Raw genomic sequence first — 52,796 nt, forward strand, 5'->3', positions numbered from 1 at the left:
CCCCCCCCCCAATCTTTTGCCTGATTTGTTTCATCTGAATAAATCTTCTAGTTGATAGGGTTTCACTGTACCCAGGTTTTTCTCAAGTCTTTGCAAGAGTCTGTCTTAACTGCTTCAAACAGTTTATTTGTGAATGCTGCATCCGAGTACTTGGTGTCTTCTCACACTCATCATTCATCTGCTGCTAGTGGGGCACTACTATCTAATAGATACCTTGAGATTTCTTAGTAATTAAGGCATTATATACTAACCACATGCAGAGAGGGTTCTGCTTTTACTATATACCTTCTCAACAGAGGTTTTGATAATATATCTTTGTGTCTGCAGCTTTTGACAGGGTAGCAGAAAAGAACACTTAGAAATTTGCTCTGCTTCTATTTCTGTGGAAATAGATCTCAGATGACGAGAACAAGCAGCAGGATTCAGAGTCGTTCGTGGAATATTGAGAGTGATTATCCTTAAATGCATTACCCTACTTAGAGCACAGAAATATTTATTTCTAATGGATGTGCAATTGAAGGAGGAAGTGAAATTTTTCTAAATGTATTCACAAACTTTCGCATTAAGGGGTTTCTGAAAACTATTGTTTCAGTTGCAGATAAGATTAAGAATCACTTCTCTGTTTTGGAACAATTGTAAAAAAAATTTTCTGTGGAAATAAAAACTTGAATGTTCTGAGTCTGGGGAGAAAGAAAGCATCTTCCCTGTGCCTCGCTGAAAATCTCAGCTGTATTTTTCAGAGAGGGTACTTCTGTAGGAGTAGTACCAAGCTTACCTTTAATGTAGTTTATGGCAAATCAGATAATGTGTTGAATGTGTAGCGTGGATGTTTGGGTGTGGGGGAGGTGGAAAAGATTAAATTTGGCACCAGAGTTGTCTCCAGACTAATAAGAAGCACTGTGTAGCTAGAATGATTTGTAAAAGGGAAAGTACCAGCCAGGGAATGCCAGAGGATATCTGAAATGCTTGGAATGTTTCTCCTCTGTTATCACAAGGGATAATAGTAGAAATTCTGCGTAGGGGCTTCATCTCTTTGGAAGGTAGAGACCTCTGGAGGAAGATGCAGCTTTCTGAGGCAGCTATGGTGCTTTTATCTCAAGACCAGTGTAATTCACTGTGAGGGGATCTGCTTGTATGAAAATAAGGAATAAAGCATATAGCTATGTGTTCCTGGTGGAAATTAATCAATTTTGTTCCCATAAATACTGTGTGTAATAGTCTTTTGCCTTAGCAGTACATCAGCCTTTTTTGTATGTTCTCTTTGTCTTTAGGAGGTCTGAATATCTTGTATTTTCTCATGCTTCCTTATGTGAAATAGAGTTTAAAAACAAACAAACAAAACCAACAAACAACACACTTTCCAGTAGAAACTTCTGTAGAAAGTATCTCATCACAATAACCTAGAAATAACCATAACCCTTCTGTATTTTGGATTGTTTTGTGGTTAGTTTTTTTCTGTGATGGGCACTTAAAAATTTATTTTCATTTGCAGTTTAAGATCCTAAATGTACCAATGTCTTCCCAACTTGCTGCAAACCATTGGAACCAACAGCAAGCTGAACAGGAGGAGAGAATGAGGATGAAAAAGCTCACTTTGGATATCAATGAACGGCAAGAACAAGAGGACTACCAGGGTAAGAAAATCACCAAGTATTTAATTTTTATTTTCAGAGGAACTTCCGTGGATCTACAGGAAAATATTGTTTGTGATAATTAGCAGTTCAAGTTCTGAATATTGATTTGCAATACTTCATGGAAAACCTGTATTTTAGTTTCAGTCATTCATTATTTACTTGCTGGTCTCTGTGCTTGAAGTTTTTATAGCTCTTCCATGAAAGGGAGTTTTCAAGCAGGCCTCAAATCTCAGCATTTCCATTTATTTTGGGAAAGGGGAAGAACTGAGATTGTTTCCTTAAAAATAAGGTAACACAAAATTAATCTTGATGTTTGTGGCATTGTCTCCATTACTGCAAGACAATTGAGTTGGATAAAAGAGGAATTAATTCTATGCAACTTAAACTCTGCTTTTTAGATATTAATAAGTATTTTAGATATTAATAGTATTTAGAATCTTCATCAGACTTGTTAAGACTTGCAAATACTAAGAGGTAACCTTCACCTGAGAAATAAAACTGTCACCTCAGCTTCAAATAGCTAAAGGTTCTAGGAGTGCTACAAATCTGGAGCGTAAGAATATATTAACAGAATGAAGGTTTCATACAAATTATATGATCTAATTTGGTTTTTAAAGGTATGTAAGTCAGGCATTTTAGAACCTGGACACATTGAAGCAAACAGTTAATACAACAGATCATATAGCCCCTAAACTGGTGCACTTGATATGTTTGGTTATTGGGTGGTTTGTGTTGGGTTTTTTGGTTTTGGGGTTTTTTTTTCAGACTCAACTTTCCTTGGCTTACTCATAGTAAACAAAGCCAGACCAATAAAACTGATGGTATTCGGTTCTTACGTTAGTATTTCCATTTAACATCTCCAAAGTTCTTGCTCTATTTTTTTGTAAAGATGTTGCAGTCTGGTGGTAATCACAGTATAAGTAGTTAATTAGCAGGAAATCTCATTTAAGGTATTTAGTGAAAGGTCATTATTCATCAAGAAATGGGAAATTTAAATTAAAGCAGCTCTAATTGTAAAACCACTATGGAATCTAACACTCCTTTAAGAACTTTGATAGTACAAGACCTAAATTTGTAATCGTAAAAAGGGAGTATTTTTCCAAAGTGAGTGTCTGCAGAGCTCTGAAATGGTAATACAGTATATTCTTAGTATTAAACATTGTAATCAGCTTAAAAACTTCTTTTCCGAGACACTCCCCTCTTATAAAGCCCACTTATGAAAAAGAAAGAGAAACAGTAGATTCCAGAATTAGACATTTAAGTGCTTTTCTCAGACTTTTTGTGGGTTTTTCCTCATTAATGATATTTCTGATATTTTTACTGGTCAGGGCATTTGGGGTTTTATGCTTTGTCATGACTTTGTATATGTATACGACTGTATATGACTTTGTTGGTATCTTTAAAATCAGTCTGTTTAATCTAGGATTTTATTGTGAGCAATTGTGCTTCTTATCCAAAAAAGGATCACATTGATTTTGTCCAAGAGAAATGAATCAGACAACTGATACCAATTGATAACCAGTAATAGGCAATTTTTTTAACTTTCTCAAAGATTTTCTAAGTACTGTGTATAAAGCATTATATAGGAGGAAAATCAACACAGAAGAAATAGGTTCCATAAGTGACATCCATTTTTAAAACAGCTGTTGATTCTTTGTTATTAACCTGGGTAATATATACAGTAAAACCGAAGTAAAAAAGACCTTTTAATCAGGTTAAATTAAACAGGCCAAATTACATTCCTCTCTGGAACTATTTTTTATTTAGATTGTGTGCAGTTGATTGTTACTTTTGAAGAGTCAGCTTGCCTGTAACAAGTTGGTATGTACGTACATTGAAAGAAAGAGTTGGTTTTAAATTTCTGTGTCAAGCTTTGAAGTTACCAAGGGAGGAAGAAGTCTCAATTTCTCGAAGAATCCCTCAGGGTTGTCCTAACATTTGCACATACATTTGGTTTTTTTCATCTGCACAGGGTAGCTAATAGATGAAAATTCACCTATGTACTTCAAAGTAGTTTCAGATAACTATTTAATACTTCAGCAATGTTTATGAGTATTACAAACATTTTTAATTTAAAGAAATATTAGGAACTGGGTGACTCTAATACTCTAGTATTTTTCTGTGTACATTTTTTTTTTTCTTCACTAAAACCAAAGATGGGTGACATGCCTTCAGCCTAGCTAATACAAATTGTGCTCGTTTGCCATTTCTTCCTTCTGTTATCTTCTCCATTACTCAACTTCTCAGTTACTGACTTTTCACAAACCCCGATATTTTCTTTCACCTACAGTGTGGAAAACGGAGGAGACAGGCGTGCACGTACTTGCTTGTTCATTGCTTACTTCTAGCACCTGGCTGGCAATGTACCATAATCTCTTCTTATTTTCTTCCTGGGTCTCGTCACTGCCAACAGAGATCTCTCCTGGCATACAGAATTGTTTTGAAGGATTTATTTCATGATGTTTACACAAATGGACTGTCAGTGTGTTGAATGGCTTTCTTTGCCTTTTCCAGGTGTTGATAGGGGAATATATAGAGTGTGAATAGATGGCTTATTAACTGTTGACACCAATATTGTATATTAAATCATTCATAGTTTCCCAGTTCCTCAAAGATTGGGTGGATAACTTACTGAAAGCTTCACGTGCATTTTGTAAATGGCAGGAGAATCTCTGTTTTGCCTTGTGCAAGTCATTGTGTGAGTAATGGAAGTTTGTTTCTAGCAGGTGATGGGTATGTGTCTCCAATGAGATTACCAGAGACTAGAGAACCAGACAGAGCAGACTTTCAAACATAATCTGTTTAACAGCTTATTCCACTTTTCCCCTTCATTTATTCCATCTGTCTCTTTGCCGAGTAATGTAGAGTCTTGCACAGGTGGACTGTCAGAAATACTTTCCATTAGATGCATTAACATATGGGCAGAGGTTATGTGGAGGGTCCCTATGATGTGTTTGCAATTATATTGGGTACTTAATAACCATTAACTTTGGTAAAGAACCATCTTTTTATCATAACAAAAATGAAATGAAATTTCAGAAATGAAGTTTTACCAAATGCCAAAACACTGATACTTCTGCCTAGCTTAAACTGTCCAAAAGTAGGATGTCCAGGGCTAAACTGGGTAGTGTGGGCTTCTTTCTGCACCACCTATTTCTTCCCACTGATCATAAAGTGAAAAATGCCATCTGTGAGACAGCTGGTGTAATGTAGGTCAGCTGAGTCACCCTCTTCAGGTGCCTGTCTTCTCTGTAAAAGGATCCTATTATGGCTAGCTTAGACTTAAATACCTGACTTCTCAATGCCTAATTTTAGGACAGGTTTCTTGCTGAGTCTTTAATTGGCAGCAACATTGTCTGGTTGTTACTATTTCAGGGCAGTTTAATGTGGCTTCTCATACTGCCGTGAACCTTTGTCCCAGATCATTGATAAAGAAAATGGTGGCTGGTATGTTTAGAAAGAAAAGGTCACAGCCCCTTTCTTAAGCACCTGTGATGAAAACCATTGCTGGCAGTTCCTTCTGTAAGAACATCTGGAAATGCAAGTTCATATTATGGAGTAGCTTGGATTTGTCAAAGCTGTCTATAAAATTTACTAACTTTTTAAAAATTACTGGAATAACTTGAGGAGTGTTGTTGTGGAATAACTTGAGGAGTGTTAACCCTGAAGTATAGAAAAGTGTGAATAAGGTTTTTTGTTGGTTTCTTTTTTTTACTACATGGCAGTGAAATGTGCTTGTGTAAATTCCTCTTTAAAAAGATGCACAGAAAATGTATTTAACTTTTTTTCTGTATGAAATTACAGAAATGTTGCAGTCTCTGGCACAGCGTCCAGCTCCAGCAAATACTAATCGTGAACGGCGGCCTCGTTACCAGCATCCGAAGGGAGCACCTAATGCAGATCTAATCTTTAAAACTGGTGGGAGGTAGGACAATCTTCCTTTAAATGTGGTAATTCTGGTTCTAGGCAAGTAATTACCTTCGTAATTGAAACAGATAATGATCTGTGTAGTGCAAGTGCATTTGTTAGTAGTTTCCATTCTAAAGCATTCTGTTAAAATACTGAGCAGTATTTTGTGCTTCTAACACAGTGTCTGTAAATACGTCCAAGGATTATTTTTCAGTTGAGAAATGGCTGGTAGAATCTGAGCCTCTTTTTATAGGGGAAAAGATGCAAGTCTGCTTTCTCAGTGAGAGGGGGTGGAAAATATTTTTTAGTATCTAGAGAAATTCCCATTGTGCTTTTTCAGTTTGGTGAATTTGAGAGCTATACCTCTGTATTTGAAGCCCTGAATGGAAAGTAAACATAGGAAAGGTGGGGAGGGGAGAGGAGAACCTTTGATTTATGGAGTGCAAGAGCATACCAAAACCAGTATTAACATGACAAGAGTCAATCCAGGTCGCCTAATAGTCATTTTACAGCTTTAATATATCTCAGTGTGTCTTTTCTCACTCGGAATAAGCTTGCGACTAAATCATTAAATTAACCCTGCAGCACAAATTTGAATAGACAGAGTTTCAGGTGAAATGCAAACTGCTTTCATGTTTCTCTTTTCTTTGCAAGTTAATTTGGGAGGTGGATAGATGGGAGCAGCAACTGGGAGGGGAGAGTTTACCTACTAATGGGTCTGTCTTTGTAAGCTACAAATAAGTTAATGTAATGTACTAACCCTGTGTTACACTAACATTGCCAACTTTTCTGGTACGTTTTTGTAGTCATTTTATAACTTCCTGATGATCACTCCACTGAGACCCCTATACAGATACTGCTTGTACAAAAAACCCCTCTTTTTTGAAAACAGACTGCAAGTTAAAATATTTTTTAAAAAATTAACCAGATGTGACTCAATAAAATGAGCAGTGCTGTCCATTCAGCTTTTTCATACCACTGTGGCCTAATACTGTCATAGAAACATGAACTATTCAGTTGCACTGAATAGCCATAATACTTGCAGGTGTATCATAAATAACTATGGAGTCTTCTCTTCTTCCGGTCATCTTTCCCAAATGCCTTGCAACCTGTATGAGGAGCACACTGCAGTTATTCTTTAAATACAGCAGCCTGACCAGTAGATGTGATACTTGCAGATTTTTTTAAAATGCAGTTCTTTTTAAAGCTTTTTATTTTCAGATGTTTTAGGGAAAATACAATTTAGGACTTCACTGTAAACTAGGTCAGACATTGTCCAGCGAACAGTTTAAGTAGTGTTTGCTTGTTCAAATAGCTGTGCCATGCGCTTGCAATTCTGATGTAGTTTTGTATTATGTAATTTACTCTTTGTTCCTTTTAATCTGTAAGCTCCTTAGAGCAGGGACCAGGAAGTTTGTTTTAGCAGGCATATTTTATTTGTTGTATAGTGCAATGCTCAGGCTTGCAGTCATGCATCAGTTGAGCCATCTTAGCCTGTAGTAAGGGAATGTTACTTTTCTTAGGCCCAGCTGAAAGATATTTAAGCAGAGATTTATTTATTGGAGGCTGTGGGTCCACCAATGGCTTACCATTTGTGGTACAGATTCTGTCACCTATATTTTTAGAGCTTCTGATTTATAGGATATACTGAAGATTGTCTTCTGACTTTGAAGGGTGAACTGCAGTCTCTCTGCCCAGACTACCCTCATGTTTTAGTTCAGAAGTTACCCCATGGACTCTGAGGACGCTAGAGTATCTTCCTATTTGCTGGGAGCAAATAGGAGCTGAGCTATTAATTTTAGTATCTGTTTGGAGAAGTTTTCACTTTCCTACATGATAGAACCAATTTGTATAACTACAGATGTTATCATTTACATGATGAGTGAGCTGTGTTGCGTTGTTTCTTCTTTGTATATGAAGAAGACTGATACGTTATTTTCTTGCAATAGTAACTCAACTTTACCAGAAATAATGAATGTTATTTTCTATAAGGTATGCAGCTTTTTATTTTAAATTACCTGAGGTTAGGGGTAATCTGAGCAAGTAAATCTCCTGGTTGATTCCACTGTAATGTACAATGTGACAGGTTCTGATAGCTAAGGTTGGGATGAGGACTTTCTTACGTTTCAAGTAGTGTTAAGAGTAGAGAAATTGATGTGGTGTTTTTACCCTTATTTTTGTGTTGCTAAACGTGTTTGAAACACAGTGCTTAGGACATGTTTTAGAAAGTTAAATCCAAATCTACCCATCATAATGGATGATTCAAAAATTAATGAAGGCAGCACTGGGTTCTCTTGTATGTTTTTGGCCTTGAACAACTGGATCTAGCTTTGCAATTAGCCCTGCTGTAACAGCAGATGTGGACTAGATGACCTCCAGGGGGCCCTTGGAACCTAATTTTTTCTGTGATTCTGTTTTGGTCTAGCTGGGTGCTAAACCAAAACAAAATCAAAAAACCCCAAAACACCCATAGATGTGTTGCCTCCTTTGCCTGTGATAAACCCACAGTAAATGGAAGAATGGGGAACAGGCTGGGGCTATACAGCATGCATTTTGTTAAAAAACAAGAGAGAAATCCTTTGCAGTGTTTACTTTGTTATCTATTAATGTCCTTTTTCTGTATTGAATTAAATGTAGTGAGATTGACAGGCTTTGTCAGATCGCTTATTATTTAGTGTGTGCAAAATGCTGGATCAAAAATTGGAGTTTATTGCTATTTATTTGTAATCGCCTGCTTGTATAGCCTCAGGTTTTAAGACCTGCTAATCCTGCAAGGAGGAGATTCTTTTTGGGATTCGTACATTTAAGGCTGACTGGCCTTAAAGGTAACTTACTGTGACTCCATTAAAAGTAGGGTTCCTTGATCTGCTTCAGCAGAACTGGGAAGGCAACAGTTTTCACTCTTGCCTCCAGTTCTATAGCATTTGTGTATTAAAAGAGGACTGTGGCTATCAAGCTGTTAACTGATACCTTCAGGAAACACAAAATTTACAAAAGTAGGTTTTTTCGGTGATGGGATTATCATGAAAATATTCTACAGTTTTGGAGAACAGCCTCTCACTTCCTTTGTTTAAAGAGGATTGAGATCCATTAAATGGCTTGCTTATAAAATGAAATGTAAATAACCACATTTTATGAAATCTATTTAAAAACACTGATTACCAAGAAGGAAAAAAGAATTGCAGTGAGAAATTTGACTGTAGAGAAGCAAGCCTTACCAAGGAGTTTTTTAGCTTGTTAAACCTCTCCTTATTAAAAGCAGTAACCTCAAAACTCACTGCTGTTTTGAAAGTATAGTAAAGAAAGAGGACCTCTCTATGTCAAAAGGCCTATTGGGATGCAGATGTAAGCTGACAAACTAAATCATATTCAAGTTAATTGGTAATTTCAGGTCTCGTATTTGCATCTGACTCTTATTTCTGTTTAACCCATGTAATAAAGAAAAATTAAGCATAAAGGTAATAACAGGATGCTAGTATTTTATTAGTTAAATATTCTCATAATAAAGAGTACTTCATTAATGCTGAAAAATCAGACTATAGATAATAAGGAAAAATGTGAATTTAATGTGACTTCCTGTTTCGGCTACTGGACAAACACACTTCATACTTCACCTGCTATGTAGGGGATGTATTGACCAATATTATACTTTGAAGCCTTGAATTCACTTCTTATTGACATATACCAGAAGTCTTGGGCAGCCTAAATCCAATTTCTCTGTTAGCCTCAGTCTAGCTGATTGTCGTAGACTGTCTCAAACTAGACAAACTCTTGGGTGTTGGCGTTGCGCTGTCTTGAACTGACAAATCTATCGCTTGGTAGATCACGGAGCTTTTGAAATCTTTAGTTGTCATTTCAATGATCTCTTGTATTCTTTTCAAAAAAAAATGAGGTCATCACTTTAGCAGTAATATTTTACTCTTGCTACAGAGATTTTTATGATGAAATGGCTCCCATCTTCACATTCTAGATATCATAAATACTAAAAAATTCAGTGCTCTATTTAATTGTATGCTAGCTCAGTTCACCTTATTCTTTGCCATCTTTTTCACCAGTATTTTAATCTCGACCTTTTCTCAGTTGTCATTCTTGATCCTGTACTACATCCTTTTCCCTAATTACATACACATGCTAGTGTAGCTTTCCATGAAAGCCATTCAAACTCAGCAGACAAATTCCAACCTCCCTTTTCAGCTGTTTTATGGGAGGAAAGCCCAGGGTAGGAACTTGAAGGAGGGGTTTCCAAATCCTGCAAGGTTTTTTGGTGGACTGCACTAGAATTGAACAGGGGAAAAAAAAAAACTTAGGTCCTCAGCTTTTTCTCTCAGCAACATGGTGCTTGTTAGGCTCTGCAAATGTAGCTCTGAGTCTAACCCATATAGCAAAGGTGACGAGAGACCTGATCACACTTATAGTTTAGAGGGAAAGGAAGGCAAGATTTTGTTTATTAGCATACTCACTTATAAAGACTCTTTGTTTAAAAAAGTTGTTTCAATATAAATTAATAATAATAATAATAACAAACCAAACAAAACCCCCTGCAGCTTTGTGGCCCTCTGGAAACTAACCACCAATCCTGAAAACACCTTCCTGATAATAGCGCACTTTGCATACTATGACTTTGATTTGATTTTGTCAGAGTATTTTATTTTTGTTGAACAGGTGAGAATATAAAATAACTTGCACAACTTAAGATTCTCTTACTTAGGTGAGTCTAGCTTTTGTGGATTATTTGAATCTGTGATGTTTACTATGTGGAAGTTGATAATTCAGATTTGTTAGGAAATGACCAGGGCACCTTAGTATTTTATTAGTCCAGAAACACACACTCTGAAATATGATTGTTCCCGAGAATATATTCCTGCACGGCTAAATTGATAACAGCTGTTTAAAATCCAGTGCTACACTTTTTCAATACAAAATTACAGAATGTAATTTCCAATTTTGCTGTTGAGAACTTAGTCACACCAGCAGTAGTAATGCGTTTAGAATAAGTCTAAACACCTTTACACTTGTTGAATTTTCTCTCCAGCCCAAATTACGGTACAGTATGTCTGTAATCTCTGTTACTGCATTCATTACTGTGGAATCAAGTCACGGTCTGATATGTGAGCACACTTACACACTCCCATGTGGAAGGCAAGTGATATTTTGTCCAATTTCCTTGGATGATCTGTAAGACAGGAAAGAAGCTGACTGTGGCATGACAGGTACTTGAATTTAAGTTTCCCAGGACTTAAGTTAGTACTCTCCAGTATTTTTCTTCTCTTGCCAGTACACGGGAATGCGCACATACTGTTTATTCTCAGTGGGCAGTTTTGTGGGAGGAGAGCAGAAAGCAAAGATTAGTCTCCGTGAGTTATCTCTGCTGTTCATGCAGGCAACACTTCAGAGGAGGAATCTAAACTTCAGAGGCTGTTTTCCTCTTCAAGAACTGTCCTCCCCCCTAAAGCTCATGCATCTGAAAGCAAGAAAATGTGTTCAGCAGAATAAGGCACACAAAGAAAAGAACTGTTCATTAAAGAGCATTATGTTTAAAACAGAAAAATACATTTCAGGTGTTCATTGTGTTTCTATTTCATGTTCCTGTTTTTGGTTAATGTGATTAGGAGAGGGAGAGAACAGAAAGCACCAAAGCTGAGATTAGTCATGAAAAGCAAAGCAGCAAGTGAGGTTTGAGAGGAGGTGTTTGCAGGACAAGGGAGGTGCCTGAAATTCGTGAATACATACATTACTCCAGAAATACATAAAACGTTGTGGGTTGGTGTAGGACATGAAAGGATTAGGGAAAAGTGTGCAACTTCATCTCAAAAATCTCACATGTTAAGAAATAATAAGAATTTTTTGTGATCTTGTGATGTCAACGGTGTGCAAAAAGGACTTGATTTCATAAGTCACATGTATTCTCCTGGGCACGTTTCAACTCAAGCCATAAGGTTGTCTTGCTGACTTAAATTCTGCCAACTTCACATGTGCAATGGATTTGCGACTATTTCCTAGCCTATGCTATGGTGTAGTGTTTCTGCGCCTTTTTACAAGTTCTGGTTTTCTACTCCAGCCATGATGAGGTAAAAGTTTATCTGTGTGTTTCTCTATCACATGGAGTATTTAGGCAGTATTAATACTTACGCAGAGGTGTTGAAAAGATGACTATAAGATTTTTATACAAATTAATAACTGCAGGGAAGGGAGGTGGGGGAGTAGGTTGCAAAAAAAACTTACTCATTTTACACATACAGTTCAAGATGTCTTTAATTACAGCTATGTACAAAGTTTGACCTTGCCAAATATAGGTTTGGATCAAGTTGACTAATTTGGAGAGAAATGTCATGTGAAATACTTCTTTTTGGAAAGGCTGCTACTAAGATCTTTACCAGCAGCATCTCGCCCTAATCCTTTGACACTCTACTTACTCTGCCTTATCTGCCGCCAGCATGCCACGGCAGCTGCTCTTTTGGATGAGAGTCATTTTTACAAAGTTAGATACATGCAGCTAGTCCCGGCCTTTCTCCTTCCCTCCCCATCAACAGTGGAATTATTTTTTGAAGGGAGATGGAGAGGTGAAAGCATGATTCTGCAATTCATTGATGTTTGAAGTTTCTTCTCAGTTGTAGTGTTCTGCAAGTGAAATCTCATTTTACTAAATGTATTAAAATCAAAGTTCCTTTCTTTTGCATCCACAAAGCCAATGTTCCTGATACCGAGTGTGCCACAAAGAATTGGAATTATTATATTATGTAACACTAAAAGATGGTTAAAACCAAGTAATAGAAGCAATACTGCAGTAAGTTCTAGTGCTGCATCAGCTCAGTACTTCTGACAAAAATACACAGTGTGTTTAAATAAAATACACAAATACTGGATAACAAAGCAAAGCAATACATAAGAATACAGAATTACTGTGAAAGCTTTATCTGTTACAGGAAATGCAGAAGTTACTATGTCCAGTTAACGTACTTGTAACTTGTAACTTTCCTTGCAAGATTTTCAATAAAAACTAGGTTTAGATTACATTACTGTTCAACAAATGCTTGAGGTTTATAGGCTAATGTAAAGAAACATGAATGGTTTTGTTTACATGGTGAGACTGGGGTGTGTAGCCCTGGAGCTTTCTTGTAATTGTAAACGTCTAACTTTTACTTTGCTTTGTACTACTAGATTTTAATTTGCAGTCTAGAAATCAACTGAAAACCAGCCTGGATACAGTAACTGACAGTTGTGCTGAAGTTAGTGATACTAGATTAGCATTACTGATAGATTACTCTGCTCTTGTTGAATCACATGCCCGCAAATCAGTGTAAATTTTCAATGCATATGTACGTTCTTAAGAGAATTAAATATGACTTTTTCTGGGTAGAGACATGTTTTTCATGAACAAGGGATGACTGAAGATTTTAATACAACTGTTGACTCTAAAAATGTTCTGAACAATTATTTGACCCTAGACATTTCTGCAGTACTTCTAAACATTAAGAAACTGCACAAAAAGATGAAAACTCTTTAAAATAACTTGTACTGCAACAAATTCACAGCTGTGCACTCCAGTAGGAGGATAAGGCAGCTGTCTATTTCTGAACCATTTTAGGCTTGTCTGCTGAAATTGTGTGTTACCACCTTCTTTTGTCTGATGTGGTCTTTTGAAAAATTTGTGCAGATAATAGAAATAAGTAACTTCAATATGTAGGGGCTAAAAGAATACCAAAATCACTAGCAGTTGATTCCACTGGTTGCTAACCTATATAGTATTGGATATCTCATATTAAACTATTTATTTTTTCCTTTTTTTTCTTAGGAGACGTTGATCCAGCAGCAAGTGTCATTTCATTAGGTCCTGTATCTCTGATGTTGTGGATAGTGGAGTCCTCCAGCGATTAAATGAGAGCAGTGGACACATCTCAGCATGTCAGTCTAGAGCGTTCAGAATCGAAACCTGGGACAGGCTGGGGCCGTGGGGCAGAAACAACAGCCTCCTCTCTTCCCCCCCAACCCCACACAGAACAAGTGGAAGCTTCCAGTCATGGCCTACAAAAAAAAAAAAAAAAGCTTTTTGTTATGGGAACTGCGTTGAGGGTTAATTTTCTCATAAGAGCAGAAGTAAATGAATCAGATGGTTAACTTGACCAGTGAGCAGCTCGGTGAAAGTAAAGATCAACCTGAAATTCAGATGGATTACACTGGAATGGAAAAGGTCTTTGACAGCTCAGTATGTGGGAGAACAAAGTTCTAAACTTGACGCAAGTTACTTTATCTCCGAATCGAGCACTTTGCGTTGGAAGGATATTCTTTGGGGGCTGTAAATCTACAGTAGAAAAATGTAGAGCAAATGGTGAAATCTGAAAGAAAACCCTGCCAAGTAGGATAACTTCTTATCAAACACTCCTAAGCGAGAAAGTTTTTGGTTAAGGAACAGTCTTTTGCTGCCAGATGAGCAAGAAAGAGGGGGTGGGGAGGGGTGAAAAATTCAAGAGCCAAGGAGGTAAAATGTCTGTTAAGGTTTAAAATAGAATGTGAAGTTGATTAATACAGGGTGTTGACTCGTACTGCTTGGAACAGCCTGACACCAGCCTAAGGACAGGGATATGGTTGAGCCCATTGTATGTATCATTGAAAACCAAAATGTGCCAGTCAGCATAACAGGAGGATGTCAAGGGGTGGATCCCAATACTTTGTTGATCTTCATGGGTTGATAAGCCTCTGTGTCTATTGAAACAAAAAAAAAAAGTTTAAAAAAAAAAAAAAATTTAAGTCTGGAAACAAGTAGAATTTTTATTTTTTTCTAAGTAGAAATGAGGTTTCTTGGTCTGTTTCTGACAATCTGTTATTTATTAGCATAGTTTTTTGTTTGCTTTCAGGTAGAGGTTGTTAATTGAGTTAAGGAGCTCATCTGTATGTTACTACTAATTCTTTTTTCTAGCTCTTTTAAAATCCTTTTTACCACTGTTTTTGGTTTCTGCATGTAGGGAGAGAGACTTGTAAAATTGTAACATTTCATACAGAAATGCCGCCCGATCTTCACCAGCTTCAGAAATCTGACCTTTGCCAATGCTGCAATAAAGTGTTGTAATTTAGAATTGGTGTCTGTCTCTTTACATTGACTTTGTTCTTCTGAAATGATGTTTTGAAGAGTTTGTGGTATATCGGGGCTGTAGCTGGGACAGCGCTTGGTACAAACAACATAAAAATAGATGGCATTTTACCAAAGCAGGAGGATTCCTGCCCCAAGAAACACATTTGAATCACACTTAGTAAATGCAAGATTTTCTTACTGTTTAGCAAGGAATTGTGAAACTGAGATCATCATTTCACATAACATAAGCTGTCGTATGCATTTAATTTAATTTGAGTTGAATTAAGCTGGTTTTGGCTAGATTAATAGTAAGTTCCCTCTCGTAGCTCGTTGCATCGGCATCTCATTCACGCCCTAACATGTGAAAGGGTGAAACGCTGTGCTGGTCCATACATGGACCAACACCAGAGAGAAGAGGAGCAGAACCCCTCTTGGTGACAATTTGCTTGAAAACGTAAGTGAAATTGTGGTCAAATAGCATTTCTGTTGCTGTCACCGGGCAGTCCTGAAATAAAGACAGCAGCCTTCTACTTTGGCTAGTTATACTGCTAGCTCAAGCAGTTACAGTGAATTTTAAAATGCATAAGCTTGGCAGCGATGCTGTGGAGAGAAGTTGTCAAGGTTTTTACAATATACCTACTTAAAGTTACATTCTTTAGTCTCAGAATCGAGCGTTGAGAGTGGAAAAACTGCAAGTGCAGCTTTAGGTCTGCTCCTTTCATTCACGTGCTGTAAGGACAGTCGGGGATTGAGAAGTGCTGGAATGATTACAGCACGTTTTCCCCGAGGATGTCGCTGGCCAGGCTGGTGGTAGACAACTTCCAGTTTGCGGAGCATGGCTAGAAGTTTTTATAACATCACATGTAGATGTGTTTTTCTAGATTTCTGCGGGACTTAGATCTCATTTTGCCAGTATCCGGAATGTGTGCGGTCACCCAAACCCCACCTTTTCCAAAGCGTCTCTGTGCCGTGGCTGTGGGACGCACGTGCCCCATGAGGAGGAGTACGTTGTAGGAAGACCAGGTCTTTGTTTCAAGTCTTGTGTTTGAACAGCCCGTGTGTTTCTTAGATTTCTGTGGGACTTAGATCTCATTTTGTAAGGAGGCCAGTATCCGGAATGTGTGCGGTCACCCAAACCCCACCTTTTCCAAAGCGTCTCTGTGCCGTGGCTGTGGGACGCACGTGCCCCATGAGGAGGAGTACGTTGTAGGAAGACCAGGTCTTTGTTTCAAGTCTTGTGTTTGAACAGCCCGTGTGTTTCTTTTCATATCATTTTTTTCCCACATACAATTTGTGGGTGCATTTATTAATGAAATTTGTAACTCTGAGCTCCTCCAGGAATGTCTTCTACAGCAATATGACCATATCCATTGGTCAAATCTAATTCCCACTCCCTGATGAAAAATGCCTACCAATTCCTAATAGCAAATTAAGCATCTAATTGTGGTTCAAACTAAAGTCAACTTCCTTTTCTCAACATGCTGCGTAGTTTCAAAGGCATTTGGTTTATCGAAATTGAATAACTGCATAAAAATAAAACGTGAATTCACATTAGCTTTGTTTTGTATCTGTCAATCTAATGCCTTGGATGGAATTTGGATCAATGGAAATATTCTTATGAAACTATTTGCTGAAAATAGTTTGGGGTCAGCTGGAGCTTTCCCTTACTTCAGGCTGACATCAATTGGTGAAACCTTTTGAAGTTTAATTTTAAAATAAACTCTTCTGAAGTTCTCATGAATAAAAATCTCATGTCAAAAATCATGATGAGTGAAACCATCAGGGTTGAACACAAGCAGCGAAAAAAAAAATGTTTGGATCCTATTTATTCTTTGCTTTTCCTTTTGGATCCTATTTATTCTTTCCTTTTCCATTTGCTAGACCCGGTGGTGCGGCTGGATGCTGTCCCGCTGCTTCCAGAGCAGTTTTGCCATCTGATTCACGTACAATTTGTTGCCGTAGGGATTGCACGGCTTCCTTTCATTTTACGTCATTAGAATGGCTTGTCTTCCTTTAATAAATATTTAATTAAAATGGTCAGGTGAGCAGCCTGGTTTTGATACAGGAACAGGGGAATAACCTGTCTTTTGATCATTGCTTGTCTGTTATCTATGAATATTGCTGCTTTATCCAGGTTACAGGATGTTTATTTTAATTAATGAAGTTATGTCTAATATCGTTGCTCCTCTTTTCCTACAGTACAGTGACCCGCAGGGGCGACGGGTCACTGGGGAAATCATGCCGAACTCAAGCTGTGGCATCCTTTGATGGGAGACAGGATGTTCCTCCTCAAGGGATGCTAGTCAACGGTGCTCTTGCAAAGACTATTTCTAAAGCCGCGTTCCCGAACACACGTGGAAGTAGTTAAATCAGAAAAATGTACGTAGATGAAGGAGAAATTGTTTCACGTCCTTGATTGCGTAAAAGATTTCTGTTATCTTATCGTTCTCTGGAAAGAATTTGGACTCGACTCAGGTCCAGGCATTTGGAGTTGCGTCTTCACTGATGTGAGGCTCGTTGAGCTGGCTTGCTGACAACCAGAAAATGTGTTGCATGATTGTACTCAACGATATTTTTGCCTTAATTTTTGATGGTAATCTCTCTTCCAGCATCTCTCAAGCCCCTAAAACTCAAGACAGGGACTGGGGGAATGAAGTCCGTGTTCCCGCCCCCCCCGCCCCCGCCCTTGTAGGAGATCAGGAACCTAAGGAAGGACCTGAGGAACCTAAACATATGTAAGTCCATGGGACCTGGTGAGGTGCACCCTAGGCTGGAACACCTCTCCTGTGAAGAAAGGCTGAGAGAGTTGGTTCAGCCTGGAGAAGAGAAGGCTCCAGGGAGACCTTATTGCAGCCTTTCAGTACTTAAAGGGGGCTTATAAGAAGGTGGGGACAGACTTTTTACCAGGGCCTGTAGTGACAGGACAAGGGGCAACAGTTTTAAACTGAAAGAGGGTGGGTTTAGGTTGGACATAGGGAAGAAATTCTTTACAATGAGGGTGGTGAGACACTGGAACAGGTTGCCCGGAGAAGCTGTGGATGTGCCATCATTGGAAGTGTTCAAGGCCAGGTTGGACGGGGCTTTGAGCAACCTGGTCTAGTGGAAGGTGTCCCTGCCCATGGCAGGGGGTTGGACTACATGATCTTTAAGGTCCCTTCCAACCCAAACCATTCTGTGATTTCGTGATTTATGGCACATCACTTGAAAGCCTGTTTGAGCTGAGGTGCTGTTAGTCCTTCTCCGGGATGGAGCCAAGGTGGCTGGGAAGCTCCGCAATCGGGAAGTGCCAGGTTCGCCCGGGAATGTCAACACTTACAGGCCTTGAACACTTACAACACCTTGAACTCCAGCTGGCGGTATCGGCTGGCTTTTTTTGCCCAGCCAATGCTGTAATGGGATAAAATTTTAAAAATGGTATAATTTTTTTTTATGAATTATTTATGGTTTTTTTTTTTTATGAATTGCTGAGTTTTCAGACTTGTTCTAATTTTATTAACTTCCCAAGCCCTCAGAGCAGTAAGTCAGTTCTGCTGTTTGTGTTACGGAGATAAAAATATATGCAAACACATCAATGCACATACACCGCGGCACACACGCATAATGTAATTTTATGTATATTAAGGCTTAGAAAACCACCTCCGTATTGTGGAGAGTGCCTGATTTGCTCAAGTTTTCAGGATTTCTTTGTTCGCCCTTCCCGGTGAAGCAGTAATGGTGTGCTTGGCAGGGCGGCACGGTGAGAGCTGCGAGGAGTTACCGTGTTCGGCTCCGGCAGTTTGCTGACGCAGCCATCTCTTTACTTTACATGGGAACGCATTTGACTTAAGCAAATGCGGTGCCGTTGCAAAGTGCTGACTTGGGGAAATAACCCAGGACGGGCTTCGCGGGCTGGCAGCGCGGCTTTTCCCAGCCCGTCCAACCCGATCAGCATCAGAACGGCCGCGGCCAAGGGCGAGCAATTAATAGCCCGTGCACGTTCGACCTGAACGACCTCCGAGGCGGCGTTCGCGGGCCTGGCAGCAGTGTCAGCACTGGGGGAGGCACCGCGCTGACCCAGCACGGACGCTGAGCCGCTATCGGCTACGTGCTCGTTATCGAAATGGTCATTGCGCTTTTCTGTCGGGAGGTATAAATGAAGGTAGATAAATGAAAAAGCAAGTATACAAACTTGCTAATTACTACTGTCCCCCAAAAGTGGTACTGTAGTATTAAGGCCACATATCCCAGCTAGGTGAGTGAATATTTTCAGAATAAACACAGTAATAATAATAATACCATAAGCCTGCTGTTGCCCCCTGATAAATATATTTTTTTCCCTTTTTTTTTCCCCTTTTCTTTGGAGCATCGTAACTCGTTTTTTCCACACTGAGGTTTTTCCTTGGCCACATGCTGTTCTGCCCTGCTGAAGATGCTCGTCGCAGATGACACTTCGCTGTCTCTTCTCAGAACTCAACTATAAATAGTTTTTTTCCAACCACTCCTAAGGAGATCCAGGCATATTGGGAGTAGGAAACTATTTGGGCAAGAATCAAACAAGTGAGTAAATGTCAAAACATTTACTTGTATTGTTTGAATTACAAACTTTGCTTTTAAGTTATTATTGTCAGGGTACAATTGTGCCATTAAAACACTTAGAGTTTATGATCGTTGTGAGAAGAACAGTGTTTTGTTAAAAAGACTCCTTCCTTCCTTCCTTCCTTCCTTCCTTCCCTCCATTGCCTGGATCCAAGCAAATAAAAAAATAGTTGAGACACTTAAAAAGGAGGAAGAAATTTAGCCTTTGCTGATGTTTATTTGTTCTTTGGCATTTACCTGCAGGAAAACAGTTTCTGTTGTGCATGGGGAGCGACCTTTTCTGCTGGAAACAAGTCATAGTTGGCAGCCCAAGAGCTTGAAAACTTTGTTGCGTTTACTCCTTAACTAGTTTTTTTTTGTAATTTTTTGGTAGTACCTCAGGGTTGCCTTGGTAAGGACACCCCCGTCGCGCTCTCATTAAGGTGCTTCACAGCCCTAACGCTCACGAGCGGGACCTGGGAAGCGATCTTGGATGCTGGTGATGCTCTTCTCCACTAAAGTACCAGGCAGCTCTGGAGCCGGCGGCGCGATGAGAAAGCCAGCGGGTGTCTATATTTTGGGCCGCATGATTGTGGTACGTACCTGGCTGCATGCTCTGTTCCATCCGTTTGATGTAAGTTATTGAAGTTCTGGGAAAAATACTAACTGTGAGTTTATCTACGTGGTGTGAAGTCCTTGGGGCTACATTTGTCCCCAAGAAATACCACCACTCGCCCGCTCTTCATAAATTATCCAATGCTTTAAGGCTGGTTACATCACTCAGCTCTGTTTGCAGAAAATACTCGTAGCCAGTTCTCCCCTTGCCACTGGAGCCCCCTTGATAACGCAGCGATGATTTTTGTGGCAGCTTGTCCTAGTGGACTGTCGCTTCTCTGCGTGGCCAAGTGCCGTTCCAGCGTGCCGAATGCATTTTTATCACTCACTTTCCAGGCACTACTATCTTTGCATCTAAGCAGCTGTATGGCTACACCTGTCAGCGCTGCCTGGTCCTAGGCAAGCTCCATCTCACCTGATGGTTGTTCGGCCATCCCCGCTCCTCTGTCAGTGTCGGCATCCTGCAGTGATACGGGTGAGGAGCCTCTTTTCAGGTTAGAGCTTGTTGTAGGAGTTTGTATCTATCATCTTATTTATTTATTTCAGACTGCAAATTTTCCTCCCAGACACTGGAATTTGAGCTCTATGCGCATGAGGAGACTCCCCCTGTGTACTGCTCTTCCTTAAAATAGGAATTCGAACTGGAAGAAGACCTTAAAATGCAGAAAGCTCCATGGAAGCACCACCAAAGGTGGTGTGACCAGTCAGGGAGTGATGCTGTAAAGAGTGATGTTGTGTCCTGCTGGTTCCACTAAAAAAAAAAAAAGCTCTCTGGTACCCATAAAACCTCATATAGATGCAAAATTGCTCAGGTGCTACTTCTTGCCTCTAACGGGTGCCTGTGTGAAATTGGCTGAGATGTCTACACTGTGTGCGAGGCATCGAAGTCCTGCTACAGTTGGTGGAGATGGGATCAGTGAAGCCTCAGCAGCTACGAGGTGTCTCCTTTAGGGTGAGTTCAGCCACTGCCCAGGTGTCACGGGTGACATCTCCCTTGCAATGGCGGGAGCCAGGTGTCCCACGTGTGCATAGCCGCCAAAATTCGGGTGCCTCCGTCTGGAGCTGAATCCTGTAGGTGCCTGAGGCTATTAGAGGTGTTACCCAAGGCATCTGTGTGTGACCGGCACATACGATATGGGGTAGACCTGTGTCCTTCTCCAGTGGTAGCAGAGGCTCAGACACGGTATGCTAGGGCATGAAACGTCTCTAAATACGCGTGAGCAAACAATTTGGGTTGCTCTGACTGCAGTCAGCTCACTGCGGAAGAATAAACGCTGGAACAGTGTTAATGAGAGACTTAATTTTGCTAGCATTACTGTCAGCTCTGCCCCCCCTGCAAACAGGGAAAAGCCCATGCAAGTACAGGAGTTGGGGATACCCAAAGGGCCTGCTCTTTTCCACTTGCTGGTCCTACCTCCTAGGGCTTGTAGCTACCAATCAGTCCCTTAAAAGTCTCTTCTCTGGTTAATTCGGTTAAATCAAATCAAATCAACCCCATGTTGGAGATAGACATTAATTTCTGAATTCTTGGGTTACTTCTTGGGCAGCTCCTGGGTGAAAACAGCAATGCTGTGAAAGAGCAGTGACTGACCGACTGTGACCACCTCTCCTGAGCCAGAGGATGCCTCAAGGGAGCCGGCTTCAGAAACCCTTCCACACCCACGGGGCCAGGATGTCACACTCGCTGCGTGCGCCTGGCGGCGGGGCCACCACTTGTCCTTGGTTGCTTCTCTTAGGGAAAGGATTGCTGGAAGCCCCCTCCAGCTGTCAAGGGAAGCCCATGTCTGCTCTACAAGGAGAGCTGTTCCCAGCTGCGCAGCTGCCGTGTATCTCAGTGTCACTGTCCAGCTGAGCTGGTTGTCCTCCTTGCTGTGCCAGAATCCAATTTTTTGAATTATATATATTATATATATGCACACATAAGTAAAGATAAGATGTTCTCTCCTGGGAAGCAAGACTTGAATGCATCAGTAAGGCTTTCATAACCCACCTGAAGAGATGTTTGTTTGGCGTCTCTTTTGTATTAATCCAGTAAGCGATTACTAAATTGATGCGAGTTACTGGAAGTTGCATCCCTGGAAGGGTGGAAATGAAGCCCAGGTAACAAAGTAGTGAGAGGGATCTCGAAGGCAACTTTGGCTTTTCTTTTCTTTGCTGGTGGTGCTCCAGCTTCCTCCTCGGACTCGTGGCAGGATGAGCCCTCTCCTGGGAGGAAAACCGGGCGGTCAGCCTGGTCAGGGAGGATCAGTCTGCTTCTCTCTGGTAATTCAGCCAAGCTCTTCCAGGAAGATGCCGGTTCGTCATCCCTCCTGCGGCAGCCTTTCTCTTCCAGTGGAAAGATGGATGCAACAGCAGGACTTAAACAAACTCTCCCTTTTTTATTGTTATGCCTGAGAGGCATAATTGTTTGTGGTTTATTATTCAGGTTGGTCCCAAATCCCACGCCCAATGAAAGTAGGGGTTTATTACTAGTTGTGAATCTTAGCTAATGTAAAATTGAACCAGTTTTTTGTTTCAAAGAAATGATTGCTGCTGCCTGCAGGGTGACATGCCATGGAGGAAACTCTCTGCTCTTGGCGGGGCTGGTGCAGAGCTCGGGGGTTTATTATAGGACGTAGCAGGAACCGCCGTGCTGGAAAACCCATGCCATATATAAAAACAAAAACTAATCAGGCAAGCTAAATCCATTTGGAGGCAGGAAATGGTCCACAGTAATGAAGTTTGTGTCATGAAGCCTGAAGACCCTGTTGATCCTCTACACTTGTGCTGGCTTGTATATTGGAAATAGAAATGTGTTTAAATATGAAGAAATAATCTCCCTCCTGCAGTGACGGCTTGTATGAATGCTCTTTTCCTCTGGTGTCATTCCACCCTCTGAGCATCTGTACAATGGGTGGCTTAACTTTGTTAATCAGAGTATGGACAACTCATTGCACACGTGAGTCTAAGCTTCCAGGCTGCTGGTTTTTTTTCTCCTGGCCTGGCAAGTAAATGCTCCCAAAGCAGTAGGTGTGGTGGTGGGAGAGGAAGGGTGATTCAGGATTAGTGCGTAAGTCTGGGAACCAGAAGGTCAAGCTCATCTCTGCTCCTTTTTTCTTGGCTTACCATCACTGCCCTCATTTCCCAGCTGGGAAACACAGCTCTTGCCCTTCCTCACGAGGATGGATAAGCAGGCAGATAAAAAATTACACAATTTTCTGATGCTTACAATAGTAAAAGCCCAAAGAGTAGAGAGATTCTGCTGAAATTATGGGAAAAAATACATCATGAACGGTTGATGGTGAATTTGACCTCCCCTGACGAAATGAGTGGTCCCGTTATAACAGAGATCTCTGAGGCTGAATCAGAGAGAGAAGTGACTTGCACAGGAAGCCACTGTCAGTGAAAAGAGCGGAGTGCTGTGATAGCTGCTGTTAAGCACCAGTGTGCGCTGTGCCCAGCAAGAGCGGGGGTCGCGGGGGTCTCGAGGGCCCCGTGCAGCTTGGTGCTGGCTCTCCAAGTTCATGAAGGATGCTTGCACCCTGCCACGCAGCCGCATTGAGCTCTATAAGGCTTCAGCGTCGCTCCTGGGCTGAACAAGCCACAGCTCAAGAAGATGGGACCTGCCCTAGGGTCTGTGTTGGGCTTTGTCAGGGAGCACAGCGACACTGGGAGGTGGCTGTGCGCTTACTGGGAGAGCTCGGACAGGGGATCGGTGGGGACACTGTACTGGGTGCAGTGATCGCAAGTGAAGGTACTAAAGCGAATAGCTACAATGATGGACCTCAGGCAGCAGCTTGACAGAGTCCTTGGCTGGCTATAGCACAGGGACATGGGGGATGTTCAATCTCACAGGCTTTGGAAATTGGAGCTCAATGATGGGGGGGGAAAAAAACCCAAACCCCAAAAAACTTGGGCTTTGTTTGTCCCTCAGGTGAGGACACTAAAACAGCTGCATTTCTTTGTGATACAGAGACACCCATCTGAGAAGAAAACAATGGTCCCAGGATAACAGTGCCTGAGCAGCTCTGGGGAACCTCTTGGAATTAGTTTGCAATTCCTGGGGCTCTGTGAAACATTCATTAAAGCTCAGGGGCAGGTGCAAAGACTGGTGAACAAAAGACAAATTGAAGCTGAGTTACTCTTTCAAGCCTGCCAGCTAGTTTCTCTACTGTTCCTCACACCTAAAAGGAAGGTGTGAAGCCTCTTCTGGTTTTCTTTACTTTGCTGGTTGCAAGTAGCAGGAGGTAATTATGACCCAGTGGAAAAATCCAAAGGCTGAGAAGTAATGGCTAGCCCTATTAACAAAAATAATCTTTCCTTGCAGATCCCTGGAGGCAAGAACGCATCTGACCCGTCAGTGAAGTAGTCGAGGATGCACCAACAACTTTTCAAGGAAGGCATTTCCTAATTTGGGAGGGGTCACCTTGCATGGGAAGAGAAAGCCCTGTTCTGAGGGGGAAAAAAAAAGACCAAACAAAAAAAACCAACATGCAAGAGAAGGGTGTGTTCACTTAGAAGGGTTTGGCTCCATCCAGTCTAAGGACCCTCCTTACCTCAGGGGAAAAGATATTTATAGCTTGGGAGTCAACACCATGATGAAGACTCCTTTGCCTCTACATGATGGAGGGAGTATCTGAAAACAAGACCCTGTGCAGGTGGAGGATTGCATGTAAGAAGTGATGAATTAAAGGCTTCCTCTTGTCTAAGATCATGTCTAAGGGAGCAGCCCTATCTCCATACACATCTGTTTTAAAATCACTTTGCTAAACTCAGTTACTAGTGCCAGTACATGAGCTTATGCTGGTATAGCTTGTTCTGAGGAGTTAACAGGAATAAGTATAGGACAAAATTACGTACAAAATAGCTATCTGTCTAACGTAGCTCACTGTTGAGCTACTGGCCAAGCAATGCTAAATGAACGGCTAAGGGGATGGCCAAACTGCCTCACCATGCAGGCAGGGGCCATGCTCCTCTCTTGCTGGGCTGAGCAGTCACGCCACTGCCTTCCTGCTCCAAGGCTCCTCCTCCCCTGCCTCTGCCGTCATCGCTGCAGTCGTGCAACCTCTTAACACAGGCCCCAAGATACCACCCAAACCATCCGCTGCATGACCATGTTGCCAACATGGCTGCAGCCGGTGCTATTCCAGCATGGATGTAAGCTCATAACTTTTCCAAAGTATTAAAAGTAGACTGGTAGATGAAGCCATGCCAACTTGCTGTCAGATTCTTAGAGCAAAAGAAAGGTTAGAGGGTAACATTTAGGGGTAAATGTGTTTAAGTAAAATATGTTAAAGTAAGATAAACAGATTTTCAAGTTTTTCCACTCACTTCACATTCACCCCCCCTATCTTTCAGTGCTGACCTATTAAAGACATCAAACAACTTGCATAGGGTCCAAGTCATCAAGAACAAGTTAGCTGGAGTCGTGGGCGCTGTAGGGGTAGGGGATACACCTGAAAACTCAACCATCAGGACTTGGCTTTGTAGCTGCCTCCAGAGCAGCCTGAGCAATCCCACACCGTCACTACGCTCACCACTGCTTTTGAGCTGCCCTACACCAGCCTCCCCCTCTGCCAGGAATAATGACGACCAACCAGCCAGCTAAAGAATGTGTTCTGTAATTTTCACCTTGGTGGGTTCAGTTACAAAACAGTTTGAGTTCATTCAGGAGCACTGTAAATTACAGTCCTTCTGTTTGTGCCTCCAGCAGTACAGAAAACTAGCCCGAGTTGCTGAGCTAAAACTATTATCTACCTTTAGCCTTATGCCTTCTCTGATCAGTTATGGATAACGCTTTCTGAAGCTGTTTATTTTTAAGGGAGAAGCCAAATTTGTGTGTGTATAAAACATGCACAGAAGGAGTCAAAACATCAAAAGCTTATTCCCAAAGCTGCAGCCACTTGAAAGGCTGACAGTAACTGGGCAGCTGTGTGAAGTTTTACCCTACAGCAAAGGTGAGGCACTGTAACTTAGTTTAAGTTTCATTATAGAGTGAGCCAAGTTAAATTCTCTCACACTGGCTCCAGGCTGGAGCTGGACACAGTTATGAGAGGCCACCTGCCCTGTCCTGGCTGAGACATGTGCCCAAGCCCTGAGGCAGCCCTGGAAAACTTAAGGACAGGCTGCTAGACCTGCTGATGCTTTTTGGCTACCACCAACATCCTACCTGGGGGATAAAAAAGTAGCTCAAGCAACTGGGAGTTAATTTTTTTGTAGAGTGATTTCCACTCTATCTGTTATGATACATGATATTTGGACAAATGCTCAACACTACCTGTATATAAAAAAAAAAATCCATCTTCAAAACAGTAGAATTGTTTCAAGGGTTCCTCCCAGGTACAAGCTGGGGTGGTAGTGCTACCCTCCAGCCTCCTACTCAGGGCAGCCTGCAGGAAGAACTGGGGGCTGAAGCCCCTGAATCCAGTCCTTACCCTAGGGAGTCTGAGTAAAAAGCAGCCACTTATTCCTGAGCATCTGTTCTTCTGAGGGTTTTGTCATCGTTGTTATTAAGTCAAAGCTTGTTAGTTTTGGCTCTAAACCATTCCCTCCTTGAAGCGGGACAAGTCTCAGCACAAGATGATTTAGCCACCACCTCAGCTATGTAGCATTTCATTAGGAAACCTTCATCTCTATACTCTACTTAGCAGCAGTAACTCTAATAACGCATGCCAGAGTAAGCACTAATTCTTGGTTGGAAGTATCTTAGCAGTGTTGATGTGCAAGTATCCAAACAAAAGACAGAAAGGCAGCAAACACATGCACATGCTCAGAAGGGATGGGTAGGAATATTCTCTATTTGTCCTGTGCAACAAGAAGGACTTCTACCCTCAGCAGGATGACACTCACTTATGGCGAGTTCACCGTAAGTATCACATTCACCCATGGAAGGCAGCCATGGAAACACAAAGATGAGTTACTATTCATTCATGTATACAATATTTCTCTTGGAAAATTCATTTTAATATTGCAAAACAGTGGGAGAGGGAGGCTTTTGCCTACTTCAAACACTGTTCAGGATGAACTTCGTTCCTGCAAGGACCCTGGTCACAGCTACTGAAGCCCAGCAGTGAGAATACACATCTCTTGACAGAAGACAGACATAATCCTCCTTTTTTTTTTTTTCCTCCTTCACTCATGGTGTGACAGGATTTGATCCACAGTTGCAAAAAGAAAAGTTATTAAATTGACATTAGTCATTAAAAAAAGTCACTTCCCTCCTCCAAGAAAGATGCATGCTACTGGGTGACAAAGAACAAAATTCTACCTCCCGTCAGCCATTGTTTCATTGGTTTTATCCCAGTTTAATAGATGATTTATCAGATTTGTGCAAGACAGTTACCTCTAACACAACGGAGAAAAAAAATAAAATCACAGCAACATATACACACAAAACAAGATACACAAAATAGAGCTAAATTTATATACAGGTTATTAGCAGCTAGACTCTTAACTTCATTTAGTACATGGCTTTACTTACTACAGTTTTAGGCACAGAGAAGAATTTACCACTAGGATATTTGCTATAATGAAGGGCCACAATGAATACCTCGTTCCAAGTCCTCACTGGGCAGAAAATGGTTTATCTAATGAAGATCTAACTCTCACTTCCCACCGGTTGAGGATGCAGCCCTGCACAAAGGATGAAAGAATATGATCCAGCTAATTCAGCATACTGCAACTTTATACTTTAGATATTAAACATGTAATTTTTTTTTTTTTTAAATAGGGTTGTTACAGAGTTATTGAATAGGACTGAATTTCAATGAAACAATTCAGGGTTTTTCTCCCCTGTTTGCTTAGCATGGACTCGCAGCTGTAAACAGCTCAAAGAAGAGCTCGCAAGAAATGATTAGATGTGAAGATTGCTTTGTACGCACTTCACATTTATAATGAGGAATTTGCTGTAACAGGATTTAAAAGCACAAAGGTCATGAAACATTTAAATTTACTTAGGAGGTTATGTTAATAAATTACGATGCATCATCCACATGTAGGACTCCACTCCAGGCTGCACTGAAGCAGGTGCTTGGATGTATTTTATGTGCTTCCTTGTCTTTCTGATTTAGAACTATAGACTCAGAGCCCAGCAAAATTAAGTACGTGCTTTACTTGCAGCATACAAGCACCCTTGTTTGTTTCAGCAGCACTTCTCACATTTGATTATGCATGCGTAAGTCCTTTGCCAGACTGAGGAATGGCCACATATTTTAATTACTGATTGCTTATGTATAGTATGCCTGTCACAATGAGGAACGTGATCACTTACCCAGTGAAAAGGCTGAAAAGAATAACTACATAACAGAACCAGCCAGATACCCTAACAACACAATTAAAAATTTAAGCAGCAAGCAGATAATTTAAAAACAAAAAAAACCAACAATCACAAACCAAAAAAAAAAAAACCCCAAACCAACAAAAAACTTTAACTTACGAGACAGGTTGAGAATGACGCAAAGATTTTTCCTTCATGACAGCTTCATTTACAAGTACAGCTCAGCAAGTTTGAAATAGTTTATCACAAGAACTACAAACTTGTTTATCACAGTTATGTCAGTGCTCCTTGCTGAAGGGTGTGTCAGTTTCTATTATAGCCGCTCCCCTCCTCTTCTCCAAGGTTTATTACTCAGCTTCTTGGGACAAAGAGGGGGTTACTTGAGGCTTTACAAAGTGCAGAGAATAAGTGAACATGCAGGAACAACAATGAGAAATTTAGAGGGTCTGGAGTTTGGCATTTGATTCTAAAATGGCTATTCCGGATGTTTTCAGGTGTACAAAAAGGGAAGGGAGTTTTAATGTGGAAGAGCAGCTTTTCCATATTTAAAAAAAAAATCATACCAACACACAAATATATTTTGGGACCATCTTTAAAAGCATGTCTATTGAACAAAGGCAAAATATGCCAACTTGGACCATTCAGGAGCGATGTGCTCTTACATACAGCTCTCTCCTGTAACTCCACTTACCCTGCAAGAATTTTGGCTCTAACTTCTGTTATGCATTGGCAGGGCAGAATCAAATAAGGCTGTGAACAGAGGATTATTAGGGCTGTCAAACTACAGGAAGTTCAAACGACAGTTTTTAGAAGTAACAGAACTTACAACTATTCAATGTAGTACAGCTATTGTCCAAAAAGTAACAGTTTCTTCAAGGGAACCCTAACGTAAAAGATTAGACTTTTGACATAAGGTTCTCGCATTTGGTACAAAGTTAACTTGTTCCTATGGCTTCTCTGCTATAAGATCATCACTGGTACAGAACAGTTGGGTTCACAGATTGTCAGGAGACTCTTTGGCTGTCAGTGCGAAAACCGGGGCATGGTGCATATCCTTGAGGCTTATCTGGTGCCTTTCACTGGACACGTAGTTGTTAGTTGCTAGAGCATGACCAAGAAGCAGGTGGCTGGGAAGAAAGGCAAGACTTCAAGCGAAGCAGCAGAGTGATGCAGTCACCCACTCAAAGCCTGGGCCGCTCTGTCGAGGAAAAGGTCAGAACAGAAACCACCCTCTGTACAGTCTTGAGTCAAGTGGGCACAGAGCAAGGAAGCAGAAGACTCACACTACTGGTAAGGAACGAAGCCAAGCCAGATAATATAGACCACAAAAAGTCATGGAAGTGTGTCACGCTGATCAGAAATTTCAGTTTTGACATTATCTTGAGCTCCCACAAACAGACATACACATGTGGGCAAGACAAACAGAACTCTCGTTTTTGGCTTCAAAAAGATCGAAAGGAAGATTCACCATTCAGTTTGCTATGTACAACAATACTGCTCTGTACACTTCATTGATGAGATGCTGTCTGCTACAGTTCAGCATTACTTAAATAAAATTCCTCTTAGTCAAAGAGCAACACATGAGTATCTCTGTAGGAAGGAGAGCTGGTACATGGTGCTAGTCCTTCTGGGATAAACACGAGTGGTCATTCCACAGTATTAGTACCTCCTTAGCTTGCCTGAAGCAGAGAACTTTCCCTTTCTTCTTCCAATCTCTTTGATCCCAATCCTGTTGGGACTATTCTAGCACAAAGCCATGCTACGACTTCCCACCGCTGCCAAAACATTCCCATCCAAATTATGCAGTCTCTTTCAGTAGTCCCAGTTTCCGAAGTGCCTCTCTCCTAGCTTCTTCTGTTGAGCCACGGCCAGAAAACTTTACTGTTATCCCTTGGGATCGAAATCCAGAAGGTCTAGGCAATGAACCTGATCTCTTCCTCATATCCAGGTTTAGACTAGGTTGTTTATAATCATTAAAACTTTTTGCTGTGTTCTGCTGTGTGCTGCTGACCTTGTTAGCAGCAAGAGCTACCTCTGGTTTGATTGTTACAGTTTTGCCCATAGGAAGGAAAGGGCTGGGCTCACTTTTTAAAATATCGTGGATGTTTTGATATCCATTGGGAACAGCGTCTGCCTGTTTGGGCTGCAAATCAAGCTGCTGAGTGCTTGGGGCATGGTCTACTTGGTCCTGGGCTGGCTTTCCCTTAACTAGGCCAAGTTTTGTCAGGGCCTCGTATCGAGTTTGCTCAGAGGAGAGATCCCTTAAGGAAGAACTTCTGTTACGTGACAAGAAATCATTTTTCTGCAGCTTCTCCTCCAGTTCAGCCGCCAGAAAAGCTCCTCCATTGATGTTGGCCAGCACCTGAGCTCTCCGCTCCTGGACGTTAACTGCTGCTTTTGAAATAGTCTCATTGAATTCTTTGCCACTGACATTTGTTATGTTGATGTTGCTGGGGAACCGGTGCAGTTTGGGTGCAGGTGCAGGAGGGTGCTTTGGAGCCACAAAATAATCACCGTTGGCTACTGGGGTTTTCTTCCTGTCTGAATTCCCTTCCTTGAGGGCACTGGGGAAGCGCACCCTGCTCTCCATCTGCTGCTCAGACATCTTCTGGGCCATGATGAGCGGAGTGGGGATGGAGCGAAGCAATTTTGGATGCTGCACTGGAGGAGGGGGTAGAGGAGGAGAAGGAAGCATCTCGGACATCGATGGTGGTGGTACAGGGGGATGTGGGGAAAGGTCAGCAGGTACAGCTGGCTTAGGGCTCTCAGTTCTCCTGGTAGCATCCAACACTTAAAAGACAAAGCACCAATAATGTCATTAAGTCTCCACACAGAGCAGAATACAAGGCTTTCTTTCACCTGGGATTAGCAAGCATCAGTACTCCCCTCCCCCAAACTTTCTAACTCAAACTCAGCCCACATTGCCAGAAGAAACTATAACTGAATTCCTAGCAATGGCATCTTGTAGGCGACGCTATAGTTCAAATCACCATATTTACAATGCGTTCACTAGAGGCCCTCTTTCTGCCATTCATTCACAATCTGCATGTTAGCTTTACTGTGTTTCAATGGCTGCTTCTTCTATAAGAGTTTTGCAATTCTTATTTATTGTAACAGCCAGGAGAGGACACGTTACATCCCTCTGTATGTACTAGCTGATAAATCCATTCTCCAAAAATGGAGAGAGCAAACTCTACAGGGTGATGAAAACAATGTGTCATACACTACCTTGTCACAAACTGTGTGCCTTTCAGTCCCACACAAAGTAACACTACAAACAATCTGCTATCTTAAAATTCTTAGAGAAAGTCTTAAGAGGTCTGAGAGAGAAGCAGAGCGTTAACACATTGATGGACACTAGAATGCCTTGCTGCAATGACTCTGCATAAAACTCAGTTCTGTTACAACTCAGTCACTGGGTAGGGGACTGAAATAGCAGTCCAACAACTTAATCATATGCATGACCTCCAGGGGGGGCGGGGGCGGCGGTGGGGAAGTTATAGTAACAGCAAGAATTTCAGAAATCCCAAGTCAAAGTAAAATGACAGTCCTTAGAGCTCCTGATGTGTGAACAGATTCATCTTGATGTAGTAAGGAAGGTACAGAATTTCTTTAGCTGTTTCTACTGAGAACTGGAGTATGTCATGGCTAGGTCAAAGGGAAAATCACACTTTCAAGAAATACTACTACCTGGTTCTGCATCTCTGCTAGGAGGGCCTTCATGGTCGCTACTCTCGGGTGTTGACTGTACTAAGTCGATGATATCTTCAGTCTCTGAATGACTGGACACATTTTCTTCCGTTGACCTTGGAGACTGACAGTGGATGCCACTGTCACGTAGGACTGGCTCCTCCAAGTCATCTTCTAAGGCATCTATGGTTTCCTCAAAGAACATGAGAACATCCTGCTCTTCGTGAGTTAAGTATTTCAGACTCTCATCATCCTATGGGGAAAAAAGAAAAAAGCCAGAAAGATTAACACCCTACAGGTGAGTACAGGTAAGTACACTGATAGCAAACACAGCACCCCTTTTCGAAGGCCAAAAGGGGCAGGATGAAACAGGCAGCAGTCACATCAGAAGCATCTCCAGCTTGCTGTTTCATCCCTTCCCAAAGAAGTGTTCAGCCACTACACTACAAGAGGGGAAAGAAATACAAGAGGAGAAAGAAGGAAAAAAAAAAAAGCCAGGAGTTTACAGTGCATTAGTTTTGACTGAAGAACAGCAACTGGTATTTCATCCTTTAAAGTACCTAACTTTAGTTCAGCAGACAAGTAGCCATTTGAGTTGGACAGAACAAATTGCTGGAAGACCATAAAAGCAGACAAAAAAACCCCCCTAAACAACCACTCCCCACCTGTGCCTTTAACAAGAGTTAAGATAGCTTCTTCAGGCTCCAAATTGGAATAAGCTGTTTCAGTTGCTGTGTCAGGTTCAGGGACAGGGCTTGGGAGCAGCATGGGAGGGAAAGGGTGCATTCAGGACAGTCCAAAAAATAGGTTGATTTCTTTTTTGCTCTAGACCAAAGTGGGACTTGGCTTCTTGATGCAGAGCTAGAGCTGAAATCTGTCTCTACCACTGTAATCTCTGAATTATCCAGAGTTATGTGGTAGATTACAAAGAAGTAATAATAAGGAGGGAGAGGGTTTCTAAAGATTTTACCTTTGAGTTACAGAAAGGAAAAATTTAGAATAAATATGAAGATGTGTTCCCTAGCAGTAAAGTGCCCTGGGCTATTTTCTCCAGCAGGAAACAATCCTGTAGACCACAGAAGTGATAAATAATCACTTGGATTATCCAGTCTTCATTTGCTATGAGTCACTGCTCTTGATTAACTCGATTAACACAATATCGCTATGAGAAGCCAGGCAGCAATGCGCAAACTCTTTTCCCTCCACCTACACCCTGGGAAACACTCACTTTTCCAGAAGCTTGGAGATGACAAAGAATGATTAAGAAAGGCACTACATTAAGACAATGGTTACAGGAAAGACATTTCCCAAGAGAGCTGTGTAAGTTCTGGAATGTAACTAGGTATTGTTGAAAAGTAAGTGAGGTTTTCCCTTTTCTGGATTGCATTTCTCTCCCACCAGGCATATACTGGAAACTTTGCCATCAGTAACTTAACATGAAGGCACCAGCAAAGCAATACAAGACAGTTTCCTTCCTCTTCTCTACTTTTCGCTTCTCCAAGGACACCTGATTGCGCATGCAGGTTACAAGGCCTGCATGGAGGATTGGGGGAATTTAGGTAAGTATATAGAGGTATGCAGTGCAAACGTCCAAGAGGTAGACATGCTCTTGCTAGGGCAGCACAACTTGCTTCAAACTCACCGTGCCTGTTCAAACCATCTTACATTAGATTAGAATAGAAAAAACTGTGTGCAGCTCTACCTGTTAACTCCTTGTGCAAACAAAGCTTTTATCCCCATCCCCAGCATTAAAAATAAGAACAATGTACCTCTGTAGAAAAGCAATGCCTATAGATTAAGAACTATGAAGTGCTGCATTGTACCAAGTGGCAGTTAGTCTCTAAGCACTCAAAACACTACAGATGAGAAAATAAATGCTTTAGGGCTCTTAGTTGCCTTCTTCTGTGTGTCCAGTAGAACATTTTCCCTGTAAATAAATGAATGAAATACAGAAGACAGACACACAGCCTTTCAGCCATTCTTAGTTCAGACACTTCAGGACAGGTTTGCTTATCTGTAGCTGCAATCATGCGAACACAGCAGTCTACAGTCACAGCTGGCACAGTTTTCTGTTAAAACAGAAGACTGAAGTCTTGCAGGGAAATACAAAGTTGGTTTCAACAAGAGGTTCATTCTACAACTACATTTCTAGAGATTCAGATTTATTGTCATCAGGGTGAACACGGTTTGATGGCTGGGAGATATGTGCAGAGGTGTGGGTACCTATAACTCAGTCTTACTATCCACAGTGCACTGTCAGAATAAGTAACTTATTCCACCTTGCAGCAAAACTGCTACAAAAGCGTAAATTTGGATGCCATTTGCAATTGCCTATTTAAAGCACTAACTTCAAAGGCTGACGTATTCCACAACTCGCACCCACCACATGGCAGAGCTCCATTTTCAAAGGCCAAGGAAAGTTTTACAGCTGCACTTGAAGAGTGAGAGACAGACAAGCCTTCTTTTTTTTCTTAATGGATGTTGCAATCTCCTTCCTTCCCCACCCAAATACTCATACAGCTGCTATGTCTAGTAGGCAAGAGAATGACAGGAAAGGAGCCGTTGTTAGGTAGGTCCTAGCTGGAGCTGAACAGGACTCTAAGAAGCTTTTGTTGTGGGTGAGCTCATTGCAAGAGCCAGACTTCCGCAGGCAAAAGAAAAAAAGGGGGTTGTCTTTAAGAGGTTCATGGTGGCAGCAGATCCAGAGTGTGGTACAGTACAGAAATGACTGCACCACACTTTGTTCATTTAAAAGAAAAACTGCTCCCACATGAGCATAACTCATTTGATCAAGAGTTGAGCAAAACAGCATGTGAATTGAAGCAAAGGACTTTCAGAAGCCCTTCCTTTCACCCATTTTTGTGCTGCCAGACTGAATGCTTCTCCATGCCAGGTGGGATTTGCAGGAGGACTAGTCAGCACAGCTCTGCCTGACTTACCATCCCTCATGGATCTTGCTGAAATGAGCAGTTCCCCTTTAGGTGAAGGATCCAAAATGACTAACCATCCCTTTGCAAATACATTTGTAGTAAATGGCATACCTAGGTTTGGAAGGCCAACCTCATTTCAGTTAGCACTTTGATCTCTTTCCTCATACAATTTTCCTTCAAGATGACCAATGTCACATTTCTTCAGAAGGAAAAAAAAAAAAAAAAAAGACAAAAAAAGACAGCAGCTCTAGAGAACAGACAGCATTATGGCAGGTCACCATACTGAGATGTAAGGCATCCAGCCTGGCTAGAAACTCCCTCAGGCAAGGCAAGGTTTCAGTTTGAGAGACAAGGAAATAATCCCATTTTAGACACACAAGCACAGTGAAAATAAACCTACTCAAGTTGGTCAAACCGAAGGAGCTCAGAGATGTAAAGCAAGCAGTGACTTGCTTTACCACTGGTCTGAGAATAGTGGCGTATTATAAAATGCCCACTTGTATTACTTATATTATAGTAAAGTTTTCAGAAAGATGGGAGGAATTTTGTTGTAGTCAACTTGTGCCAGTTTTAACTAAGGTTACCAAGTCTATTTGTAATTAGTTCATTTTCCACATATTCCAAGTACTGGAACAGTTCATATTCTTTCTGGGCTGGTTTTCTAGGCCTCCTTTCTTCTTGAAGAATCTGCATTTTTAAGAGTCAAAGCCGAGTCTTTTCAGCTACTTGAGTTATTCCCCTCATACTTTCCCCAACTCCCTACTCTTAATACACAAACACAACTCCCAAAACTAAATCTCACACACACCTAACACTACCGACTTTAAAACAACTGTCAAAAGACAGCCTAAATTTGAAACTTGAAAACTGTGCCTTAGCTGAGGATTAAAAAGACTGCTTGGACAGAAGAAATTTGGGATGCAAACAGCTGAAATAGCTGAGTATGCTCAGCTGGCATTAATATTTTAGATCCCTGTGCAGCCAAACATTTCCTGCTTAAGCCAAACAGGAAAGAGTCTGTTATGATGGTCTTTGGTATAAAAGAGGAAAAAAAAAGAAACAAGAAAAAAAGAAAAGAAGAACATAATCTGTTTCATAGAAAAGATCCCTTTCCTACCTGTCCAAAACAGTGAGTTAATATCAGAGGCCCACAATTTTTCACATGCATCTGAAGAAATTCTTAACATCACATCCAGACCTAGAATCCTAAGATCAGCAGACAGAAACAGAACAGCAGGGGAAATCCCAAGACATCTGCAGTAGTAAAAAAAAAAAAAAAAAAAAAAAATTTTTGAAAACCTCTAGAGAAACAAAGGGGACACCCCCAGTTACACTGTTACACTTCAATTAGCAAACTACCAGGAGAACACGGGATTCAACTGATTCATCATCAATCACTTGACAGTGCCAATGAAGTTGGCAGTTCCATGGGAGAGAAGCGACTGGATGCTCCTCAAAAAACCGCAAGGGAGCAAACTATTCTAATATGTGGGAGGAAGAGACCAATGTGGCACCACTTAGGCCTCAGCCTGCTAATAACAAGGCAGGCAGTTCTACTTGTAAAAAGAAAGGGCAGGAAGAAGAAAGCCCTGCATGCAGGAACAGTATCAGAACAGGTACAAAAGCTTCAGCGCAGAAGAAAAAGGCAAGTACCTCTGATTATATTTACAGAAAAGGGAAACAGAATGGATCGTACCACTGCATTGCTTAAGTTGGAAGCAAGTGAATTACAGATACGAACAAGAACTACCACACAGGATCAGACCAAAAAGTCCATTTAGCTCAGTAGCCTGCCTTCAGCCACCAGTAATGCACAGGAAGGGGAATGGGGTTGGGGGGAAGAGTACTGCTGTAAAGTGGGTGGATTTATATTTTTCTTCCCTGCATCCTTCCAGTTTCCAGCAATACGTGGCTTAAGGACTTCCCAGGTGCATCCGCATCTGTGTACTTAATAGCCCTTAATAAGCTTTTCTAGCATGAATTCATCTTATTGTTTAAGCCCATTTAAACGGCTGGCATTCACAGCATTCTGTGGCAATGAGTTCCACAGTTTAATTGTGTGCTGTGTCAAAAAGCACTTCCTTTACAACCCACTATCTGATGATTTTGATAATACCATTTCATTTGGTGAAGACGACTATAATATTGAATGTTGTTTTCTTCAGTTTATTAACATAATTGTACCTCTGTGCTTCATAATAGTTCGCAAAGCATATAATCAATAGGTCATAAGTAAGGAAACAAATGACCTAGAAGTATTTAAAAAATAAACTAGATGAACTGAAGTCATAAACTGATTAAATTACGTCTAACCTACTTTTAAAAAAAGCAAGCTAAAGCAATGCAAGATCTATATAAACTCTGAAGACATCTCTCTGGTTATCAAAGTTAGGCCGATCAGCTTATAATTTCTTTTTCTCTTTAATTTCTATTTTAGAACAACATTGATAAAATTTGGGAGAAATTTCAGGCAAAAGCCACTAACGCTGTTTTTACAAAATCAAGTAATTTCACACCAATCTCATTTCTCAAAAGAGGGTTACTGACTTGGCCAACAGTATAAGCATGAGATGTCATATACCTTAATTTGAAGGCTTTATGACATGGTCCCCCAAAAATATATTCATAGATGAAAAAGGAAACTATGCCTAGATGAAGTTACTGCAAGGTACCTATGTAACTGGAGACAGGGGAGAGATTATTATTTTTGAGAAGTAGCATGATGTATCATAAATTGTATAATGAAACAAGACAAGTCCTGAGCAGATTTCTCTCTCCACCTCTAAACTTTTGATACTTCACTAACAACAGTAGACAACTTAGTATTTGTTAGTCCCCTTATGCTGAAAGATGTTGCTGCAAGAACTAGGTAGGACAGAATGAGGCTTTCATGAGCCATGTAAGTGTGCTGGTAGTCCCTAAGATGAAATTCAGTTGAAAAAAACATATGAATATAGAGTGATGAACAATGTCTAAGTGGCAATACAAGACAGAAGGAGTTGCAGGTCAGTTTAAGTGCCATAAAGAGGAAAGAGAGTGCTGTTCAGGTATGCGAATGTCATTCTGGGATATATTAACCAGGGTGATGAAATAACAGCAAAACAACAGCACATCCTCATTCGGAACACAGAGTTCGGATTCAGCCGCTGAACTTTGGAAAGGATGCAGCCAAGCTGGACAGGGTCCAGCACGGAGTGCTGAGAGTTTAGCCACACAGGAAGGCTGGAAGAATGGAGCACATTATGATTTAAAACCGGGAAGAATGGGTGGTAGGCAGACGCAGCCCTGTACGTATGTATTTTAATATCTAAAATGTTGACCACTATGTGCACTGAAGGTGAGACAATTTAAAATTGGCTTTCACATTAAAGAAACTCTAATCCAAGTATTCCTTGAAAAAGAAAGTAGTGGAGTACGAAGAAACTGCTTTGGAAAAAAAAAAGGGTTACAGAGCAGAGCTGCCTACCTGCTGGAATAATCTTTATCTACCAGATCCCACTTTGAAGCAGAATGATGCAGTTTATAGATCCTGAAGGCAATTTGCACTCTATGCACATTCTCACTAGCACATTTTACAGCAAGGTCATTCCTTGCTAGGAGTCAGGCTCTTTACCTTAGTTCTACACTCATGGTCCAAAGCAAGCAGTCCTCAAGCCCCCTCTTCCTCTCTACTTCTTGCCCTGCTGGTAGGAACAATGACCCTCATTTTTCTAAGGCATACTGCTCCCAAGTCATGTTAATATCAATTTAAAGTGGATGAAGCGTAGCATAGCTCTCTCCACACCCTGTAAGGAATGGCTTCCACCTGCCCAAAGACAGCTGTATCCATAGAAAGTATCAGTCAGTCATAAAAATTCTTCTTTCTTTTTGCGTATTCTTATTTGGCAAAGTGCTTTGACATGGTGAAAGACCTTGTAGTATAGTAAAGCCTGCAGAGTATCAGTATCAAGGAGGGAAAAAAAACACATTAACTTTATGAAAGGAGTCCTTCTCAGGACTTTCCCTGTGCAGCTCAGCATCACAAAACTCTGCACACTCAAATTGTGAGAAAAATGGTGGCAGTGGGTTAACAGACACACAATCTGTCCTTTTCCAGTAACTCCTAAAACCACACTGGAATCCTAGGAACTCTTCAGAGATGCTGGGGCAAGGAGATAGTCATGCAGTGCACTTAGAAAACCAGGTCTGTTGCATTTGAATTATCTGTACTGATCCAAAAAGGATAAAGGTCATAGCAACTAATTTTTAGGCTCCAAGAGACATCATAACTACAAAATAACCAGGTCAATCCTGAGTTAAATGGCTGTGTGAAACAAGATACTGAGCAAGCTCAGACTGCTCACAAGATACTTGCTCTTTTTGTCTATGTAACCAAAGTTCAAAACGTCACCTGTACTATACAAGGTGTCTGGTAGTGACAAATCATCTTCAGCAGCTGGGTATAAAGTCTTGTTAGAGCCACAGAGGAAGCTCATTTGAAGAAATAACAAACGGAATAAGCAAGACATCTTTTTAGAATCATGGCCATCTGCCAATTTAAGCCACTTGATTAGAGATGAAAAGAAAGAGTCACTTGACCAAATTCTAGTGGTCACCACTGCCCCAAAAAGAGTGGTGATGAACTGCGGCATTAACTGAGGATCTGTCTGAACCAAAGGCAAAAATAAAATAATAAAAAAACCCAAGCCCCACATCATGATCCATTGAGAGTAACAAGGAACTCAGTATCCCTCAAACCTATCACTCAGTAAGACATGTTCAGATACAGAAGCTATAGTATGAAGTCGTATCAACAGACCCAAGGCACTGACACAGCTTATTACTAGCGCAGTTCCAAGTAGCACAGCTCACTTTAGATACAACCAGCACCTGCTGGTGATCACCTATTTCCACAGGTGATACTATTGTCCTAGCATGTTATTCACACCTAGAAACTAAAGCAGTTACTCACGGCTGAGAATAGATACACGGTACAATTACCAGAGTGAAGCACTGAAAAAGGACTGGCTTTAAGAAGTCGGCCTGTGCCTATTCCGTCAACGGAACAAGACAAATTGCTTCAAAAAAAGCTAAGACCTACTTTTATCTCCAAATTAAGTGTCCTTAAATTGCTGCAACCATATTTCACTGCAAGTTAATTCTTACACCACACATCAGGGAGTGTCATTCGAGAATGGGTTTTGGAAGTCAGGATTGCCAAGCAGAACAGAGTGTTTTAGTTTACCCTCCCACTTGGATAGTGCAAGTGATTCCATGTATCGAGAAGATAAACTTGTCTCATCCTTTTGCCAAGCATATGTGTGGATACCACCTTCATTAAAAAGAAACCAGAATATATATGCAAATTCATGTCCTCATATATAAGAACTTTTATGGTTATAAAAGTTGGTGTGAGGTGAAAATATCAAGGCAAACATTCCTCCCATCTAAACGTAGGCTCTTGTACTTGTCTTCAGCTGCTGTGATAAATTTGGCAGCATAAATCCAGACCTGAACATCTATCATTTATATGGAAAATTATACTGCAATCAAGACAGGACATCAGCACCTTGCTTTCCATTTAAAAAAAAAAAAAATTGGCTTTAAGGACTGCAATTGTCAAAGATTAACTAAAAGCACCATTGTGTAGGTAAGAAGAAGCTGAGAAATCTGGCAAAATTAAACCGGACTGACAACATCTGACTGGTAAGAATCACACAAACAGAATTTTAAGACCTTTTTGGCACATGGCAATTCATGTCCATCTCCTAGTCATTCCTAAACTGACAACCAGTTGCACAGCAAGTAATGCCAGTGCAGACACACAGTATGCAAGAACAGCCAACAGTCAGCCAAACCAGCTCTAAGCAGTCAGCATAGGCTAAAGCCGGTCCAAGTGTTTGTCTCTATTATCACATCCCTAGGTTTGTTTGAATTCCACAGATGCAATTCAAAGGTTATATTTAGTGACTAATGTAGTTTGACACCGAGAAGCTTAAGAGCCTCTTTTCTGTAATCGAGTAGGAAGAAGCCTGTACAGCAGTACAGGCCTGTCATAAGAAGCACTGCTACACTTCTTTACTTTGCAAGGGCCATTAAAAAAAAATTCGAAGTCAACCCTTGTCTTCCTTGTTGTGTCTCTAGGTGAACAGGCCCAGAAAAGTGATAAATGAAGAGGCAGGTAAGTCTGTAGTTGCTTCTGTTTCAGGGTTATGAAGGTCCGGTGTGCCTGAAAATCTGCCCCTTCCTTTCTCAGAATTGGTCTAATAACTTTGTATAGACAAATAATTTCTTATCTATCCCCTCCCTTCTCATTAGGCCATCAAAGCTGCTGCATCTTCTGAACCTTTTTAACAAAACTACTGAAGCAAGAAGTTAAGGTCTCTAGGAGCATGTTCCAGCAACTAGCTTTTCCTCTTACAAATCCCGATCTGCTTAGTGGACTGTAAAAATCATGCTTTTAATACACAATTACACAAGGATATAGAAAAAGAAATATTTGAAGAATACTGCTTTTTATCCTGAGGATTTCTAAAGCCTGTTTCAGTGCTGAACAGCCAAAAAGTATCAGCCAGTGGAACAATACTGTTTTCTTACATCAGATCACAAAAAGGAAAGATCTGAGCAGCACTGAAGACTTGAGTCCTATTTACTCAATCACAATTGGCAGAATTTCCTTCATATTCCGTTTACCACAGACCCGTTCTCAAACTCAGAAACTGAAATTATGCCTTTATTGAAGAGTTTCCATTCCCCAACCTGTTATTCCACGCATGCTAGTTGTCAGCCTTATCGGACATGCCACCTACTATACTGCTGGAAGAACTGTCATGGAAGGGGATCTGTGGCACCAGAATTAAACTTGTCGGTACATGCTTCACTTTCTTCATGCACAAGCTCAAACAAGACAAACTCAACACTTTGGGAACTTCTGTTGCTGATGCACAGGTCTGATGGGAATTGCCTAAACCTGCAGCCAGCTTTTACTCCATCTATAAATTACTGCATTACAGAGTAGGAAGGGATTCCAATTCTAGCTGACGCATCATCATACGGGTTATCACATGGTAAGATCTAGTTAGACCAAGGGAATCTATGCCATTTTCTGACACAGCAGACTCAGGATGAGACTGTACAAACATACTGATTTATACATAGCCTCATTATTCGAATGACCAGTCTCATGCCTGCTACCGCAACTAAGAATAAAACCCATGGAAACACGATTGGCTGCTAGTTTGATAAGCTGGAAAACTGGAGTCAGAGTAATGCATAAAATTAACTTGTAATTCTGCATAAAATTCAGTTGTAATTCTTTAACAAAGCGCAGCTCCCACTGTAATTCTCTAAGATCCAATCAGTTTTCATATAACAAACTACATACTCTAAATAACTGAGTCCAAATGGTATGCCTGGCTACTCTCTTGACCTCCCCCACCCTGACCCTCCACAACTTTGTTCTAGAGCAGATCAGAAACAGTTAAGGGAGTAAATTTAGTAATACTTGTTTTATGTTTTAACTAGCAACACAAGCTGCCTTAAGGATACAGCAGAACATTAACTGAGTTGTATCTTCATTAGAAATAGACGAGGAGAAACATTTTTAGAATTACCTCAGTTGCCAAAAAGCTCGCAAAGCAGCACAAAACACTGAGCATTTCGGAGGTATATAGACAAATACAGGTATCAACTTGCTGACTTATTTTCATCACTTACTCTTTCACAGCAACAAACTATTTCACTAAAAGGAAGCTAGCAGGGAGGACAGAGGGAGAGATATGGAAAACATAATTCCATGTTTAAGGCAAGACAGATTTAGATTCCCATTTAGGGAAAGCATGTTTACTGGAGTGCTCTTTCCTCAATTAAAAATGGATGCTTTTCAAATGGTTGCGATGATAAAAAAAAGGTGCAAGGAACTAGGTGCTTTCTAGGCTTAGCTCGTCACAGTACAAACAGTACTGTTGAGTTCATTGCCTGAATCATCCTGCTAATTAGAAAAATGCAGAAGTGCATCCTACTCCTTCAATTACTCACATACTATTTAAATGGCCACACACTCATATTCACTAATGTGAAGACAGCTTTGCTTATGGTGACGTATTTGTTACTCACCTAATTATATGAAGGTGGAATAAGCAGAGACCTTCATTCAGTAGTGTCAACAAGGAGCTTAGGCAAGAAACAGCATATAGAACCAACACTATCCTTAAGTTCCTTTATGAACTACTTAAGAAAGCAAGGGCAGAGATGTGCACCAAACCCTGCACCACATGCAGGTGGTTGCACTGAGCTGCCCAGCACAATGTGTGCTCCTTACTGCCGTTCCTGGTTCTCTGGGAGGAATGGCCAGAGGGAAGTACTCCCCAAGCTCTCAGAGACAATCAGACCAGAATAACAAGCTGTTGTACCAAATCAGAGTGGTTATTTCTGGCCTTTCAGTTTGTTAACAACCAAGACCACAAGCAACCCTCTAGGACTAGAAATGGCAAAAATCAACACTTAATAAAAAAAAACTCCTTTGATGTGAACAAAGCTACTAATGTAACTTGTATGACTAAGCATAAGGCTCATTAAACTTACCAAGGCAAGATTTCTGCATCTAGCTTGGCTGCCACGATTTTCCACGCTGCCACCCCTTTCCGTGCTCCCAAGTGCATGCTTTGGAGAGATTTCGGATGCCATTTCAGAAGAATCTGAGAGGAGATTTCTAGGCATCACACCCTCTTGACTTATCAATCCCGACGCAGCGTAGAATGCCATCAGCGTATTACGTAGGGCTGCTAGCTTTATTCATTTCTGAAAACAGAGAACAACATGTTATATTTAAACCTGGTTTTTAAAATACTTTAAAAGGAGTGGAAAATAAATAGTAAAAAAAGATCCCACGCAAGTTAATAAAGGGCATATCTTTATGCTCTGGAACATGTCTACCACCTATGGGCATCTTTAAAAAAAAATTGGTCTTTTTCTAAAAGGTGACTTTAAAATCCAACATAGCAAGGTTCTGTACCCCATCTTGTATGCTTCCAAACCAGATGTCTACATTTACAAGCATGGACCCTGCATACATACCTGTCCTACAGATTCAGTTTGTGTTTTCCATTATGACACATCATTAACAGTAATAAAAACCCATCAGCTGAGGCACCAGCTGGCCCAGTTCAAACATCTTCATCTTTTATTAGCTTTCAGACAAGAATTCTATTTATTGGACCACATGAGGGAAACAAAACCCAGTTCCTTTCCTAACACTGCTGCAGTTAACTTGTGTGTTACTGAAGCAGCTCTATGCCAACTACTTCTGGTGAAAGATCCATGAACAGAACTTAGTGCCATTTCTGCACCATCACATTACCTAGCAAAATTGCATTTTAAAGCTTACAGAGCTTTTATTTCACTCAGCCATGAAGAAACAGTGCTTGTACATTTGGAAGATGCTTACTGGAACAGACATACGTACCAGCACTTACTGGAGCAAAAGCCCCCAGCTTTTTAAGCCATCCTAGTGCTCAGTTCTGTAATACCTCTCTGAATTGTCGTCATCTCCCAAAACACTCTGGCAGAATTTCTTCCTTCATTCTTAAAGTACCACAAAGACAAAAGTAATTCTTTTGCACTAATGGCACAAACAGGGGGAGGGAAAAAAGTAGAACCTAGCTCATCTCTCTCTCCAATACATTAAAACATCCTTTGCAACAAGAAATTGCCTTGTTCTTTAACAGCCCATCTTTTCACCAACCCTGCCTGTGACCAGGAAACAGCAATGATGCATTCCTCAAAACAGATGGTTCTGAGGTACCACATTATATGCAACCAGCTGGGAACTGGATACCATTACCCCGACAGGGTACAAATGAAGTGAGATGGTCCTGCTTCCCAAGTGCTTCTCCCTTTATTATGGTTCGAGAGGCGACATGAGAAGCAAAGTCAAGTCTGCATTTCCAATTCAATTGGATTACTTCTCCCTCCTCCCTACCCATCAGCTGAGGGCTGAGAAACCAGAGCCTCCTGGTAAGCCGATTAGTGTTTCATAGCAGTGAGATAACATCTGCCAATACTGAGCAACAATTCCATCCCGCTGATCATTTCCTCCCAGGAGAGGGCTATGACATTACCAGAGGTACGTACGAATGCTCCCTCATCTATGCTGTAGCACCAACATGTGTCTTGTGGGAAGGCTCCCACACAACATAGCTAGGCTGCAGTCCAGCAAGTCTTGGAAGCACAATCCACATAAACAGAGCACTGGATGGCCACAATAAAAGCATCTGATAGCCTTTCTTATGAACATTAGGTCTAACGATTAAGATTTAGGGTAGCTTTTACATAAAAAGAACATTCTTCCTTTCTTCTATTAATAACAATATCTATAAATAGATACAATGCATCCTCAGGATAATGGTCTTTAAGTGATGCTGCAGAGGTAGAAACATGCTTTTGGTCCTGGTTTTCAGAATCACAGGACAGGCAGACACAACAGCACTGCAGCAACTGCCACACCTCTGACTGCCACATATCCAGGCTCAAACCAAAAAGCTATGCTGCAGAAAGCTAAATTGGAAAAGAGCAGCCCAAGCCTAGAACATATCCTGCAACAGCAGCTCCATCTACAACAAACCCTGTGGCACTGAATAGCCACACACAAACACACATACACAAGAAAATATATATAATTTTTAGAAGGTAACATTATCAGTGAAAATCCTGACTCCTCTGAAATGCTACACACAAACACACACACAAAATATATATATAATTTTTAGAAGGCAAGACTACCAGAGAAAAACTCGACACCTCTGAAATTCACAGAAAACACCCACTGGCTTCAGATTTCATCCCATGACTTTCAAGGTGATGTTCAGATAGAAAGGAGTATTTTTCTAAGGAGGGACCAATACTCAAGAGCTGAGTATTCCTACTAGCATCCAACATAAGGTGAGTATTATTTCTTAGCAGCACTTTTAAGCTGCAGCATCAATTTTTATCCAGGTGTCCTCAGTATAAACTGGACATGCCATGTTTGTTCAGTCCCTCAGTGATGTATTATAGACAACCTCTAGATTTCTAGAATTATACTCAAAACTGTTTGTGAACATTTTATAGACTACATTATGAGAGGTCATAGCTCCACATTACAATAGATATCATAGACAAGACCCACATTTAAAGACTAACCAAATGAAGATATTAATCCAAGTTACCAAGAAACCAATTAATGGGCAAAAATTTTGAGGGAGAGGAAAGTATTTAAGAGTACTATTCTGCCTTCTCCAACAGCAAAACCTTAGCATAACCAGGTCTAAGCTTCACAGTGGGCTATCAACATCCAGGACAGCAGGAACACCCAGATTCAGTAGTAATAAACATTAAAGCCACAAGTTCTAAATAAAAACAAATAACCCTGCTTCCAGCAAGCTCCTGTTACTCATTTTGGAGCTCAAGCTCAGATGTTTCACAAAACTCCTGAACAATGAATAAAGGCAGTGACTGCAACTGGTTAAGAGAGCCACCCACACAAGATCAAGTAGCAAGCATTACGGCACTGGTTCTGCTTTTGCATTGTAAGCCGTGGCTTCTTTGGAGGTTTTACTCATTTCAGAAAAGCCTGGGAGCTGTGCGATAGCCTGTGAGCCTGCAGAAAGGGGGTGGGGGGGAAGATCTTTCTTCCTTCTATCTTTCACACCATCTTTAACACTTCAAGGATACATGTCAATAAGATTCATATACACTATTTCTTCTCCCCTTTGCTGTGTTTTTCATACTTTAAGGGAGAAACTCCTACATAGTTGTACAGTGCCTAGTGCAGCTACAGCTGATGTGAGGTTGCCTGGCACTGCTGCAATACATACAGCATGCTGTACAGAGGAATTCCCCTCCTAACCATGGCTAACACAGAAGTCCCTTCATCCTTTTATGTCCCCTCTATTAAGTGAAAGGCTTTGTGGATTTAAGATAGAAATAGCCAAGAATCTAATGAATTTCACTGCCTGTTTCAGTAGGATTGCCTAGGTAACAAGCAAGGGTTCAAAAATAAGGTAACCATCCTCAGAGAGAGCAAGAACAGCAGGACAACAAGCAGCTGTTCCTCCTGACCTTCAGAGATGCATTAAATATGAAAGTTGCTCACAACAGGATTTCAATGCATTATAGTGTGGTTTTTGTCGCTTGGTTTAAGAAATGTGTGCCTGTACCATTAGGGATTAATTAAAAAAAAAAAAAAAAAATCAGACTATGATACAAGAGTGTAGAAGTGTGACAAGAACAGTACTATTTGGAGCAAAGATCCCAAATATTAAACCAAAAAGGCATTTTAGGACAGCTGTGATTCTATCAGCTGAAATAATAACTTCTCGGTTACACTAGAGTTAGCCTTCATGAGATATTTAAAACAATACAATTCACATATCATGCATGTTTGTCAGAGGGTAGTAGGAAGAAATTGAAATATTCTGAAGTTAACATTGAATTTTACCTCCAAAGATTTAATTTTGCTTTGACAGAGGCACATGATTCAGAGGGACTGTATTAAGTTGCCATCAAAGATAAGGTGCGGTCTGTCCTTTTAAAAAGGATATTTTTATAGTTTTGCTGACTAAGATTACTTCTCCACTGAAGTTCAATGTTAGCATTTACAAGGGACTGCTTCTGTAGTAGCAGGAGATTGAAAAAATTGTTTATTAACAGTCCTGTTTGAAGACTATCTTAACAGGCAAAAAGATCAATCCCACAAAAATGGAAGACATTTAGAGGCTAAAAGTCAACTGCTACATAAGCCAGGAGCTGAAAGCCAGCAAACAGACAGCATCACGCCATTTACTGCATGATATATTTAAGGTAAGTACAGCTGACAATTTTTAGAAAGTTATCATACATTTTTAAAAGGGCACAACATCAGTCTCTCCCTCCCTTCACTATACATGCAATTTCTAGAACACTCTGCATAAAACGTTTTTTAAGCTAGATTTCTAAGCCTAGACTGTACTCTGAGCATCACACACACTTTGCCCATTCTTAAATAGCCATTTCTCAGTGATACAACTGAAACAGAAGAACTGGCCAGTGAACTTCAAGGTTTGTTTAATGTGTCAGCTGTATACAGACACACCAATGCACACATTCAGCTCTGCATGCACCGTCAGTCGTCTTGCACTCCATGGCTATGCTTGAGTTTGGAGAGTTAAGCATCTGGAAAAAACATCTGAAAGTACTCTGAGGTCATTTGAAGTGTTACTGTGGGACAGGTTTTATAAAAATGATGGTACGGGGACAAACTACAGACCTGTATCTCTATTAGCCTTTGACCGTTAGCAGCAGATGCTGAGGGAAGAGTATGTAAAACAAGGCAAGCAGAGAATAGGAATTCATTCAGATTCCTGCATGTTGTGGTCAGGAGACCACAGGGCTTCCCAAAACAGGCCAGGTATTTGTGTCTAATAACCTGATGAATTTTTCCTCATATTAAGTGCTCCTGCAACATACCTTTGAACCTGCTGTACAAGATCACAGCTAAACAAAACCAACTGGCCCATGACATGTCTTCACTGAGCCACTGCTGTTACAAACCCTTCAAAACTAACTGATCCAGTATGGCAGACACATTTCCTCCTTATGAACAGAGCTATCAGCAACTGAATTCTTCTTACCTCCTTCAGTGTATGAAATAGCGAGTAAATCCTAGCGCTTTAGAGGTAACCCATGTCCTACTCTTGTGATATACAGTAAGATTTAAGCTTTCTGGTAGAAGAATAGACCAAGTGACAGTACTGCCTACAAAGGACAAACCTCACAGGCAAGTTGACTAACTCTAGGAGCACACACGATGGCTGAAGAGGTATTGCTTTGAGCACATAAAAACCCCAGAATCAGACAGTAAATTTGAAAACTGTTCTTATAGAAAGAGTCAAAACAAAACTGAAGTAACAATCAACAACATTTGATGTTTAGGAACCAAGGTAAACCAAAACTGGCCAACAGTTAAATTCTGACTTTTCTTCTCCATATCATAACTGTAGATGCTTATGATAATGTGCTAATGCATTTTAATATGATGCACATTCCTTATCTGCTCATGAAAAATCCTGTCTGTCCGAAATAGTCATGGCTATTTAATATCCAGTAACCAGGAAATGTTCCTGCCCTTGTTTAGAAAAGGGCACTGTCACCATAATACAGCCAGCCAAATAGAAATGCTGACCATTAAAAAAAAAAAAAAAAAGAACAAAAAACCGACCCCACCTCCCAGACTATGACAGTATGGTCCTCCAAAGAAGAACCAGGCCAACAGCATTTTTATAGACACTTCCTTGGATATCAATTCTGATTGAGATTTTCAGAACGGGTGTCAAGTAAGTTTGAACAATGTTTAGCAAAGTGGGAACTCGAGGTACTCTTACAGTAGCATGGCAGCCCAGGACAGACATGCAGCTACAGTCAAAGTAATTAGAGTGCTAACAACCAGGAAAGACTCCTAGAATTCAAGGGGATTTAATGCAAGTAACCCCAATATTTTGTTTTAAACTTTCTGGTTTCTGTGGTGCATTCGTGACAATTCAAACTTTCCTCTACAGGCTGGAGAGCTACAAAATCCGTTAGTTTTAAAACTAAAAACAAAGATTCTCTCAGACCTCTAAATCTGGAAGCTGGAGCCTCAAGAAACACACTGAATGTCATTCATACAACTCGCACTAGAACTTGCGAGAGCTGCCAACAGTGAAATAATTAATCCTGTGTACATAAGTTTTTAAAAGAACTAGATGGGCAAGGCACCAATTCAGAAAAACTTAAATCCAGCTGACTTCACTAGGATATTTCATCACACACTTAAATGGTTTGCTGAACTGGATCTTAAACTAAATGCAGCAACCACTTAAAAAGAAACAATCACAAACCAACATTTTCATCACCTAATAATAATTAAATTACTACACTGAATTCTCCAAATCATGCTTTGCTCAGAAACAATGCTTAAGGTCACACCTTTGACCACGTTAATGCAAGCCTCAAGATATCAGAAAAAAGAGGATTCAATACTTTGCTTCATTCTTAACTGGTCGTTCTGGATTTTCAAGAACAGCCTTTTTAGTTTTTTGAGACCCTATACTTTAGAAACTTCATCACTTACTGAAGATAACTAAGCCAACACAAGATAAGAGACCTTTTGCAAAAGCTTAGATCATCATTACCTCATCATCCTCTCTGCAGTGTTTGGGAAATGCTGCTCCTTCTAAAACAGACAGTGGAATACCAATGCAGGATTTGACAATGCTAAGCATACTGGTCCAGTCTCGAGACAGAATTTATTCAGGAGAAATCTGTGAAGCAGATTCTTAAATGCCTTATCTGTTGCAAGCAAACTCTGTTCCCAGTTCACTACATCAACAGCAGCTTCAGCTGAATCCTGTTGCCTAAAGCAAAGAAGGCCAGTGGCAAAGGTTCGTATACAACTGTGGGTTAAATCACCAGAGAAGGATCCCTGAAGTGCTCACATTACCCATGCATTTACAGCAGAAGAATCCTTCCCTGCCCCAACTAAAAATAAAACTATAGCCAGTGACAAGTAGTTACTTTTCTTTAGATTAATGCCTTACTCAAGGATAATGATAAGTCTCTCACTGGTACTCTACAGTTGAGATTTGACGACCAGTATCTACTCAGTGGGAAGACCACGTATGATATCCAGGGCTGCCCAGTCCAGTATTATATGGGGCTTTAAACGCATCCAGGTGATGGCTGAGGTCTCCTCTGACTTCAAATGTCCTTATGCAAATTTCAACAAGTAAAGTGTCCAATTCTTTTAAAGTTACTCTTTTTAAATCTCCCCTGTAAACATCAGGGTGGTGCTATATATGACAGCCAACACTTCAGAAACATGAAATGTATGTACATAAACAATTTCAGGCACAGACGCCTCTGTAATTAGTCAACTTCTGTCTTGTTAGAGGTGTAGCATCACTGGGGTTTAGGGTTTCATTATGTAACTACTGCTTCAGTCATAGCAAAGGTGAACCAAATCCTGTTTTACGAAGTATTTAAGACGGCAAGATAATTTTCAGCCCCAGTACGGCTGTATCACAGTCTCATAGCTGGATCTTACGTTGCTTTCCTATGTTTCTTTTTGTGACTGCTGTGTTGGTTTAGGGAAGAGGGCAGAAGACATCTGAAGCACAAAGCAGAGGTGTTTACTTTAAAAAGCAGCTAATTTAATGCATGTTTCATTCCTATGTAAGTACATAAAGGTCTGCCTGCCCAAGGCAAACAGAGCTGAAAACAGCACTGGCAAAACAGAGCAGTAAAGTCTTTCCCTGGACTTTCCTTCATCCAGGGATAATCAATACATACCCAATTGAAAAGGATACCTTTAGGCAGTTAGTTACACTGGAAATTAAAATTCCTTGCTTTTATTTTTTAATTAAAAAAAAGGAGGCGGGAGGACTTGGTAACAGTATTTGACACAGCCTGTCTGGCTGGCTTTGAAAGCCACATTCATATGCTCATTTATTTTCATGTTCCAGTATTTTAGAAGGTCAGTCAGCCTAAGACTTGTCAACTGCTCAGGAGTTAAGTTGTTCCAGTTACTATATCCAACCAGCAAGCCCCTCTGCCAACATTCTTGGTTAATATTTCTCTCGGAGGCATGCAGAAAAAAAAGCAGCTATGACCAACAGGAGGAGAAGAGTTTACTATTGACAAAATAGAGAGATATAATATAGAATCTCCCAACAGAGAGATGTAATATATAATCTCCCTGTTCCTTTCTAATGTCAGGCATTACTTGTACTTCTAGTCATAAAACTTCATTTTATTCATTCACACTCTGTTGTAAAAACCCCAAACAAATTCTTGATAAGAAAGACACAAATGGAAAAATTTATTCCATTTCAGAGAAATAATTAGCATCTTCATTTCTTGGAGACCCAAGCGAGCAACTGCCTTTTTTGTTCCTTTTATGTTTAAACACCAGCTCCCCCCTTATACAGCAATAACTACTGCAAAGGAAGGAGAAAAGTCACAATCATTATTCTTTATAGTTGTATCTGTACAAGGAAGTCCATCTGCAATGCTGCATTAGTCAAGGATCTGTAGAAGAGTCTTAAAATAATACCTTTTTATTAGCCTAAGCCAGAAATTGCAAGCGCCTTTAAAACTAAGACTTACGCTTTAGGGTTTGGAAAGAAGTCTTCCCTTCTGTGCTCTTCATAAAAGGAAGGGGAAAGGAAATAATTGTTACTTACATTTCTGATACTTGTTATAGTTTAAAATCCTTGCAAAATTTTTAGAAAGATAGACAACCTCCTCCAAATTTCTTTCCTATTTCATCTGCATGCTTGTTACCACAGGAATCATCTCCTGCTACACCCATGCGCAGGACCAAGCACAACAGAGCTCCACGCTACCTCCTCTCGGTGCCATACTAAAATAAAAACTATTCAGGAAACATGCCCTTGAGATCCTGGATTACTGAAAATCCTGAGAGTGTTTTTAAGGCTGTGGTTTCTCTTACACATACTAAACCTTGCCCAAACTACCTAAGATTACGATCTTAAGAAGCACCAGCCATCTCACACTTACCATCTCCGGATGGAAAAGGCACCTGACAGGGGGTAGGGAAAAAAGTATTTTGAACTAGTATTTGCTACTGTTTAAGCCAACAGTTTTTCCAACAGTAATGCTAAATTGCAGACAGTCAGACAACAATGAGAAGAAACAAGGCAGCTCTTTCCCATCACCTTTAGTCAGTCAGTAACACCATACATCCAAAGTTTAACAATGCACAGATACGAAACCTTTCCTTAACTCTCTTTTCTTTTTTTTTTAAGTTGCCAACTAGCACACACAAATTGTTTTTAGACAGGATATGATGGGGAAGAACAAGAAATCCAAGGAAAAAAAAAAAAGAAAATAAATCCTTAACACAGATCAACACTGGGAAACGAAGCCTCACATACAGCAGGGAAGCAGTTAGCTAGTAGTTTTTCTCCTCCCCTCCTCTGCACACAAAACTAAGCCCAGTCCAGAGCACCTCTCCGGGGCTGTGCCAGTCTCCCTTTCCCCGCTGACAGGGCTGCGGGGGGCCCCGCGCTGGAAGCAGGCAGCAGCCCGGCAGCGGGCAGGTCCCAGCCCGCCGCCCAAACCTGCCTGGGGGGAGCGGAGAGAACCGCGGG

General features: G+C 40.8%; 2 protein-coding genes across 2 annotated transcripts; one reads left to right on the forward strand and one right to left on the reverse strand.

The window, feature by feature from the left end:
* Window positions 1-1,494: 1,494 nt before the first annotated feature.
* On the forward strand, window positions 1,495-13,886 carry LOC104075176 (regulator of nonsense transcripts 2-like). Its single transcript, XM_009575597.1, has 3 exons — window positions 1,495-1,634; window positions 5,439-5,559; window positions 13,336-13,886. The coding sequence occupies exons 1-3, from the start codon at window positions 1,514-1,516 to the stop codon at window positions 13,343-13,345; spliced, it is 252 nt and encodes an 83-aa protein (XP_009573892.1). The 5' UTR covers window positions 1,495-1,513; the 3' UTR covers window positions 13,346-13,886.
* A 15,945-nt stretch (window positions 13,887-29,831) lies between these two features.
* On the reverse strand, window positions 29,832-43,395 carry PROSER2 (proline and serine rich 2). The gene is made up of 3 exons (XM_009575598.1): window positions 43,216-43,395; window positions 31,724-31,976; window positions 29,832-30,823 (listed from the first exon to the last, which is right to left on the reverse strand). Exons 1-3 carry the CDS (start codon window positions 43,393-43,395, stop codon window positions 29,832-29,834), a joined length of 1,425 nt encoding a protein of 474 aa, XP_009573893.1.
* Between the last annotated feature and the right edge of the window lie 9,401 nt (window positions 43,396-52,796).

Source organism: Fulmarus glacialis, unplaced genomic scaffold (assembly GCF_000690835.1).
Source record: "Fulmarus glacialis isolate BGI_N327 unplaced genomic scaffold, ASM69083v1 scaffold8724, whole genome shotgun sequence".
In the NCBI taxonomy this organism is placed as follows: domain Eukaryota; kingdom Metazoa; phylum Chordata; class Aves; order Procellariiformes; family Procellariidae; genus Fulmarus; species Fulmarus glacialis.

Bases quoted from the DNA above. Each gene is read 5' to 3' on its own strand.
- PROSER2 (XM_009575598.1), bottom strand. From the start codon at position 43,395: ATGGCATTCTACGCTGCGTCGGGATTGATAAGTCAAGAGGGTGTGATG. The intron at 31,977-43,215 runs GTAAGTTTAATG...TTTTCCCCATAG, and splicing joins GATGCAGAAATCTTGCCTTG to GATGATGAGAGTCTGAAATA. The intron at 30,824-31,723 runs GTAGTAGTATTT...TTGTCTTTTAAG, and splicing joins TAGCAGAGATGCAGAACCAG to TGTTGGATGCTACCAGGAGA.
- LOC104075176 (XM_009575597.1), top strand. From the start codon at position 1,514: ATGTCTTCCCAACTTGCTGCAAACCATTGGAACCAACAGCAAGCTGAA. The intron at 1,635-5,438 runs GTAAGAAAATCA...ATGAAATTACAG, and splicing joins AGAACAAGAGGACTACCAGG to AAATGTTGCAGTCTCTGGCA.